Source organism: Patagioenas fasciata, chromosome 6 (assembly GCF_037038585.1).
Source record: "Patagioenas fasciata isolate bPatFas1 chromosome 6, bPatFas1.hap1, whole genome shotgun sequence".
In the NCBI taxonomy this organism is placed as follows: Eukaryota; Metazoa; Chordata; class Aves; order Columbiformes; family Columbidae; genus Patagioenas; species Patagioenas fasciata.
Genome location: NC_092525.1, coordinates 13,937,621 through 14,007,541, shown reverse-complemented (window position 1 = coordinate 14,007,541; position 69,921 = coordinate 13,937,621). Strand labels below are relative to the sequence as shown.

The 69,921-nt window shown below is 49.2% G+C and overlaps 1 protein-coding gene across 3 annotated transcripts; it reads left to right on the top strand.

The window, feature by feature from the left end:
* The first annotated feature begins 15,684 nt into the window (after positions 1 to 15,684).
* SEC16B (SEC16 homolog B, endoplasmic reticulum export factor) lies at positions 15,685 to 36,632 on the top strand. Of its 3 annotated transcripts, none has more exons than XM_065842208.2 (26): positions 15,685 to 15,757; positions 16,733 to 17,034; positions 18,104 to 18,210; positions 18,771 to 18,876; positions 18,996 to 19,104; positions 19,840 to 19,981; positions 20,301 to 20,458; positions 21,064 to 21,125; positions 22,281 to 22,416; positions 22,971 to 23,201; positions 24,140 to 24,237; positions 24,895 to 24,976; positions 25,077 to 25,194; positions 25,712 to 25,823; positions 26,048 to 26,153; positions 26,312 to 26,452; positions 29,369 to 29,482; positions 30,154 to 30,226; positions 32,863 to 33,114; positions 33,659 to 33,729; positions 34,080 to 34,226; positions 34,405 to 34,512; positions 35,377 to 35,458; positions 35,562 to 35,611; positions 35,727 to 35,795; positions 36,096 to 36,632. In XM_065842208.2, the coding sequence occupies exons 1-26, from the start codon at positions 15,695 to 15,697 to the stop codon at positions 36,162 to 36,164; spliced, it is 3,108 nt and encodes a 1,035-aa protein (XP_065698280.2). In that variant the 5' UTR covers positions 15,685 to 15,694; the 3' UTR covers positions 36,165 to 36,632. The 3 variants fall into 3 exon arrangements, with proteins under 3 accessions (XP_065698280.2, XP_065698281.2, XP_071666067.1); XM_071809966.1 differs by having other exon boundaries at positions 15,692 to 15,757; positions 16,766 to 17,034; XM_065842209.2 differs by lacking the exons at positions 35,377 to 35,458; positions 35,562 to 35,611.
* Positions 36,633 to 69,921: the final 33,289 nt, after the last annotated feature.

The following is a 69,921-nucleotide window of genomic DNA, read 5'->3' as shown; positions in this document are numbered from 1 at the left end:
GTGTATGATGTAAAAACATGTGCTGGTATATCTGAAAACAGTACCAGCATTCATCTTGAGCCTCCTCACCTCTTCTTCAAGTCACCGTATCCCACCAGAGCTGGTGGTCTTGACCCCAGTAAAGAGGCCCTCTCTCCCTAAACTATTAAAATACCATTTACTGGAGCTAATCCTAGAAGGAAAAAGGGAACAGCATTGAAAAATATCACATCTCTTCAGATGTGGGGCACTCTGCATTGTGCACCATCAGCTGAACCCCAATCAGGCCACAGGACCCTGCACAGATCTCATCACTCACACTTTGATCTTCAGAGTTCTTGCAGGATTTTATTAGAAGAAACCACCTCTGTTCCTCATCCCAGGAGCCAAACAAAAGGGTGGTCCCAGGCAAAGGTGATGCTTCACTTGAAGATAAAGACAACTATAAGAAATAGCCACACTGATTTCTCCAAACCCAAATTTGTTGTCTCATACTCCATCATACACCCTCCTCATATGCATTCCCATCTGCCCTCCAGACAGAGAGTTATTATAAGATGTTTCATCCCAAGAAGCACATCATTTTCTCTGAAAATACTCTTCTCTGAAAATCGTATGCAAACAGCAATGCAGATTCAGAGCAGGAGATCCCTCGAGGGGAAAGGACGAGTTTGTGGTTAAACCATGGGATGGAGAGTCAGCAGATCGGGGTTTCTCATCCCCTGGCTCTGTGAGCCATGACTCACCCTGTGGCCCCTATGTGATTCATGTATGTTTGGTTTCCCCATCTGGAAAACCAGAGCAATGACACTGCAATGGCAGCATGTGGCATTTATACCTGCTGGGAACCACCATGTGCTCCTGCAAAGACACACTCACCACAAAAATTGGCTCTTCAGGGTGCAAACTGCTCCTCTGCAAAGTTTTCCACCTCTGTGGTTCACCAGAGCTGCAAAGATCTACTTAGATATTTAAATATTTACTCAGTATTGAAAACGTCAGTCGGCATGCCGTGCCCCATCCGCTGGGGATGCACGTGAGCGGCTGTGCCCCGGGGAGCTGCGCTCTAGCTGGGAAGGATTTCTGAGCCACTGCCCTGCTGAGAGGGTATTAATACAATTTTACCTCCTGAAGGCATCTGTCTCTCAGGATGGACACCCTGGGACAAGCCTCCTGGGGAGGAGATGCTTGGGGCTCCAGAGCTGGCAAAGCCACTTGCAGGGTGTCCCATCCCCTGCTCTGCAGCCCCAGAGGGGTTCCCACTGCAGAAGCTTGTGGAATTTGGCAGATCACCAAGAAGAATGTAATGCCTGACACTGGGGAAGTGAATCAAGTGTTCCTCAGGGGAGTTTGTACTTGTCCTGCCTGCTCTCATTTCCAAGACCTGTTTTCCCTCTGCTCCCCACTTCCAGCTCCAATCAGCTCCTGCTTCAGCATCCTCTGCTGTCCTTGTCCCATCTGCAAACCCCACTGTCATTGCCACCAGCCCTCTGCAGCTCCATGCACAGGAGCAAGCCCTGCCCTGAGAATTTGGTGGTACCTGTAGCCCCCTCTCCACTTGCTCTGCCCTGTTCATTTACCCTGAAATCCTCCACAACACAAGGGCTGCCTCTTTTTTAGTATTTGGACACCTTACAACAACATAAACCATGCATTTGAATCAGCCCCTTAGATGCTACATTAGCAAGAATGATGGTCACCTCTCCTCACTGATGCATCTCCAGGCTCCTTAGAGAGGAGAAGAGGGGCTTTGTCTCCCTTTAACAAGCGTTGACACTGAACTTACACAGGTGACTTGTCCAAGATCTCCAGACAGAGAAGCAGCAGCAGCAGCAGAGCTGAGTGATCTCCTAAGTCTCATCCCAGTGAAGCTGCTTAAGAACAGGACATGCAAACAGAGAAAGGTTACGTGCAGGCTGCAAAAGGCAGGGAAGACAGAAGAGGAAGGTTAAAATCCAGGATGCAAGGCAATGTGATGTTCACATCTCACCCCCCTCCCACATGTCACTTCCAGTATCTGCCAACCCATCCCAACGTACAACTCCACCATGGCGGTGGAGCATTCAGTTTATATTTGCCATGTCCTTGAAAGAACAGAGCTCTGCAAAAGTGTGTTTGTTTGGTTTTTTTTATCCAATTATTCGCACCAGGGAAAGGGGATGACAAGCTCAAAATCTACAGGGCCTCATGTGCCTGCACCAAGGAGAAAAATCCACAACCAACATACACCAAAAGAACAAACAGAAATAGAAACACAGCACAAAACTGTCCCACCACAACAGCTGTTCCTCAACGCATGCTGTCCATTTTCCACCAGGTCCATAGGACAACCTCCCAGGGAAGAATCCAGCCACAGCAAAACCTGTCCCAGTTTCATCTGCTTGAGACTGTGACCCTGTTCCTCAGAGAGCACCAGTGTCATTGGAGAGATGGGGCAGCACAGTGGTCAGAGCTGCAGCTGGAGAGATCAGGGCTGTATCTCTGTTTAAAACGCTGCTGCTGCTGTGGGATGGCAGGGAGTATTGTTTGTCCCCTTCACTCTTGTGCATCCCAGCGGGCATTCATTACTTCAAGTTAAATTTTGCCAGGGATTGTATTGGGAAAAACACGCTCTTCATGCCTGGTGAGAAGGTGACCGATCTGTGCAGAAAGTGTAGAGTCACTTGAACTGAAGTATTACATTCTCATTGGTTTCAGAGCAGAGGAGCAGCCCTGGGAAATGAAGGCCACTGTAGGTAAAGCAGAGGCTCACTTGAGGCATTTTCTTAGAGTTGACAAGACTCATTTTAACATAACATGAAATATTTTGCATTTTCAAGGTAGCCTGCAAAGAGCACTCATGCTAGTCCAGGGAGAGCTACACTGAATATTAAGCTTGCCTGAAAGCTAAGAAAACCAAAGTATAGGGAGGTTTTGGGCAGGGCTGGACCCTTCTGTCTAAAGCCTAGAACTCCTCAGTGCTGCAATAATTCACATAAGCACGTGGGACAGCCTGTCCACAGGCAGACATGTCACCGTGGCACCCTGCAGCCTGACACGGACACAGGGACTGCTCCCTTGCTGAAGGCACATCCGCTCCCTTTGCAAAATAACCCTCTAGCCCCCAGCCCCTGCATCTTTCAATGCACAGGTGGTGCTTATGTGGTCCTTCTCACACTCAGCCCTTCAAGCTGGGTCATCTCCTTTGTCTTAGCCAGTCCTTTTTTTTTTTTTTTTTTTTTGTGCCTTGACCACGCTTCTGAACTCCAAAGGCATGAAAACACCTCCTTTCCTCTACAAAAATCTATTGGTATTCCCAATTAGAAGCAAGCGGTTGCTGTCTGCTGGGCTGATGCTGCCATCTCCTGCCCACTTGGGGCTTTGCTGCTGAAAACTTACCCCCGTGTGCACGGTCAAGGGGAGAAGAAAAACACAGGAATGTAAGAATTTTGGAGTGGCCTCGTGGTCCCTCATTGGTCACTGTGGGTGGATTTCCAGGTGTGTATCACAGGGGTCTCTTCTCTTTCTTTCTCTTCCCTTCTCTTCTCATCCTGGTTGTGGATGCGAGTGAGGGATGCCAAGCTCTGCCAGATGAAGGAATTGCATTCAAAAGATGGAAGGGGTAAATACACACAGTTAATGCCATTGCTAAGCAGACTGTTATTAGACACAGCTTGAGCAGTTCACGGTTCTCCCTGAAAACACAGGAAAAAAATCAAACGTTTAATTCAGAGAGAACAGCAAGACTGCGCAATTTCTCTCCTGACACTCATCCGGTAAGGTTTTTTTTTGGCAGGGATACAGAGTAATTGGCATGAGTGGTACTGAAGCTATGGCGACAGAGCATGTCATTGATCAAAAGGTAAGGATACAGAGCGTTTGTTTCCCAAAATTGCAAAAGACTTATCTCTTTGCTCAGGGTTTTAGTTCTGCTAGAACTGCTGCCTCGCAACACTCCGATTGCTTTTCTCCCTTCCCGACACCCCTGGGAGAGTGGAATGCCGGGGGGAAGTTCTTTTTGTTTCCAAACAGCGGGCTGTTAAAAGATATAAAAAACTACTAAAACAAACCTTTTCACATACCATGGGTTTGGTTCAGCAGAGCTTCAGCCCCATCCCATTGGGATGACTTGTGTTGCAGGTCTCTGCAGGCAGATGCTGTGGCAGGTCCCTGAAGGTGTTATACGAGGACACAGTGGCATTGCCACTCACCTGTGGCACAACCTCACTGGTTCCTGACCACAGGGTGCAGCTTTAACCAGGGTAAGTAGCAGCAGCTCTGAGGGCAGCACATGAAACAGCCCCAAACTCGGGCATTTCAGCTGTCAAAAATGTTGTGGCATCTTGTCTCCTCTACACATTTCTGTATAAGCTGGGACGGATCGTTTCAGGTTTGTGCCTTGATTTTTTGCTTCCTCTAAGCCACAGGGAGGCATGCAGATCCCATGGAGGTAAGGATGGCAGAGCAACCAGGTGGGATGCAGCCAGCGAGAGATGTGATCAGCAGCCTCGATCTGTTGAATTTCAACAGTATTAAACCATCAGGCCCTGTAGATGCAGCATGAGCTTTAAAACTGTTCAACTTGAACTTTCTACAAGTAATTTCATGCTCATGGTGAACCTGTTTAGCACTGAGAGGCTTTATAAACCACAAGCAGCTGTGAATTAATTCCGTTTTCCGCTTGCTGGGAAGTGTCCCAAGCAGGTGACATTGCCTAGCTGTGTCACCAAATATGAGCTCACTGTCCACATGTGTGCGTCCTGATGGGTTCCAGGGCAGCAGCTCTGGTTTGGAACAGCAGGGTCATATGGCTCTGCCTTGGCTCAGGAGCTGTGGTGGTCCTCTGCCCCTCTGAAATATGGAAATGTCACTAGACAAAGCCATAAAGATAAACCAGCTTCCTGATGTTGATACAGAGAGACAACAGCAAAACTGGGGACAGCCTGCAGAAATCTCATCTACACCTTGATTCATGCAACCCTGCTCCTCCCCCAGCCACAGAGGCAATTACACCATCTGTCTGAATGGTACAGGAGTGACATTTTCTCCACAGCCTGGCATTAATGTAACTTCTGCTTGTACGGCCAGCAGGTTAACATGGATCCTTGCTTAGCAGATCGTTTCACTTTGCAACATCCAAGCTTTGCACTGGGGCAGAACCAGTGTCTTGGGTTTGGCTGAGCCCAGGCAGGGGACAGAAGCCCTTTCCAGAGGTGCCGTGTGGTACCCAGCACATCCCTGATGGGGGATTCTTGTGGCCTGGAAACACATTGTACCCTTCAGAAACCAGTGACATGTTTTTCTGCTGTGCCATATACATATTTTAAACATATACAGAGTCGGGTCTTTGGCTCCAGCATACCTCCAGCCTGAGACAGCCTGTGCTTCCCTGAGCAGAGCAGCTTTTGCACTGGGTGGTGGGTTTTCCTTTGTTCTCAGGTGACAGCAGCAACTAGAACTGATCCCAAAGATGATCTGGCTCCGAAAAGCAGCACAAGCCACAGCATAAAATACAGCTGGACAAGAGAGCGAGGAGGTGAAGATGCTCAGAAGAAGCAGTCAAGATGGCCATTAAGGCCAGTAGTGGCAACATCTTCGAGGCAGCTTTGCAAAGTCACACTGAAATAAAAGCCCTGCCTTATGACAAACATATGTAAGCCCAGGTGATGCTGTTGACCTGATTTAAGGTTTTGCTGCCCTTTGGGGGAAGGTTAAGCAAACCTGTTGGGCTCTGTTTGCAGAAATGCAGCCAAGAAGCAGCTACTTTAAAGTCCAGATACAACAAATCACCTCCCAGGGGCAATGTGCCCAAGCCTCTGTACATTCAGAGGAGGTGTGGGTGGGACAGCACCGTGGCTTGTTGCGTATTTTTTCTTTTCAGGGTTTTAAGTATGTTCTCTGAAAACCGACACTACAGTACGACAGCCCAGACCAGAGCTTTTCGTACCTGAAAGCTCAGCAGCCACAGCTCCTCGATGGGGTGAGACTTCTACTGCCTTCTTGCCCCCCTCCCAGGTTGGCAGGTTGTGGGGATGGCTTTTGCCAGAAGAAAAATCCCCTCAATTCCCACCCACCTGCTGTTCCTGCAGAACACGTCTGCCACAGCAGCATACCAAGTCAATACCAGCAAGATGATTTCGCTTTTTTTGTCCTCTCCTATTTCCTCCATTCTTCAGGTATTGCCAGGATGGAAATATCCATCTCTATGTTGAAGCACTCTTCAAACTGGAAGAGGGAAGCACAGAGCAGATTGCTCAGGATTACTTCGGCAAAGCTCTTTTTTGTAGGCAGGAACACATTTTTGTGTGCAGTCAGGCCCCTGGCACAGAAGCCTCCAGAGTCCTGCTTCTCTTCTTCTAAGAAACAAAAATATTAAATCAAGAAATCCCATTTTCCCCTCACCCTTTTTAATTTTCTTTTGTTGGGTTTGAGCCAGGGAGCCGTCAGCTCCCGGTTCGGTACTGCAAGGCCAAAATTGCAATGTGCTGAATTGCAAAGTCATATAAAAGCCACTCACTCCCATCCTAAAGAGTTTGTGTTCTTAATGTACTGGGATAATATTTTAGAAGTGGATTAGTGGATCCTGATGTGCCTTCGTTTGCATTTCCCCCCGAGCACCTCTGAAGATGCTCAAAACACTTTTTTCCTTGTTTGATGATATTTTAATGCTTAAATAATGGCTCAGCTCCTCAAAAGCATTTATGTAGCTGCCATCCAGCACATTCAGGGTTGCAAGGCATAAGAACATGCAGGCACTAGCCTGATCCCAAGTTATTTCAACCCCAGCAGTGAATCCCCAAGATGGAAGTCCAGGCTCAGATACAAACTTCTCCTGTGCATCCCCCTAATATCCTGCATTAGCTGTGGTTATTCATTATGGGAGCAGAGGAAAGTACCTCTTTTTGTGTAGTTTGAGCTGTACAAAGAGCAACTGAGGCTAATTGGGGTCCCAACAATCCCCCTTTGGGAGCCACTACCATGGGATATGAGATCAGTGCCCCAGCAGGCATCAGATGATCAGCTTCACAGAAAGGTCTGATCTGAAATGAAGAACAAAATGAGAAGGACATGGGTGGAGGGATAGAGGTTTGCACTTGTGTTTTGAACAGGGGATGAAGTAACTGGCCCATGCTACCTCCAGCAGTGACCATCAAGGAAGGGAGACTGCTCTCCTGCCTTCCCTCCACATCCCCAGGCATTTCTACCTGGGGAAAAGGAGTGTGGTCTTCACCCAGCATCAGTCCGACTTCATCCCAGGGGGGTGATTACAGCTCCTGTTACCTTCATAAGCATCGGTGCAAACAAAAGGAACCTGAAACTCTGGTAACAAGCTGGTTATACTCTTTGAAGCTTAACAAGAGAGACTTGAACTAAAATGGGCTGTGGAGGCACAATAGCCAAACCATTTCTTCTGACAATACTTAAATTTGTCTGTGCTGTGCCCCGCTATTCCAGCTTCCAGCATTGCTTTGACTCTGGCTACACAAGCTGCTTCAGCATTGCCTCTGATTACAAAGTGCTTCCTCTGCTGCAATAACCCTCCCGGCTTCCTCAGCAAGCCTTTATTGTGGTAGCAACTCCAGTCCTGCTTTGCAGTGCTTTAGACCCTGGAGGAAGTTATTTAACTCTCATTCATCCTTTAAAAAGCTTTGCGAATTCATCATGTTATGCACAGCTTCTCATTGCAGAAGAAAAGAAGTGGTTTTTGAGCTTATTTCACTGGTAATAGCAGAAAATGTTCTATTGCAGTAAAGAATTTATCCAAATAAGCTGTGAGCTGTAGCTGTCCTGTAGATAACATCCAGCTCATTTTAGTACCCTGGAAGCACTCTATATGGATCCACCATTGGAACATCATTGTGCTTTGGGTAAATGTGCTGCTGAAAGATACCAGGCAGTAACAACCACTGAACAATGGCTTCATTTTGTATGTTCAAGCTGTCCCCTAAATCACTGACAACACCTGAAGTTAGTAATCTGGTAGTAGTTAGTATGGTGATGAAAAAGCAGGACACCCTGTTGTATCCACTGAGCTTCCAGCAGCATTTAAGGATTTCAAGTCATACACTATACCCAAGGTTATTGCATTTATTAGTCTCTATTCATCATCCTTCCATCAGTTCGCTGTGTTGAACCAGCATCCTTGGTATCTTCAGGTCACATCACAGGGGGTCCCACAATTTAGTTATACACTATGCATATAGAAAACCTAAACAAACTGATTTTAAGTCTACCTGACAGTATTTCTTTCATATCATTGTTATTACTATAAGCCCTAAAGAAAAAAGTCCCTCACCACTGAGTGTTGCTTATCTCCATCATATCTTCTTTTGATCTCCCTTTACCCAACCAGAAGAACTTTCATGTTGTCAGAGATCCTCATCCCTTACAGCCTTATCTCTTCAAGGACATGGAAGTTTTTCAAGGGCTTGTCTTTTTTTTAGAAGTATTTACTTTAGACAAAGTAAGAAACATTTCCGTTACCTCATAGTTCTAGAACACTTTCCAGGTTTTAGCTTGCACGTCTCAAACTAATACACAGCTTCAAGAACCATGTTACTCTAGCACCATCTTCTTCAGCAGCCTACCTGCCAGCAGGGTCCCACCTTTATCTGTTCTACCTCCCTACAAGCCCTTGCTAGGCCTCTGAGGGCCTTAATAAGCTTTCGTGGCCCTAACCAGCCTCACCTGAGTATCCCCACCCATGGACCTGGGGCCCTATATAAGCTCAGCCTGGGGGCTTTATTCCTTTATTGAGTTATGTTGTAAAACCACTAGTTTTTGGCTTAGTAGGGCTGGCTTAGCCTTAGGTTCTGCTGCTCTGGATATAACCAAACATGTTTGACCTAGGTACTTTCTCTAGACCAGCTTCTGACCTATGGATTGCCTTTAGACTCACCTGAATCTCTACAAAGATGCCTAGAACTGAAGGTTTTCCAACACTCTTTTCTCCAGCTCCTAGAGGCAGTAAAATACCTTTTTGCTACTTGTTTTTGCTTTTTTGTATTATCAGTTTCTTGCTTGTTGCTCTTCCTGAAGGCCTTCCACCATCTGAATGGTTCCTGTGTGGTATCTTTCCTAGAGTGGCAGCATTTGGTTGTCCCGGTGCCTTCCCTTTGCAGCAGGAGCTGTGGAAGTGCTGGTTTCTCTCTCGCCTTGGCTCTGGGGGACCTGCTGCTCCTCTGCACACACATCTGGGTGGTGGGAGCACCCTTGAGATTCCTTTCCTATGTGGACTTGTGCAGCCTTGTCCTGATACCCCATGTTTAAACTCTGATGGGCTGTGAGGAGGTTGCACAGCCCATCCAGCCGAGCTTGTGGATGTCAGTAAACTGGTCAGGTGCAATGGTGGGTTTGTGCTACCGCTTGCTGAGTATTTGTTATTGTTTTCTCCTGAATAAATGCTTGTCAAGCCTCTCACTGGGGTAGCTGAGCAATTTGGGAAGGGAATATGTGGTTGGACAGGGTGTTTCACATCCTTGCTAAACAGAGTTAAGCGAAGGGGAAAGAAACTTGTGACTCCCCACAGGGTGTTGCCTTTCTGGGGAACTGTGAAGGATTTCTACAGCTCTTCAAACTGTCTGGAGTTTTAGTACTAACAATCGGCAATTGGAACGAAATATCAACAGAGCACAGCTTTCAAAAACTCATTTTCTTTTTTCTTTCAAGCTGACAATAGGATTTTAAGAAAAACTTTGAATAATGGATACACTTTTGAATAATGGATGTTTCACAGCCAAAGTCCCTTGACTTTTCTCTGTGTGCCTGAATGAGAAGCCTTTTAATTGCACAACACATGGAGAGGAGGTACAAAATGCTTTGTCTTGTGCTGCTGAATAACTGATGCGTATGCTGCCATTAAACATTCAGTGATGGCTAAGTGTATCCCAGCCCAGAGCTGTATGTTATGTGTGTTGGTTTTTTATCAGCTAAGGATCTGGTGTGAGATGTTTTGCATTTTTCCTTGTCTCTGTCATGGCTGTTCATAGTTTTCCTATATTTTTTTGTGGGTTGGATCTTTCTTGCTTTGGCAACATCGTTCCACATGAAGAGCTCGCTCCTTATTCATGCTCTGGGCTCATGCGATGTGGTGTGAGGTCACCTTGCAAAGTGAAGAAGCCTCCTGAGCTTAGACCATGCAATAAACTTTTGAATAGGATTTTCCAAAATAGCAGTGCTCATTGCAAGGGTTTTGCTGAGTTGTGTGGGGTAAAAGAGTTCTCCTGGTGTCTGTGGCAGGGTGTGATGGTGGATCTGGAGCGATTTGAGCCCCCTGTGAATGAGCTGTGTGGGATGTGGGGAGGGGAATTAGCAAGCAGAGATATGGTATGGGTCTTCCCTGCTCTTATTCTAGCATGCTGCTGTCTGGCCCTGGCCCTTCTCCAAGTTAATTTGGCTGTCATGAAAGTTTAACTCTGCTGCAGAAGGGAAAAGACAAGTCACTGTGTCCCTGAAAAATGTAAAGGGTGGGTTTGAGGTCAATTTTTTTGTGTGTGCTCTTTGTCCTTAGTTTCCCCAGTCCCTGGTGAGGTGCCCAGCACTTTGAGTGAACCCAGATGGGCTCAGCCCAGCGAAACCCTGCTGTGTTAGTATTTCTCTAACTTTTGTCTGCACGAAAAGCCTTTAAAAGAAGCAGTGATGATCCTATCTGCTCCACAGTTTTCTTTCCAAGCACAAATCCAGCCAAGGGACTGAGCCTCAATGAATAAATGCTGCTGGAGCCTGGCTCTGTCCTGCTCTCAGCTTTCTGCATCCTGCCTGCAGGGGACTTGAGGCTCAGCTTATATAGAGAAATCCTGAAAATCTGGAACAATTTTAACTGTTGCTGTTGGACTGTAGAAGTACCTATGGATGCAGCTTGTTGGGGTGGCACAAAAGGTCCCCTGGGCTCCCTTTTATCAGACTTCTCACTTTCACATAAATGTTTTCGGTGATCCTTGGCCCCACGCACCATGAGAAGCTGCTGGCCAGGTTTCTGGCTTTAAACAGAGCTCTTTTTTGCTCAATTTTGCAGCTTCTTGCCTTAGAGAACAACAGTAATTTAGTTTTATTTTTCAAAATTTGATGTGACTGGAGACCGTGATTTACTGGCCTTGAAGGACGTGGTATATGTAACTGTGGAGGGCATAAGTGGCATTTCATGCTACAGGAGTTGTAAACTGAGATGAAAAAAGATGAGGGAAACATCACTGTCCGACTCTACAAGGCAGCACTAAGAACAGGACATGGTGAAGCCATCTGTAACTGTTAAGGGTCTTTATTGTCCCTGATTGTGTGTAACAAAGCTCCTGAATGAGTCCCATGGTTTCAAATATGAAAGCAACCGATATTCAGGTGTCTGAAAAGACAAGACACAAGGTGGCAATCTTTTCAAAAGGACTCCCTGGAATATCTTGGGCTAGACATTTCCAAGCTATCAGTTTTCCTCATGCCAGCACTTGCTGGAGATCCTGGGAAAGGGTCTGGGTCCGGCTAATTCCCTCCATGGCCACCTGTGAAGGAGCCTGAAGGTTTGTGGGGTGAGGTGGAGATCTCTGAGGGCACCAGGGCTGGTAGTCCTGGCTGCGTGGTCCCATCCAGACATGAGCTCAGCACCCCTTCCCTGCTCATTTGTGCCATCTATGCCACAAGATGCAGCAGTTGTAGCTGTTGGTGCTTCTCCTGAGGCTTGTTTTGGCATCTGCAACCCCCTCTTTGCCTTCCATTCCCTCTGAATTTTCCAGCAGACACAGATCTTGAGGGACATTTCGTATAACCAGGAGATTTTAGACAAGGAAGAATAACCTCCTCTTGTGTTTCTTGCTTAATGTCACAAGAATAGCTTCAGAATTCATCTCACTTAAAAATTAATTTTCCCTGGTTGAGCAGGGAGTGGTGTGGGGCGGGTGGAGGAATTACCTCTGCTTGGTTTTCAGTGTTTGCCTGGTGAATATTTCCAGACCTCTTGGTTTTATATGTTAATTTTCAGCTTAAAGGTTGTAAAGTATTGCAATGTAGCGAGGCGACAGGGGCGGTATGACAGTTTCCCGGCTGCTCGTGCTCGTTTTATCTGCAAATGGTTGAATTTGCAATGTGTAATGATCTCTGTAAGGCAGTTAGCAGTGAGATAAACATCAATTTTATGGCTGGGAAAACATAAGGGGTGTTGCACAGAGAAATGAGAGGACCTGAATACTGAAAGCTTTGACATCCTCGACGTGGTTGCGTTTAGCTGTTGGGTCTTTGTTGGCCCTTGTGCATCCCAGTTCCTTCCTGAGGTGGGACAAGTGGGTGAGATGCTGTGGCGGAGCTCGCCAGGATGGGATGCAGGAGCAGCACAGCCTTTCCTTTAGGTGTGGGGGATGCAAGCAGCAAGGACTTAGTATTCACAGCCAAGAGTTAAGAGGTTTTGGTGAAGTGGGAATGAAGTAAGGGGAAGACTTCAAAGTTTTTTGGGGCTTGCTTTGTACCAGGAGCTCATGCAGGAGGTTGGAGTTACTGTTGCGTTGCAGCGAGACCGGGGAGTTGTACAGCGCTTTGCACAGACGCGCTTTGATTTCCACAAGTAACAGCTTTTTGTAGCTCTGCCTATTCGTTGGGTACGATGCGGAGTGTAGAATGGTTTTTCTTAATTTGCTGCGTGCTGAATGCCTTCGGAATGCAATTACTATTCTTGCCTAAGTCTCAAAAAATTAATAGGCATGTCAGGATGTTGCTAAACATGGCTGTGGATGTGTGGGGGGTGGTGGGGAGGGATGGCTTGGTCCATTGGAGCTGGAAACTACCTAATGCGGGGAAGAAAGGTGCAAAATGCTCGGTGAAAATTCAAGCACATCAAACTGGTTGTGGGGAAACGTGCAGTGATGCTGTGCCAGCCGGATCAAATCCACACGATGGTGCTAACACAGCAGCTGCGAGTGGGAGCAGAGACATCTCAGCTGCTTTGAGAGCCACCACCTTCCCCACATGGGGATGTCCCTGGCCTGGGAAGGTCCCAAATGCCGCCCCTCCTTCCCTGTAAGCCTGGCAGGAGTGCTCAAGCTAATTAGTTAATTAGCTGCTGTGTAGGCTGAGGGCTCTCCCCATGCTGGTGCAGGTGCTAAGCCAGCCTGGGAACCTGAGCTCTGGGGTTTCCTGGGTGGTTTTAATTTCCTTGGTCCGTGTGTGACACATAATACACTGTCAAATGTCTCAAACCCTGGCAGCGTGCTCAGGACTGATGTTTGCACTGTAGTGAATATTGAAGAGGAGTTTTCACGTTTTATGTAGCTCATTTACTACTTGCATTTCTACCACGCAGATGTGAGAAGAGGCCAGCCCGTTTCACTTTTTTCTCTTGACTTTTCAAACTCCCATGTGCTGTGACATGGTGCTTAAGACACCTCCACAAAATTAGTGTATGTATACATATATCTCATGTTTCTAGAGGGCTCAGAGAAGAACAAAGCTTCCTATCAATGCAATTAAAAAAAAAAATAAAAATAATCTCTTATTGGAACCAATTAGAAACCACATAAATGACCTAAAATAGCTTCAGGTACTGAAACCACCTGAATTTCTCCTCCTAGGTTATAAAGATTTCTGATGAGGTTTGGCTAATTACTCTAATCTATTGGGTTTGGTGTGGGGGGGACTGGCTGTGAGCAGAGCCCCAAATTACCACACAGACACCCAGAGGGCACGAAGAAAAATGTTTTCCACCTAATCTTGTTACTGTGACAACAGCGGTGAAATCTCTTAAAGTGGAAAAATACGATTTTTTAAAGTGATAGCGGTGTCCCTTCAGCTCTGACAATGTTATCTACGGCGTGTGCCGTCTGCTCCTCATAGTCCTGTGGGCTCCACAGTGGTCCTGTGGCACAGACCCTGGCTTTCCAAGAAAGCTATGAATCCTTTTAAAATAGAAATCTCTTTGCTAGAAGCTATGTGGTTAAAGGGTTACCCTTTTCTTTCCCTTTTTTTCAGCCCACTGGTCCTTTTATCTTTGTTTTTCCTTCCTTCAGTTTTCATTTCCCAGCTCCTTCCCCTGGCTCTCTCCTCTTCCAACTCTTCTCCTTTTTCCCTTTAAATTGCTGTTCCCCAGCTGTCCATTTTAAACCATTTTTGCTTGAAGCCTGATGTTGCTGGTAATATTTCTTGCATCTCCTTTCCTAGCATGGACTGGTACAGCATTTCCACTCATCTCAAACACAAGCATCACAAGTTGCAGTTACTTTTATGCAAGTCAAGCTCCTGAGTCTTCCTTGTGACCCAAATCCTCCCAGTTTGGCTGGAAACAGCAGCCTGAGAAGCTGGGGCTGCTCTCAGCCTCTTCATGTGGCACTGGTTGAACCCTTGCAGGTTCCCAGTATAAATTTGTATGGTTGCTAGAAAACAGGTTGGAAACATCTAGCAATCACCTCTTGGCTAGAAACCTAAAAATATTAGCCAGCAGCCAAGTGGAAGTGTGATATATATTTATGTAGTATACATATATATATATATATATATGTGTGTCTCATGGTCTCTAGAGATCCTTTCCAGCTTTCCCAGGAGACCTGACTTGTCCACGAAAGACATTTTACTTTGTTCAAAACCTCCCAAAGTTTGGAGGGGCAGCTGCGAAATGGATAAGAAATGCTTAATTTTTGTTCTGCTGGAGCAGCTTGGCAGCACAAAGACAGCATTTTCCCGATTGGTGTTTTTTCCAGTTTCCTCTTCGTACACCTGAGTGCTAAGGATATTGTTTTTATTATTTGAAACTTTTAATTCTGCAGAGACTGAGTGCTTGTTTCTAAGGATCACCAGGGAAAGTGTCTCCCTGCACCAGTAAGGTGAAAATTTAAGCTCTGAAGTTATAATATGTATGGTCTTACAACATCATTATTATAAGATAGGGTTTTGCCTGACAGTGCCACTGCGATGCAATGAGTGTGATCCCGCCTGCAAATCCCAAATCAATCGGTGTTGTGGTATCATGGTGGAGGTAATTTGGAAGAAAATTCTTGGGGAAAGCTGGGACTGCAAGAGTGTGGGGGGGAAAAAAAGGAAAACCCCCTGTTTTTCCGCCAGTCATCCCATGTTCCTCTGTGCTGCCCTCAGGCTGAAATCTGGCTGCTCCTACTCAGCAAACAGAGGTTTGAGGGTGAGGACACCCCATGTGCTTTCCGTGGAGAATGGGGAGAAAATGCTGGCTCTTACATCTAGCTTTTACTGTGGTCTTCTGTGATGCCACCTGCCTTAATTTACTCATTTTTCGGTTTTTAAGGTGCCTGGGGGAGTTTGGAAGAGGGTCACCAGGCAGGAATCCCCAGTCGTTTATAGAATGAAGCCATTATTGTTCTGTAAGGACAAAGACGAGGCAATGCTGGGGTGGACCCCCCAAGCTCCATTCTGCCCAAATTGTGCCCTGGGCAGCAGCTGGTGGGATGGATGTTATTTTTTTGAGCCATGGCTGAGTCTGGATTAATCCGATGATCCAGCCAGCAAGTTCTATTTATTATTGTTTTGGAAAGTGTGAGGGTGTATAGAGGATGACACTTATGTCATTAAAACAAACAAAAAGGTGAAAAAATACACAAAAAAAAACCCCACAGGAGACTATCTTGTTTGTTTTTGAGCTCAGAGGGCTGTGTGCTCCATCTCTTGGGTAAGAGACACAGGTTGTGGGGAAGATGACCCCTAGGGATGCAAACAGCCGAGTGAGCGATTGGTCGGGGGCGGATAAGCCGAGTCTACCCTTTGTCCCCCCCAGCAGCACTTTGTCCCCCGGCAGCCCATGTGGCAGTGGACTTTGGCAGTGACACCCGGCTGCGGAAGGGCCCCGGCGGCCTCTGAACAGGTGTGTGTGGCTGCCGGGGTGGGGGGACGGCGGTGGGAAATCCCTGGCTGAAAATTAGGGGGGCCCTGGGTTGGACCAAAAGGATGGGCGTCTGGATGTTGATGCCTGGGGGCTGTTTAGGGCAGGGATTTATTTCTGATTTCACCTTGCACAAACTAAGCTGCCTCTATTCAGACCTAAGGTTTCCATGCCACACTGCCCTGAAATTGCCTCAAAGTGCCTTAAACTTTGTGTGTGAGGGGGTGACAAGGGGTTCAGATGGTATTTGGCCATCTGCCTGTGTCGGGGAGGTCCCTGAGCCTTTGAGAGGGCTGGAGGGCGGGATCGCCCTGTTAGCTCAGGCTTTTACCCATGTGTTGTCCTGTGCTCTCCTTAGGGTTTCCTCTTCTGTCTGAGATTATTATAATTGAAACTGGTGTCTCCTTGAACTGCTTTATTCTTGTTGGAGCTGAGAGGCAGGAGGAAATATCTGTTTCCACCCCATATCATAGCTCACATACGAAAAGCTCCATTTCTCCCTGACTCTGTCCCTACTCATTTCTTTGAGAATAACTCTCCTTGTCCTTCTGGCAGCTTTGCCAATATCCCTTCCATTATCACGTAAAAAATGGGGTTTCAGCACCTTGTCACAGAGGTAAATCTGATTTGTCTCTTGTGCGAGGGGGCTTTGCAGGACCAACCAGGGGTGCAAGAGGATGCTATTAATACCTGGGTGCTAATTCTTGCTCTGGGAAGAGCTGGATATCTGTTGCTTTCAAAACCAGACCATTTAAGATTGATGTTTTAAAGGGAGATTCAAGTTTAGGCAGATGTGGAGATGCTTTTCCTTGCTTCTGGGCATTTTGGAAATTATGGTGGGTTTCCAGTGGGCTCTCAGATGTGAGGAGTAGGTGGCAGCAGACTTTATGGGGTGGGGAGGCTTTGAGAGGGGGTGAAAAACCACTGACCCAATGCACTGTGACTCACCCCTTCCAGGTCACTAAAGCCATTTGGGACTTGACCCAACAGGAAAGTGGAGAGGTTGTGATGGACCCCTGGGCCCCTGCCTGGCCACCCCAGCCCCGGGAGAGGCAGGCAGCCTGGGGAGGAAGGGGAGATGCGTACCACGGCCCCCCACCACAGCACAGGCAGCCGCTCCTCCGCACAGGACGCCCCACTCGCCCTGGCTCCTGGGACGGGGGCCACCTCCCAGGCCACCTCCCCCGGAGGGACACACACAGACCGGCTTCCCGGGCCGAGTACTTGGAAAGCAGCCGCCCCAACAGACCGTATTCCAGGTGAGAGCTGCATCACCTGGCGATGCTCACACTGAGCATCCTGCTTGTTAAACCTTCTTAGAATAAGATTTGGCTGTTCCATTGCTCTTGTGGGCTTGTGACAAGGGTGCTGCCCTCGCCATGGCACAGGGGAAGTGCTGAGGAGCCACCAACTGTAAATGCAGAGATTAGATGATGTCCAGCTATTAAGGCAGCCAATGACTTCTATATTTAAGGCTGTGTAGCAGCTGCAGCTCCAATTTCTTCTTCCAGCTGTGACTTCTGTGGTTGCCACTTCACAGGCTTTGTCTTGGTCCCGAGGTGCATTTTTCTTGAAGGTTTGATTAAATGGAGTTGTTCTCTACAAAGTGCAAGGTGAACAATAAAAATATAGATGGCAATATCAGAGCAAAAGGGAGTTAGCACACTCAGCTGCTGGAACAGCAGTGGGTGGAAGGATAAAATGTGGGCTGGAGGATGCTCCTGATTCCAAGAAAAAGCTTTGAGTGCTCCAGCAAATTTGGGTTGATTTGCTTGAGTTATGGCCCTCAGTGAGTTATGGCATGGATATGGGGGTTGTGTGGAGGTGGTGCGATGCTGGCACTGGGAAAGGGGGTGTTGTGTGGGACTGACCAAATCACTGCATAAATTGGGAAGGGTTAAGGTGTGTGAGTGTTGTGGGGGGAAGTGACTTTGTCTGGGACTGGGCTCCAGCTCAGGGGGAGACCTGCTGAGTGGTGTGGTGGACACAGTAGCTCCAGAGCTTGGTGGTGAAGGTGCTTTTGGGGGACTTCTCCTAAAATATGAGTGAAAAATGGTCCCTGTGACAAGTTCACACCATCAAGCTGAAATTAGGCATCTCCTGACACTGCAGTGCAAAGCTTTCTCACAGATGGGGATGGGAAAGGATCCAAACTTCCTGCTGCTCCTTCCAGGCATGATGCTGGACCTGCCCCTGGTCAGGAGACCTGGCTTTATTTCCGTCACCATTTCTACTTCCAAAAATCACATCCAGGGCATGTCTAACCCTAGATGTGTTCCAGAAGCTACAGCAGCACCCTCTCTCAGATTGTGTTGTGTTGTATTTTAGGCAAGGGTTTGAAGACCCCCACCGGCAGTATCCAGCAGTCAGCTATGGGGACAGCTATGCCCACCAAAGCCACCAGCGGCAGCCGCTGGCCTGGTGGGATGACAGAGGTATGGGCTTCTTCTTTGGGTCTGGGGATGGAAGTAACTTGCTCCTTGCAGAAGAGGTGATGCTTTCTCCAGGACAGGTTGTTCTCCTAGGGCTTGCACATCTCCAGGGCTTGCTCCTGCCTATGTTCCTGGCCCATCGGTGCTGTGGTTTCTGTGCAGCACTGCCCTTAATCTGTACCTGGGAGATGTGAGCATGGCCTAGGTGTACCCAAGGGAACATTTAATCTTGATCTGCATGGCTAAAAACCTGTTTTGTTCTCAGTTTTTGGGCTGAAGTTGCGGATGCTGATGGTGCTGTGTGATCAGGTTGGCTACAGCCTTGTTTTTCCTGTTTCTGGAGTTCCTGCACTGAAGAAAAGGAGAGGGAGGAGGGAGGGAAGGACATCAGTGCTGTGTTGGCAAACATGTACAGAGCTTTATCGTACCTTCAATGTGCCAGCTTAATTTGGAAGCAAATGGGGTGTGCACAACAAATTGTCTGACTCATTGCTTTTCTTTCGCAACTTCATTACAGCTTTTTGCTCTGGAGGGTCAATGCTAAATCTTGATATTCTCTCTAGACCTGAGACAGAGAGAGCCTTACAACAAGAGTACCAATTACCAGGACCAGCACTACTACAGGGGTTACCACCCCAACCTGGTTGCAACCCCCCCAGGCCAGGACAGGTAAGGGTGGGGGCGTCTGGGCATCACCTGGTGCAACCACCTGCTGCAAAGTTAGAGGGTTTGTGGTGGTTCAAAAAACTTCTGATCTTCAGGGCCTCTGATTTTGCTCTGTTCTGCAGGACACAGACCTACGACTCCTACAAGGAGAGACACATCTCAGCTGCCCAGCAGGAGTGGGCAGGGGGAGAAACCCTTGGTAGTGATGCAAGGGAGCCTGGCAGCCGGGAGGTAACCTTGAGATGGGCAGGGGTGGAGGAGGAAAGTCTTAGAGCTCTCCCAGAGGCTTAGGGAGCAATCCATGTGTCCCTTCTCCAGCTGAGAGTGAGGCTGAGGAGAAAAAGGCTGATTTGGTATGTTGCACTTAGTGCTTGACAGTCTCTGGGGATTATTATAGTGGATTATTATTATTTATGAGCTGTCCATCTGCTGGGCTGTTGTTCCCCCATGGGGCTGCACACCGCTCCTGCACAGAGCAAGACAGAAACCCAGGCTTGGTGGGATGCCCTTCTGCATCCTATTTGGGTAGCTTAAAGGTCTATGTCACTGTCAGCTCTGCCCACTGAGTCCTGCTCCATCACACTCGTGTCCTGATCACTGTGTTTTGCCAAGAGCAAAACAAAAGATCAAATCAAAGCTGCCGTGGTGGTTTTGCTCCAGGGCAATGCTTTTTTGGGTTCCCAAGCCCTGGCTGCATTGAGGAGTCCATGTTAGGGTTAGGAGAGCTGTTGGGCTAGATTGGTGGCTGATGTAAATTACTTTCAAAGCTATTGAGTATGACCAGGATATGGGTCATGATGAACCTAAAATGCTGAAGTGAGTGAGCTGCTCAGATGGGAATCACCTGTGCTGTTCCTACTGGGCACTTTTACGGAGCAGCAGAGCCTGTCTCACCACCCTGGGAGTGAAAGATCAGTGCTGTCCCTGGTTTCGCAGCCAGGTTTGTGTTTCCTCCCATCCTCGCAGCCCTCAGGCCAGCCCAACCTGCTCCTGCAGTACCGTGAGTCAGGGCTCAGCTCCAGCAGCTATGAGCTCAGCCAGTACATCCGCGATGGTGCCGACCACTATGACCCCACCGTTTCAGGGACCTGGAGCCTAGCACAAGCAGGTGAGGTGTGATGACAAGGGGAAAACAAGGATATAAATGGCCGGTGTTAGGAGATTTGCTGTCTTACAGCTTGGTCCTTTTCTGGAGGAGGTTGTGGAGACTTGAGGGCAGTGGGGTGGGTCCTTGGTCTGGTGGCTCCACCCTAGTGGGTGCAGGAGCTGTCTTGTATTTACCTTCTGCTTTAGGGGATGGTTCTTGCACGTTGGGGTTACTGGAGGGTTACTTAATTTGAGTGGCCAGGTTCGGACCTGGTCATGTCTGTAGCAGAGGTGGTGTGGGGTCTGGATGAGGGGACTCATGGTGACGTGTGTTGTTGCAGAGAGGCCTTCGGTGTCCACTCCAGCCTCGGTGGTACCCCACAAGTTCCTGCTGCCACACGTGGTGGTGTGCTTTGGAGCTGGAGGCCAGCTGGTGCTAGTGTGTCCCCACCAACCTGCCAAGGGGCAACTAGCCCGTGTTGAGCTACACAGCCTGGAGGTACATCAGACCATGCTTGGTTCCCTCCCTGCAGCAGCTCCTTCTGCCCTAAGTGATGCAAACACCATTTGTCACCCAAACAGCCTCCTCAGCCACCTTCCTGTCTCTGGCTGCTGTCATCTCTAGCCCATAAGGTCTAGAGTCTGTGTTGTACTAGCCCATGCCTGGTTATTACTTTCAGCCTTTGGGCCCCATTTTCTGCTCCATCAGCTCCATAACCCTTGTGCTTTTGGTAACCTGTTCACAGCAATCCCCTCTGATGGGGACAGATGTAGTCCATGTCTCTCTAAAGGACAATTCTGCTCACCTTTCTGAGGTGCTCTGATATGGAGGCTGTATCCATTCCCTGAGCCTACCACAGCATTTTCTCCTCCTGTTTTGCCTCCCAAAGGAGGCAGGTGCCATCTCAACAGGCGTTTCTTTCCTGGACCTTAGCACTGGGGTCCATGTGATGATTTAAGGTATATGCTCTGGGGTTCCCTTAAGATGGCACAGAGAATGGGTTCACTAGCACTGTTAAATCCTTTCCCAAGGCACTGACTTTCAGCAAGCCCAGCTGGGGTTGGTCTGACTGCTGGAATCCAGCTGCTGCTCTTGATTTTTAGGTAATCCTTCAGGACACGAAAGAGATGGAGGAGCTACAGGCCTTCCCGGGGCCGCTGGCCAGGTATGCCACACCAGCAGGTCCGGGAGATGAGTCCTCCTGGCTCTGCTGGCATGGCTGGCCTGGGAGCACCTCTCCTTTGGAAGGAGATGTGAGCTCAGGGCAGAATTTGGGGTCCCCATGGTTTTGGGAAATACGTGCAAAGGCTGAGTCTGGATTCAGATTAGGAGTCCATCTCCTTTGCTGTGGTATAGATCGATTTGGATTGTTGGAGATAGGGTTTTTTTGATTATCCATAGGATGTGGTCTCAGTTTAGTTTGTATATGTGACCTTATTTCATAATTGTCCCAGAAAACTGATTCTTGGGAGATCCCGTTGGATGTCTAAAGCCCTGGGACAACTTGTGATAAAGCTTTTCTTAAGTTTTTTGTCCTCTGAGACTGTTGAGCATAGCAGGGTCAGACCCAGTGTGAGCCTGGGGCTGAATCGTGGTGTGTTGCATCAGGTTGGCTCTGTATCATACCGGTTACACCAGTGTTTCTTCTGGTCACTCAGAACCAAAGCAGGGAGGGAAAGGTAGTGTGCAGAAGGAGGAAAACCATTTACAGAACAAAGAGCTGTGTATGCCCAGTCCTTCCCCAGCTTCAACCCCATCCCCTGGCTTGTCTTGTGTCTCAGCCACCTTTTCTTTCCAACTGTCTTATTATTTTATTGAAAGACAGCAGTTCTGCCTGGTTTGCACATGGCTTAAAGGTTTCTGCTTCTGTTTGAGACCCAAAGGGTATATGTGGTCACAAGCATGTCTTTCGCCTGCACTACACCAGTTAATTAAATAGAAGATACTGCCTGTATGTGTACCTGCTCCTGCAGCCTGGGACATCCATGGCTGTAACAGCAGCACAGCAAAGCAAAACTTGAAGGTCCTTGCAGATGGATGGTTGAAAACACTGTTGTGAGGGTAGAGCGTTAGATATCCCCTTTGCATCTCTGAAATCTGTGAAGAGGCATAATAATGTTACAATATTTTAAGCATTTTTGAGCTTGACGTGGCCAGTGTGGTATGTGGTCATTGACACTGGGATCTTCTCTCCTCCATCTCTCACTGTGAATCTTTGGCATCTTCATCAGTGAACCTGGGGACATTTTGAGTCTGAATGATGTCCTAGATTGCTTTCCCTCCTTTTTTTTTGTTTTGATACCTTTCTCTGCTGCTGTAGGGAAGATCTGCACAAGGTGGATGTGATTACATTTTGCCAGCAGAAGATAACCACGAGCTGTGATCTCTCAACACAGAGAGGCAGAGATTCAGCTCTTCTCTGGAAATTCCTGGTCCTCCTCTGCCAGCAGAATGGGGTAGGTGTCCCATGGGAAGGGGGTGACCCTTGTGATCTTAGAAGTGAAATAAGTTACATGCTTCTCAGGTGCCTCTCGATTCAGTTGCTGTTTTCAGGGGAATGTACCTTAGAAGCATCCCACTCCCATCAATCAGGTTGATTCTGCCTGGATCTTTGGAGAAACCCCTTCTCAGGGATTACTTTTCATCCTTGTGAACTAGCAACAACCCGATGCTATAACAGCTTGGAAAGGGAATGTTGCCACCTTCATCAGGGAGCTACCACTTATGCTTCAAATGGGATTATTTCATTAATTCAATGAAACCCACACAATCTAATTTGTGACTGCTTGCTGGAAGCAGTTGAATAAGGTCTTCAGAGTGAGTGCTGTGAAGGTCTTGCCAGTTGTGATGAATCGTTTGCCTTCCAAAACTCCATGACGGCACTCAAGGCTGCTTTTGTTGGAGAGATTGTTATACGGTGAGGGTAGGAGTGTAAAGGTGTTGGACTGGAAGTGCCACCAGCCTTCACTCATGAGGCAGCCTCCATGGACCTTGCTCTTCCCTCTTGCAGTCCATGGTGGGCTCGGACACGGCTGAGCTGCTGATGCGAGACTGCAGGCGCCAGGAGAAGTACAAGAGGCAGAACCCCGCGGCAAACCTGATCGGCCTGAGAGATGATGAGTGGATGTCGCGTCAGTCAGGGACACTAGACCTCATCACAGGGGAGGTCCCTCCTGTCGTGGAGACGCAGGCACAGATAGTGGAGAAATTCACCAAACTCCTCTACTATGGCAGGAAGAAAGTAAGTGGTGAGTGGGGTCCAGGACACAGGACTGACTCTTGTTCTTAGCCTCTTTGGCCTCTTCAGGTTTTAAATAGAAGGGTGGTCAAGAGGTGCTTTGTGGATGTGGTATCAGCCCTTTAAGCTGTTTGTACAACAGGGCTTGTGGCAATGATTTCACAAAATCACAGAATGGTTGGGGTTGGAAGGGACCTCTGGGGATCATCTAGTTCTAACCCATCTGCTAAAGCAGGTTCACCAAAGTAGATCACACAGGAATGTGTCCAGGTGGGTTTTGAATGTTTCCAGAGGAGACTCCACAACCTCTCTGGGCAGCCTGTTCCAGGCCCTGTCACCCTCAAAGAAGTTTTTCCTCATATTCAGATGGAACCTCTGATGTTTCAGTTGGTGCCCTTTGCCCCTCATCCTGTCATTGGGCACCACTGAAAAGAGTGTTGTTCATCCTCTTGACACCCACCCTTGACATATTTATCAGCATAAATAGGGTCCCCTCTCAGCCTTCTCTTCTCCAGGCTGAACAGACTCAGCTCTCTCAGCCTTTCCTCATAAGAAAGATGCTCCAGGCCCCTCATTATCTTCATAGCTGGGAACTGGGATGGAGCCCTGAGTGAAAACAAGATGCAGAAGCTTTTACCATCACCATGGGTTTAGTTGCATCTATGTGATCTCAGGAGTTGCCAAAGGTACAGGGAGAGAGAGGAGCGTTGGATGCAGAGAAGCCTGGGTGCCCAGGCTGGGAATCCAGGAAAAGACAATATTGCTATGAAGGTCCCAGCTGTTGTCATTGTGCAAGGTAGAAAGATAAAGGGGCCCTTATGAATGTGGAAGAGATTTTTGAGGTTATTAGTTAAAGCTGGCTGAGCAGGGGTTCCTCTGGCAGAAGAGGATGGCAGGACAGTGGGGTTAGTGCGAATCCTTTATCTTCGTCTCGGCTGCAGGATGCTCTGGTCTGGGCCATGAGAAACCATCTGTGGGGCCATGCTCTCTTCCTCTCCAGCAAGATGGACCCTCGGACCTACAGCTGGGTGCTCACTGGGTAAGTTGTTGGAGAGGTTAAAACAAGGTACAAAGCTCTGTGGCTGGCTTTGCCAAGCCTTTGAGTGCCCTCAGCCCCAGTGCATTGATAAAAAAAAGCATTGATTTTGGAGAGGGAGCATCCATTTGGTTGCGCCTGAGTCCTTTGAGCTTCCTGATGGACATGAAAAAAGAAGTAGGAGCTGCAAAGCAGAAGGAAAGCCATTTCCTGGAGATGTTCAGTGGATTTATTCTGAGTCTGGCTTTGCCCTTGCTGCCCTAGCAAAGTTAGCCTTTGGGGAAGGGAGCACTGAGCTATCTTCACCATGATCCAGCCTGGCCCAAGCTGTTCATCCCACTTGTATGAACGTGGTGTGTTTTTTGGTGGAATCAATGTACTTAGTCTGGATCGATTTGATCCCTTCAGGGAGAGTTACGTGTAAATTTTCTATCTTGTGCAACCTGAATCCTTTTAAATAGGTTTTATCCACTGCTGTCCTGGAGACTTGCCTGCTCTGGAGGTGATGCAGATCATCAGCCTGGTGGGCTGATGAGCCTTCCTGCCATCTCTGAGAAACCCCTCAGGACACTGTTTTCCTGGGGTGTTTGGGATGTGCCCTTGGAGGTGAATGAGGGTTTGGGGCCCTGACATGGTGGCCCCATCTTCGTGTCCTTACAGGTTCACCAGCACACTGGTCACCAACGACCCGCTGCAGACCCTCTTCCAGCTCATGTCGGGAAGGATCCCCCAGGCAGCACTGGTTTGTGAGCAAGAGGCATAGTCCTGTGCTTGTGTCACCTGCTGTGACACCCACTTTGTGGTCACCATGTCTGCTCACCTGCCCTGTCATCTCCCTCCAGTGCTGTGGGGATGCCACATGGGGAGACTGGAGGCCCCACCTGGCCGTGATGTTGTCCAACAAGATTGGAGACATGGAGCTGAACCACCGAGCCATTGTCACCATGGGAGACACTTTGGGTGAGCAGTTGTGAGCAGTTGTGTTCCTGCTGTCTTGCAACAGCTGGGCAAGCGCCTGCAATGTCACCATGCATGTCCACACTGGCATGGGGGCATGTCACTGTTGAAATGGGGTGCACACACCTGTACCCCAGAGCTGTCAGGCTCAGACACATTCATTAGCTGTTCTTTTTGGAGCGGCTGGAACCAGGGGAGACGTGTGACTGCAGAGACTAAGACTTGCTCCTGGTTGTGGTGTCCTCAGGGGTTTCATGGCAATGACAGCACCCTGTGGAGGTGAAGTTGAAGCTGGACCTGGGACCTGCACAGGCTGCCCTGGTCCTAGCACTGAACTTGAAACCCCCTCCTTGGCACAGAAAGCAGCAATCGGGGAAAACAGACAAAAAACAGGGAGAAGGGAAGGAAAGTGGGGGCACTTGTGTTTGGGTTTTTAAGTGAGCTTGGAGGCCTCCAAAGCAATGCTGACCATGCAGAGACCTCTCTCTCGTGACTGTTTGTCTTTTTTCCTCCCATCCAGCTGGCAGAGGAGCAATTGAAGCAGCTCATTTCTGTTACCTGGTGGCAGATATTCCTTTTGGTTACTTTGGGCCGAAGGCAGCCCGCATGGCTCTGCTGGGCAGCAGCCACCGGTGAGCGAGCCCAGGCAGGCGGTGACATGTCCCATCTTCTCCCTATCCCCAGGGTCTCACTTTTATGCCAAAGCAACCACTATTTGTGGGCTTTTACTGCTCATAATGCGAACTTTGCTGTGGGCCTCTCCAGCCGCGGGCTGGCATGGTGGTGGAGCTGTGACTTTGTGTGGGGCTGGCTGGGGCAAGAGTCTTGCTTGCTGAACCTCCCCTCTCCTCTGCAGTCAGACCTTTGCCCAGTTTGCCAGGACGGAGGCCATCCAGAGGATGGAAGTATTTGAGTACTGCCAGCAGCTACGACAGCCCGAATTCTTCCTGCTCCCTTTCCAGGTAGCAGAGATGCACAAGCACCTCTGGTGCAGCAGCTCAGACTTGTCCCAAAACACACATCCATCCCCCTGAAGCCATGAGGAGTTGGCTTAGATGAACTTTGAAGGTCCCTTCCAACCCCAACTATTCTATGATCTGCTCTGCTTCCCTCTCCCAAGGTGTACAAGCTCCTCTACGCCTCTCGCCTGGCTGACCATGGGCTCCCAGCCCAGGCCCTGCAATACTGCGAGCAGATCGCCACTGTGCTCCTGGCACAGGATGCGACCAGCCACCCTGTCCTGGCACAGCAGGTGATAAAGGTGAGTCTTATGCCCCCTGCATCCTTGGTAGGGTGGTACCCATTCAGGACCTGGTGCTGTGGGAAGCATCCTCAGGGTTTCCCCATGGCTGGGGGTGGTTGGAAGTTCTGAGCAGCCCCAGGAGTTTGTTGCCTGGGATGTGCTGAGCATGACAAAGACAACACCTCCACAGGGTCTCTAATACAGATTTAGGGTAAAAAAACAAAAGAATTTTGTTGACCACCAAGTAAGAGCAGAGTCATTTGGAAGCAAAGGATGCTTTCTATTCTGGAGGGGCTTTTTGAACTTGTAAATAGCACAAAGTTAAGGAGCTGAAGTGTGAGTGCTTGGCATTTCCCCACATCATCCCACGGTTGTGTTTCCCTGCTGTGGGGGTGCTCCTGTGCTTCATGGGGAGGGAGGGAAGAAGCAAAATGTCCCAGGTCCACCTGGGCTGGTCAGGCTCTTGGGACAGTGGCTCTGCCTGCTCCGTGCACGTCACCAGGGTGGTGATGAGGCAGGTCGAAGTAGTCTTCCTTCAGGAAGGGGGCAAAAGCCGTGGTGATGTGAGATGTGGGGCAGCAAGGATGCCTGCCTGAAGCAGGTGCTATAGGAATCACCCAAAACTAGGCTGGCGCAGCCCCCCCACCCTGTCATTGAAACCTATTTACTGTCTAACAGCCTCTCAGATCTGCCGTTCTGCTGGGGATAATGCTTCTCCAGGGAGAAAACACTTTCATCTGAAAAACTAGTGCATTTGTAGACACTCTTGTCTTTGATGTTTTAGACTGTGTTACAAATTATGATACACATTAGTGTTTGATTAAGACTTCCCCTCTTTTGAAGCTGGGGACGATATACAACCAGGTGCTGGTTCATTAATATTGGATCAAAGTGCACATTAGCTTTTGGATTAAACATTCCCCCCGTTTAGGAGTAATCATGCTCATAATTTCCTCTTTCCTGCAATTGATTTAGGATGAACACACGTGTTTGCAAAGAGATGGGACAGTGGGTCTGTAGGTAGTGTGAGCTGCTGCCTGGGTGCTGGGTTACTGGGCTCTCCATGGTTGTCCGATGTCCTGTGCTGGGCTCCATCCATGTGGGTTGTGTCTCCCTGTAACCTGGAGTTAGAAATTGTGTTTTGTGCTAGTTTAGACTTAGAGTTTAAAAAATTACTTAGATTTTTAAGAACTTTGGGAATAGGAAGAGAAATAGGTGATGGGGACTGGTGGAGGGGGGGGTAGCTGAGACCTGTGTGGTTGTGGAGCGTGGCTGAGCTGCAAAGTCACCTCTGGATGGCTTTTGGTGGCCCTTGATGTAACAGCCTCATAGCGAAACAGGGAAGATAAATAGGCATAAGATGGATGAAAGGACCTGGGAAGGAGCTTGATAAATCCCCAAGAAGTGAGTTGATACCAGTAAGCGCAAATTCAGTAAAACCTTGAATGAAGTCTTTGGGTGAGTGTTATCTCCCCTCATCCAGCTGTCTTAAAACTGGACCCATGTCTAAGCAATTTCTCCAGGCTGTGATTTAGCTCTGCAGGGAGCCCTCCATTGCACCCTGGGGCCGGTGGGATGGGTCATCCCAGAAGAGCCTCTTGCTCCGTTGGCAAAGGTTGGAGCCCCATGTCATCGAGATGGCTGCAGCCAGGGTGGCACAGACCCCTCTCTTGCAGGAGAAATTAAACCTGCAGCAGCAATACCGCAGAGAGGGACCTGGGGGAGATAGTGAAGCACGGAAAAAATACCAAGCAGCAACATAACAGGATGCTGTTGCAAAGAGGAAAAAAAAAAAGTTATAATGTTATTCTGGTCTGTGAGAGCAAGAATGACACCTCTGAGACAAGGAGGTGATAATCCCCCCATGCTCAGGTCTCAGGGGTCTTGACTGGGACACTGTGCCCTGTTCAGGATGCTGCACTCAGAGATGGGGCCAAATTGGAGCAAGTGTACAAAAGAGCAGGGGTGATAAGAGATCGAGGGGAAAATGACCTCTGAAGGAGTCAAGCTTATTTTATCTTTCCAGGGAAGATGTGCTGGAGGGAGGAAGGGGCATGGGGATGAGATAACAGCCCTTGGACATGCAGGAGGCTGCTCCTTAGGGGACAGTGCTTGCCTGTCCCCGCAGCTTCTGCACAAGCAGGAATCGAGAGACTTAATTTGCAGCATGGAAGATTTCACTTAGATATTAAGAAAAAACTCTTTAGCTGTAAGGATGTTAAACATCAGGACAGGCCTGGGAGGCTGTGAAATCTTCTCCTTGGAGATTTGTAAGTGCAAATTGGACAAATGCAGGCTGGTGTGGGCACACAGAATTTTCTTCATGGTTGGCAGATGGATCAGGTAGCCTCAGAAGGTCCCTCCCAGCCCTGTTATTTGTTTTCTGTGTGGTTATTAGCGATGCTAATGCTTGTTGCAAGGCTGGGCAAGGAGACAGCTGGGTGAACCCTTAGCCCAGATCCTACTGGCTCCCATCCACCCTCCTGGGGCAGGGATGGGGTTGGTGCACAGCCCTGGGCTCATACCAGAGCTCCTGGTGGGGTGTCCTGCAAACCCACGAGTGCCTCGGGCTGGCTGTCAAGCGGGATTAAGAGGTGTTTGTTTAGCTCAGAGGAGAAAAGGCTGGTAATAGTTACCTGCCTCTCTGATGTGAAGAGCATCTCTGACATCTCTGCGGAGGTGGCTGAGACAGCCCTGCTGGGAGAGTCTCTGCAGGGCACGGGACAGGCCAGCACCTCTCTGCAGCAATGCAGGAGAGAAAATAAATCTTGCACAAGAGGCTGGCATTACTTTAACCCCCATATTACGAAGTGCAGCTCTGGTGCTATTTTCCCCTGGGCCTGTGTGTGTAGCCATGTGCAATTACTGCGAGGGTCCGTCTCTCCCCTGTGGAGCTGAGATGTCAGGAGCCCCGTGTCCCTCCTGGCTCTGCAGCTTGGCGAGCGGCTGAAGCTCTGTGACCCGCTGCTCCTGGAGATGCCAGAACAGGACCAGATGCTGGAGCCCGACTGGCTGGTCCAGCTGCGAGCCTGCTGCCAGGAGTGGGAGGTAAGGAGGAGTGGGGATGCTGGGGGGCACCGGGTCTTGTGTTGTAGTTTGCCCGTGGAAGCATCTTCCTTCTCTGCCCTGAATCCCAGGAGACAGGTATGGAGGTCGGAAGGCTGTTTTTACCTGGGCACCTTTCCTCTTGGCTTATGAGCTCAGATGTGGTCTCTGCAGTTGGACACGCAAGTCCAGCAGGAGCAGGGGGGTTGCAACACCTGAGGTGTGAGCAGCAAGGGCTGCAGAGCCTCACATTGGGGCAAAATGCTCCAGGAGAGCACGCGGGGGCTGTGGTTGGCAAATGACAGTCTCCTCTCATGGTGAGGATGTTGTAGAGGACACCAGTGGGGCATCACCTTGCACATGTGTGCTCTCAGATCCTTTAATTCTAATCTGGTCCTTGGGTTAATGCTCTTGGTTCAGGTTTCATGTCTGCTTTTGGTTTTGTGCCCTGTTCTGTCTCCAGTTTTCCCTCCTGCCTGCTCTCAGCAGGGCAGCGGTGCTGCAGTCCCTTGACTTGCTGGGAAGGAGCTGTGGTGGCACTGGTGTGGGTTGTGAGCCCCAGGCCCACCAGTACCACGCTCCCCTTTACACGGGCTTTGTGCTTTCCTTAGTCTTTGCCGTGTGCCATCTCTTTTTCCATCTGTTTGTCATGTTTTCTGTCTGGTTCCTCACAGGTGGAAGATGACCTCCCTCTGGAGGTGGCACCAGCTCAGCCAGAGCTCTCCTGGGCTGCTGCATCGATGGCAGGTAAAGAAAACTAAGCAGCAGGTTGCAGTTGTAGAATCACAGAATAGTTTGGGTTGGAAGGGACCTTCAAAGCTCATCCAGTGCCACCCCTGCCATGAGCAGGGACATCTTCACCAGCTCAGATCACTCAGAGCCCCATCCAGCCTGGCCTGGGATGTCTCCAGGGATGGGGCATCCACCACCTCTGGGCAACCTGTGACAGTGTTTCATCACCTTCAGTGTCAAATTTCTTCCTGATGTCCAGTCTGAATCTACCCTCTTGTAGTTTAAAACCATTACTCCTTGTCCTATTGTAACAGGTCCTGCTGAAAAGTCTGTCCCCATCTTATCAGCCCCTTTTAAGTATAAAAAGGCCACAATAAGGTCTCCCTGGAGCCTTCTCTTCTCCAGCTGATGAACACCCCAGCTCTCTCAGCCTGTCCTCCCAGAAGAGCTGTTCCAGCCTCAGATCATTTCTGTGGCTCCTCTGGCCTCTCTCCAACAGGTCCATGTCTGTCCTGTGCTGAGAGCTCCGGAGCTGGATGCAGAGCTCCAGATGGGAGCCCAGTGACTGCAATGGGCTTCTCCACATGCAGATTGTGCTGCCTGGGGCTGGAAGGCAGTTCCCTGTTCCCCGGAGCATCACTCAGCAGCTGCTCCTTGCTCCATGCATCCCCACAGAGCTCACAATTTTGCTTCTGCCTGGATGCATCCTCCTGGTGTGGGGCTGCCAGGGACAGACTGCAAACTGAGGGGTTGATGCTGGTGCCCTCCATACCAAACCTGAGTAATTTGGCTTAATTACTGCAGTTTCAGGAGTCCCTGTGGGAGGAGAAGGGAGGGAGGGCGGCTGGACAAAGCATGTGCCTGCCAGCTGAGCCCTGGGGCAGACAGCCCTGTTCCCAGACAGTCCTCTGAGGATGCAAATTGGAGCTGAACTAAGGGGATTTCACACTTGCAGAGCAAAAGATTTGGGAAGGAGCTGGTCCCTCTGCATGCCAGGCTGCAGGACACCTGTTGGTGAAGGCCCAGTGTTTTTCTTTCCCTGCTGCCTCTTTCATCCCTTTGCTTTGCCTCTTGGTGACCCAGCAGTCCCCTCCAGTGAGAATCCACCCAGAGGGTCAAGAGATGTCAAGATGAGGAGCAAGAGTCTCCCCTGGGTGGCTGTCAAGGGAAGGGCTGGAGAGCTTTCCTGGCTGGGCAGCATGTCCATTGAAATGTCCCATTGAGGAGAAGTCAGGGGCTGGTGACCCACTGATGTTGCTTCACAGTCATCTCCATCAGCAGTAAGTCCTGGCACAGCTTGTGCTGCTCAGGTCTCACTTTCTGCTGGGAGCATGGGCACTGATGGGTGGAGAATAAAGGCTGGTGCAGACAGGGTGAAACATGGGAAATTCCTCCAAGATGTTTCTTCCTATCAGCTTTCCCTGCTACTGCCAAATTCTGATTCACAGAGCTCTCCCAGGCAGTAAAAAGGATCGTCAATCCTGATTGCCTTCTGCTGCTATCAGGGCTGAGGCTCTGATCATCCTTGCCTGGAAACAAATCACAGGTACGATGGGATGGCTTCTCCAAGAGGCCAGATCTGCTCCATGTGGTCTGTGCAGCTCACTTTCCTGATGCTTGGTCCTTTTCATTGAGAAGGGCATCCAGAGTCACCCTCTGAGGGACCTGCATGCAGAGAAAGCTACCTTGGTGCTGAATTCATCCATTTTGGAAAGTCAAAGCCCAAATCAAGGTGCCAAGCTGGGATCCATGTGGTCACAGCAACCTGCTTCTCCATCCTTACGTCCTGGGCTGTCTTCCCTGAATTTTTTCAGCTGAGCTTACTGGGCAGCATGGAATTGAGCATCCATCCTTCTCCCTGTGGATCCTGAGCAGCTCGTGGGTGTGAAGCCAGCCCTGAGTGGGCTGGACGTGATGCCAGCAAAGGGTTTTGTAGCACTGTATCCAAGAGGTGCCGTAGTCAGTCCCCAGGCTCAGATCTATGGGATCTGGGTCCTGCCTGGCCATGTCTCGCGGTGATGGGAGAGAAACTTCCTGGTGCCCAGCACGTTTCTGGCCGGAGGCTGCAGAGCTGGAACAAGCAGTACACACACCTGGAACCAACAGTGGTGGGCTGCCTGTGCTGTCTGACATCAGACAGAGCAACGTGTGTGTGTGTTAAATAAAACAAACCCCACTTGCTCAACCTGCCTTTCAAAGGAAAAAAGTCAACCCTGACTAAATCTGCCTAAAGCAAGAAATGAGTACGTGGGTGCTCCTATGGAGCAGCAATGAAGGCTGTGACAACCCCATGATGGTTTTTTTTTCCTGCTCAGGATGTGCAGCAGGAGTGGAAGGAAAAGACTGGAGCCCCCAGGCTCCTCTGAACTGCTGGTGCTTGGTCTCTGCACTTCCATAGTGTTCTCCTTCCCAGTTCATTGCAACCTCAGCCATGTTCCTAGGAGGTTCTACCCCGTCTTTCACAGCTCACCTTCCTTGATACCTCTGAAAGTTCCCCACTGCCCTCCCTGCTCCTTTGCTGACATGTGGTCCCTGGTGTCCCTTCTTACCCCCCCAACACCTGGTGATGTATAATGGAAAAACGGGAGAATGTTGCACAACAGCCCAATGAAATTACAAACACAAGAATGACTTCTGTTGTTTTTCCCCAGATAGAGAGCCTGGCTATGAGCTACCACAGAGTGAAAGCTACCAGTATGACCAGTGGAACCAGTCTGTGCCACCCCAGGGACCCAGCTCCCATGAGGACATGTCTCTCCAGCCCCCGGCACCTGTTCAGGTCACAGCATTGCCAGTGCTCAGTGTTGGGCAAGAGCTGCAGCCCCCTGCATTTGGCCCAGGGACCATCACCCCTCCTGGAGAGATGTTTGCTGAGCCTCCTCCGCAGACGGTGCCATCAGCAGGTGAGTGTCCCAGCCTTGTTTCTCAGCAAAAACACCTGTCCCCAGATAGCAGCTCTGGGATGGGGTGTCCCTCTGATCCCCTGTGGCACGTGTCCCTTTGGACACTGCTCCCTGCCAGGGCTGCCGTAATCCACCACCTGGTTTCCGCTACCCTTGCCCAAACGTGGAGCCATGCTTGTCCTGGTGCCATACACATGAACTGTGCGGTGGCTGCCCTGGGCAGGAGGGTCTTGGTTTTTGGAAGACCTTGCCCAAAGCAGCATGCGAGGGCGGCTGCAAGTTGGTGGCAGCACTGTCACTTCCCTGCTGCATGGGAAAATCAGCTTCGAGTCAGGTTTTTGAGATACACCGGTGTAGTCTTGTGGTTTCCTCCTCCCTGGTGCTGGCAGGGACCTGAATAGCCTTTTGCATCTCTTGGGGGGACATTTTGGCTGTACAGCCTTGCTCTGGGTCAGGATGATAGAAACACTGAAAATGGTTCTAGTAGATGTGGTGGGAGGTCCTTAGATTGAACCCTGACTGTGTCCTTCCCTCTGCTCCACAGGAGATGCTGGGGAGGCCCAGGGTGCCCCCCTAACCCCCAGCGGGGTGCAACCATCCCTCTCAGCTGAGCAGGTGAGTCAGAGGGGTCAGAGAGATGATCCCTTGGGGGTCTTGGTGGAATTTGGGACTCATTGGTTTGTCATTACATGCACTTAACTCACACGGAAACTCCCATCATGGTGCCAGGTGTCCCCTTGGGGACCTGGTGGGTTAGGATAGCCCTCTCTAGCCATGGGACCGTGGGCTGCATGCTGCACCCCACTGTGGGTGCTGTCCCTCCCCACCTCCTGTGTAAGGGACTTGGGGGTCCCTGGGGCCACTATTTGTTCAGGCTGGCGTGGAGGAGTCCTGGGAACATTCTGATTATGCTGAAGGTGGCTCCTCTGGGAACACCACGTGGCAGCTCTGATCTGTGATGCCAGGAGGAGGTAAAGGCAAGGACTCGGACCATCTCGGAGTGCTCCTCCATCTCCTTGGAAGATGACAGCCGACCTTCCTCGGAGAGCGTGGCTGAGGACACTGCTGAAGAGCTGGCACCAGCGGGGGAGGTGAAGCCAGGTGAGGACAAGGTGAGTGTGCTGGAGCTGATGTGAAGCTTTGTGCTCTGAGCTTGTTTGTCCCTGATGCCTGCTGTGCCTCTCCTTGCCAAAATGGTGCCCACTCCTGGTGGGCATCTGGGTGGCCACAGCATCCTCCCCATCTCATCTGTTTCTACTACTTTCCTTCATGACAACCTCCATTTCCCAGGGCTCTGGATTCAGGTGGTTTGGCTGGTTTCGATCAAAACCCAACAAGGAAACATCTTCCAAAGCTGCGTCTGAGACGGACCCAGACTCCCCCACTCTGGGACAGCAGGTAGGGGGTGAAAGGCTGTCCTGTCCCTGAGTGGCACCTAGGGTTACAGCTATGGTGACAGGTGGCACGTGTTCCCCCTTCACCTGCTATTTCTCCCTCTATCCTCATGCAGGTGCTGGGCTGTGCCATTGCACAGCTCTTCGTGTCTGTAACCACTCTGTGCAGGGACAGAGTGGGACTGGGAACATTTGTAGCCTGGAAGTGAATCTTTGATTAATAATAATTGAGAATTTATAAAGCCTCCTTGATCTGGGAGGTCCTCCAAGTGCTCAGCAAGCTCTGCGGGGATGGCTTGCCCTCCACTGGAGCGGAAAGCAGCAGCTGTGAGCAGCACTGCTCTGGCAGGTTTCAGGAGCTGAAGGGAAAGAAAAGCCTCTTTAATTGGAAGAGCAGCCAAGATGGGGAAGCAGCTGTGCCTGGTTATCCCAGTCCTGGCTGAGTCCTTGGGGTGTCACATCCCCAACTGCAGCTGGACGGTGGGCTTGACGGCAGATGTTGGAGTAAAATCCTCCCCTGCAAGTTTTCTCCTGGTTGAGAATGACCTACAGTCCTGGAGCAGGAAATTTTGGGATATTCTTCCACACCTAGCAGGAGATGAGGAACAGAGAAGGACACATGGACCCTGGTGGCCCCTTATACTGAACACAGGCTTGGTGTCCAGCTCCTGCCTAATTTTGAGCTCTCTAGGTGGTTTAGCTTTGTGAGAGAGGTTTGTTCCCCCTTAGCTCAGGTTCCTGCAGCTCTTGTGGTACCTCTTCAGCAGGATGGGTGCAGAACTGTACCCCAAAAGTGTGGTGTGGTATCTGGTGCAGAGTTCTCATCCGTCAAGGAGCTTCTGCTCTAAACGGGTTGATATGATTTCAGGATCAGATGTCACCATCCCCCCTTGATGATCCTCTCATGGCTTGGACAAGCCCTTCAGCTCAGCCTCCATCCAGCAACCCTGGTAAATGCCACGTGGGTCCCCTCACTCCTCTCCCCATCAGCCTTTCAAGAAGCTGCTTTTCTTGAAATTAAGGTGTTTGTGTTTTTTTGGTTGCATCTCCCAGGAGGAATGCAAAGTGAAAATACCTTTACTGATACTCCATTGTCTGTTGAGGTGAGGAAAGGGAGGTGTATTCATGGGTGATGGAGGGAAGTCCAGGACACCTCTCTGCTCGGGGGTGGCTTTCAAATTGGCATGTGGCCATTAAGTTTCTCTTCCTCCCTTCCAGACCAGCTCCAACAAACCCCCCCAACCAGTGGGGGCAGTTCCCCTCTTCAACCCTCTCCAGGTCTCTCAGGTGAGAGTAGCTTGCTGCTGGGATGTTACTGGATGGAGTGGTTTTTGGCTTTGTTGGGGAGCCTCCTGCTTTGGGGGTGATGCTAGATTGCAAGCAATTTGCTGTGGGTAGGGGGATAAAAGCCCTGGGTATAAGGGTTTGGTATTTTATAAGAGAATAAATTGGGGGAGGATAGTGTTGGGGATGATGTGATGGAGAAGGGAAATGGGGGGGGGGCTGCTTGTGGGCACATCCCAATGACAGCAGGTCCCACATTTTGTGGCACAGCTTTCCCTGACTCCATCTCTCTCTGCTTCCCAGCTCACTGCTGCTGCTCGACCCAACCAGCCCAGGCTGCTGTCCCAGCGGCGCTACCCCGACCTGCTGTGAGCAGAGAGCCGGCGGGGGAGAGGGACAGAACATCTCCCTTATGAGGAAAGGCTGAAGGACCTGGGTCTCTTTAGCTTGGAAAAGAGGAGACTGAGGGGTGACCTCATTAATGTTTATAAATATAAACATGAGTGTCAGGAGGATGGAGCCAGGCTCTTCTCGGTGACAACCAATGATAAGACAAGGGACAATGGGTAGAAATTGGAACACAGGAGGTTCCATTTAATTTTGGGAAGAAACGTCTTCATAGTGAGGGTGATGGAGCACTGGACCAGGCTCCCCAGGGAGGTTGTGGAGTCTCCTCTGCAGACATTCAAAATCTGCCTGGACACCTTCCTGTGTAACCTCATCTGGGTGTTCCTGCTCTGGCAGGGGGATTGGACTGGATGATCTTTTAAGGTCCCCTCCAAACCCTAACATTCTGTGATTCTGTGAAATTAACAGTGGTGGAAATGTTTTTAACAAAAATCGTGTGTGTTTGACTGTTTTTGAGAGGGGTCCACAAGTTTCATGGATTGTGTTGGGGATAATGTTATAAATATAAGGCGAGTGGGGGGTGTGGGAAAAGGGTGTCCGGGGGAGAGTAGTCTGAATTGGGTTGTAGGGCAGTGCCCCACCTCACCCATTGGACTCAGCGATCGCCGGCCGTGAGTCTGTCTCAAAGCACCGCGGGGCCACGAGCATCCGCCGGGGTTCCGCGAGGGCGAGTGACCGACCCTCGGCGTCACCTGCTCGGCTTCTCCTGCCCAGGCCGGCCCGGAGCGCGGCGCCCCCCCTTGCTGGTGGCTCACCCGCCCCTCGCAGGCGGGGCTCTGCTGGAGCCGCAGACGGCCCTTCCCTCAGACCTTCCCCGAGGCGGGGCTTGGGTGACGCGCACCCCGTGGTGGCCTCGGCGGTGAGCTTCCCCCGGACGCTCGGGTTTCAATCGTGCGTGCTATATATATATTCTTATCTCTGTATACTTTAAGCTCACGGTGACCGGCCGGTGTTACCCAGCGTGCACTGCGCCGCATGCTAATTTAGATCCGCCCCTTCGTTCTCTCACGGCAACCCTGTGTGGAAGGTGAAGAGCGGCCGGGGCCACCTCTGCTCGGCACCCAGTGGGACGGGACTGCGGGGCCCGGGCCTGCTGATGATCACCTGTGGGGCCGTGACCTGCTTGTGACAGGCTGTGCGGCTGAGATTTCCCCTTGTAGCGACAGGTGGGGTTGGGGCCTGCTTGGGATGGGCTGTGGGGCTGAAACCTGCAGGCAGTGGGGTTGGGGCATGCTCGGGATGGGTCACGAGTCATGTACTACTTCAGACAGGTTGTGGGGTTTGGTCCTACTTGTGGCAGACTGTGGGTTTGGGGCCCACTCGTGGCAGACTGTGGGGACAAAACCTGCAGGCTGTGGGGTTGGATCCCACTTATGACAGGCAGTGGGGCTGTGACCCCATGTAGGCTGGGCCCAGGCTGCCCCTGGTAGGCCTGAGAAGCTGCTGCAAGGCCTGTGGGTGAGAGTGTAGGTGGGTTACTCTAAAACGTTTCTAGAAACATTTCCTGGGGCTGTTCGCTTTTCTTTTTAAACCAGGCTTTCAAAACTTCGCAGACTCTGGGTGTCTGGCTGGGCAGACACAGCAAACAAACTCTCTGCGTTCTGCTCACTGGGCTCTCCCTCCTTCCAGGGATGAGAGCCTCCAGGTTTGGCTCATTGGGCTGCACAGGTGGAAGCGACTGGCCCGAGGCCTGGGATGCCATGTGGGGTGAGTCTGGCTGATTACAGCACACAGTTCCAGCTGAATTCCTGGGATGGGCTTCCTGGTGCTCCTGGGGTGCTTCTGTTTCTGTGGGTGTGGGGAGAGGGGACCCCCAAGCTGTGCTGGGTTGTGGCTCTTGCTGTGTGTCCTCACAGCTCTGTGTGCTGTAGCCCTGTGCACATACACCTTTAAGTCCGTCGGTCCCAGCTGCAGGATGCTTCGGGCAGCAGCACCTGTGGGGCAACCCATTGTGGGATCAATATGTTGCTTCTCTAGCTTTATAAGGGCTTTTTGCCATTTTCCAGTCTTTTGAGTTGGTTTGGATGAGCTGAGCAGTACACAAAGCTTGGGCCTTATATGTCCTGCTTTTCTGAGATTGAACATGGCAATCTCCTTTTTTTAAAGTTAAAGGATAAATGCAGGAAACTTCTTGCTTTTACAAGTTTTCAGATTTGGCAAATAGAAATCTTGTAGTTTTGAGGTTGCTTCTCAGATCTTTACTTTCTGATTCTACTTTTGATCCCCCTGAGGCTGTAAGGAGCCAGGTGGCAAATCTTATCTGAAGTAGAATGTACAGCAGATCCTTACAGCAGAGGCAGCTTAGTGTGCAGCCATGTGTACAGGGGCACAGGAGTTTTCTTACTTGCATGTGGCCTGTTGCAGGCTTTAATCTTAATACTATAGGAATATGGAGATCGAGAGTCATGAAAGAGTCAAGAGGCTGAATCTTTGTCTGGTGCACACCTGATGCACATGAGCTGGGTGTCAGGCCTCAAAGAAGGAGCTAAAAAAGAAAGAGGCTGTGGGTGGTGTTGGTGGCTTCTTGCAGCAGGGAGAGCAGCTCATTTTGGGTGAGATGTGATCTTCCGTTAGCTTTTTCTTTCTATGGAAATGTAAAGATCAGCTAGCTAATATGCTTGGAGTAGGAAGGCTGGATAAGCTTATTTTTAATATGCTACTTTGGGTATTTCAGAGGTAGCAAATATCTTGGGGAAACCAGGTGCTTGGGAAGTTTGCCTGTAGATTGCTTTCTTGTGGCCTCCCAGTGAACTTAAGGTAAAGTGGGACTAAAACTCCCTTTTCTTTCTCCATCCTCTCCTGAGAGCACTGAGAATGCATTAACCTGATACTAATTGTTACTCTGACTGATGGTAGCAATTAGGGTCTGTAATCTGAGATCAAGTCTCTGCTATGTGGAGTGTTGTAACTGCTGCCTTGGGGAGCTCTCTGCTAAATACCCTGAGCTGGGATGATTTGAGGAAGCGTTTGGGTGCTCTAAAATATGACCGGCTTCTAGAGGGAGCTGAGTGTATCTGGGCTCTGCAGGCTGAGGGTGCTCCCACTGAGCTGGGCTAGCTGTGCCTGCAACACTGTGATTTATTTCAGAATTACACACCTGATCTGCTCTTGATCTGTTGCCTCCTCGCTGCACGGCGGCATCCTGCTGCCCAACCCTTGGTTTGGGCATACGCTTCCCAGATGCTTTGTCTCATGTGAGTCCCGCTGGGCATGGCAAGGCCGTGCTCATTTAGAACTGTTATTTATTAAAAGAAGTGCTGGGTGATGACCCTGTCTCTGTCCCTTCAGCTCCCGGTGACATCCCTGACGCAGCTGGTCTTAAGAGGTCACTTGTTTCCCCTTGCTTAATGATCTGCTGTAGAAAACAAGCTTTCATTGCTTGCTTGAGTGTCAATGGGACATGAATATTAATGAAACCTCCGTGGTCCTGTGGCGCTGACTGTCATGGCCACAGAGGGCTCGTTTGGAGCTGCCGGGCAGTGCGGGGAGCTCCGTGATGGAGCGATAATAAAGTGTTTGTGAACTCTGCTCTGAGGTGCTGCTCAGGACTTTGAACTTGCAGGCTCCTGGCACAGCACCGTGAGACTGGCTTAGTGTTTTTGGAAGCAGGCTTTTGCACAGCAGCATGAGCATTAGCAGGGGAGGTACTCCTGGGGGTATTTTGGGTGCTGCAGGTACAGGAGAATTTGTTGGTTGCAACTTCAGATGGCAAAAAATCTGATTAATGGAACCTAATGTTCTCTGAAGCTCTGAATTGGGATCAGTGCGAGGGAGGTTGCAACACATTTATTAAAACAGCCTTTTGGGCTGCTGGTGCTAGCTGGGAATCACCATAAGGAATAAGTTGGCAGCTGTTATATGTGTAGAAAGGAAGAGCATGATTTTGAATCTGTGGGAAGCGGGCTTTTGGTGCATTAATCCAGGCAAGTCCCTTCCAGTTCCTTCTACTCTGTGCAGAAAAGTCAGGGTAACACCTGAGGTCTTATAAATAAAACAGTTGTCTTTCGAAAAAGAAGGTATTTGCATACTAATCTGGAATATATTACACAGTGCACTGTGCCTTTAAACAGGGTATGTTTAATATCAGTTCTTGAATGGCAGCAAAATTGTTCCCTAAAAGATTTATTTGGAGAGAGAGCCCCAGATCTTGCTCTAAACCCTTGTGTGTCTTCTGAAATGAGAGCCCAGGGTCAAGCTGTTTTGGGGTGGAGGGTTGGTGACTCTTATTTTCTTATCTGTGGAGAAGAATCTGCTTCACTCCTGAAGTAAAGCGGACCTGACTTGCCCTGCTTTTGCTTAGACCTGAGACTCCCAATGCAGGTGTTACCTGGCCATAGAGACCACAGGAGCCCTTCTGCAGGGGTTTCTGCTGGATCAGGCCTATAGGGTTTTGGCAGTGTCTGGTTGTATTAACGGGCATTAAAATACACATCCTTCCTCAAAAGTTTCATACACCAGGGCCTGCAAGAATTGCCCTTTGCTGACCAGGTTTTTCTGCCGTGCTATATTGCTGTGCAGCTTGGTGCTCTGCAAAAGGACTGTTCCAAACTCCTCTGATCAGAAGGAGAATTACCTTTCCTGCAGGTCCTGCAAGGTAAGGCACAGCTGAGCTCAGGCTTAAAAAAATGGTGGATGTTGTCCATGCTGCCTCTGGGCTATGACCTTTGCAGGCTGATGTGTCTTAGCAGCATAGGAAGCTTTCAGGGCCCAACTTTGCATTCTGTGAAGTTGCTCATCTCTTTCATTTAACACCCTCGGATGAAATGCAGAATAGGGAGCCAATGGCTGTGTTAATTGTTATCGGAGTGTCCGGCAACCCCAGTCAAACTGGCTTCTTTTTACACTAAGTGAGGTATGGACAGATCAGAAAGCTGTCCCTTGCCTTCAGCTCCCCAAAAACCTGTGGAAGACCTTGGCTGGCACAGGAGCATTATGTGCCTGGGGGAATGGCAGTTGGTTCTGTGACCTGGTTTGTGTGGCATGGGAGGGTTGTGGCAGAAATCAGAGGAGAAGGGACACTTGCTGTGGCAGGAGGACCAATGGGTTGCCTTTGTGAAGGGTGCAGGATGGTTTCATACCTCCCCATATTTCCTCAGACACACTGGAAATCCTTAGTCCCCTAATGATGGTAGGAAAGACTGACCTACAAAATCCTCCCTGAGCTTGTGCCTGATGTTTCTGGAGGATAATCCACAGGAGTAAGAAGCAGGAGGAGGCTGCTGTGCCTCTGAGCCCCCAGGGACCCCTGCCATGGCTCTTGGAGATTTAACATTCCGAATGTCATCTCAAGGTTGTGGATTAGATTCATGGAGGGAGGGAAAAGTGGAAAATTCTTAGAAGCCTTTGGCAGCTTAGGGGAAAAGTGTCACCTTTCTTGACATGTTTGTCTTGAGCAGAGATTGTATCTGTTGGTAGGATGAAGTCGCATACTGTCTGGTGTTAATTACAAAGGGAAAAAACACATGAAAATTGAGTGAAATTGAATCCCACTGCATTTGATATTCCCAGAGTTGAAGGCCTTGGTGCATCTCATTAGTTTAAAAACCCTGATGGAGAGAGCTCAGCTTCGAACAGGAAATTGATATGACATTGAGACCTGGGAGAGGATTAACCGCTTGCCCGTGAACTTGTCCAAAGGAGCTGAACATGTAAATGTTCCCACAGAGCAGCTCCCTGCGAGGAGACTTGCCGCTTAATTAAGGCCCCCGGGACCGCACGGTTGCAGTGAGGGAGGGATAAGGTCTGTGTGTGTGGAAAGTCCTGCTGCTGATCTCTCTGCGATGGAAATCCCGCATGGGCTATACAGACAGGCCCAAAGCTTTTGGGGGTGTGGGCTCTATTTAGATGCTGCAAAAAGAGATCCTTTGATGTACTGCAGACGCGCTGGGTTGGGGCTGAATCAAACACCATATGGTGTTCTGGGACTGTGTCCCATCTGGCGTAGGTGTCTGCAGAGGGTGTGTGGCTGGGAGGTAAATCTGGATTTTGCCCACAGGTGACTTGGGGACCGGCTTTTGTGGCAAAGAATTTGGTTCTGTTTTGGGACTCTGAAGAGATGCTGAGGGCCTGGGGCTCTGTGGAACTCAGATTTGGATGCTGAAACACATCTGGTTGCTGTGACCCAGTGTCTTTGCTCTAGCAGTTTGAAAATTGCAACACCGAGGCAATGTCCTTGCTGTATACAGAAAGCTGCAACTACTTTTTTTTTTTTTCTCCAGTGCTTGAGCTGATAGGAGATATTTGCCAGGGAATGAAGGCTGTCAGATACGCCATGCCTGTCAATTTGTACCTGTGAACCTACCTGCTTTGGGCCCTGCTGGGTTTTACCCTTCTGATGAAGTGTTTTGTAACAGCTGTATGCGGGGAGAGGATATTTCCCATTTTCTCTTGCAAACACCAGCCGTGTTGCATGCAGTCTTAAGGCGAGGTGCTAATGATAAAGACACTGTGACTCGGCAGTGCACCGGGCTTTTCAGCAGTACTTTGCTTCCTTTTGAAAACAAAATGTGTTTGCGGGCTGTGATACCTGTGGCAGGTGGAGTTTGTGGATCATATCAACGTCATTTTGTTTCCCATATGCTCAGAGGGCAGTTTCTAGCTGGGCCATCACATTCCCCAGGCAGGATTGCTGGAAGGAGAGCTGGCAGGACCTGTTGCTTCCAGCAGGGTGATGGGGGCTGTCGTGGAAGCCTGCAGGGATCTGACTGTCAGCATGGTGCCTCTGCTTTGGACGGAAACCCGTGCCCAAGTAGCCATGGGGTGACAATCTGTACCTCCCTCCAGCACAGGCCTGCTCAGGAGAAAATCTTGTCTTGTTGAAACCACAGCCTGCAGCAGGCTGTGCGGTCATGTAGGGGCAGGGATCCTCCTCACACATCCTCTGTGCATTGTGCCTGTCTGCCCCCTCTCAAACCCTGCTTAAAATGAACAGACCTTTGGGTTTTCCATGGGAAGAAAAGTTCTAGTGAGGAGCCCCAGAGGAGAGCCAGCTTGGCAAAGATGAGAGTGAGGAAGACTTGAGAGACACCCATAAAATACCCCAAGAAGGTGATTAGGAGGGAATTGTTTGGTGTTTCCTGCAGGGCAAGAAGTCAGGGCTCACCACCAAAAATAGCAGGCTACAGGTTTAAACCAAACAGCACTACATGCTGTGTGTGGTGGGGAGGTCATTCAGCCCTGTAAACTTGTTCTGGGGTGTTGTGGAGACCAAAAAAATATCAAACCTTTTTAAAGGAAGTTGGTAGTTTATTTGCAGATAACTGTTGATGATGGGGCCAAACACAACTCTGGAGTGATTTACAGCTTGGGAGTTTGTGAGCACAGGGCTGCTTGGAGCTGGAGAAATGTCCTGGGAAAACACCTCCACGTTCCAGCTTCAGTTCTTTCCATTAGCATCAAGCTCGGTTGCTGTTGGAAACAAAAGGCTGAATCAGAGGAACCTTGCATCTCTTGGCTGACAGCTGTCATGAGTGGACAGAGGTGGGTAAATGAGCCTACCACGCACTGTCTGAAGTAGGACCCTCTTTTTTTGGGGGTGGGGAAGTTGTGATCAAAAAAGCTGTTTCGGATCTAATGCTGGCAACATGCATTCCTTGGTACAGGCAGATGCCTGAGTGACTCCAATGCCCACGCCTGCCTATGCAGAAGTTGAGGCTGTGTTTAGGGGGTTGCTTGGTGACAGTTCTTCTGGGCAGGTTTAGGGAATTAAACAGTAAGTAGGATTAATAAAAATGCATCAAAATATGTAAACATATGTATCACATCTCTTTGATAATGAAGGAGCAGTTAATAAGTATTTGCAATCAACATTCCTACCTGGAAGCTTTCTCTGAAAGCATTTCTGAGGCTGCTCAAACAACTCATTTATTCCCATCATTTTAACAACCTGTTTTCTCAAGGCAATTGAAATGACTTGCTTGAAGAGCTGCCTCCCCTCCTCCCCACTTAAGGCATGCTCCATTTTTACGGAGCCTTTGCGGGGTCTCTGGCTCTTGGCTGTGTCCTGAGCTGCTGAGCAGGATCCTGGACCTAGTGCTGGTTGGGTTCCTGCTCTACTGGAGGTATTGGCAGGGCAGGTGGACAGCCTTGGGTGATGGTGAGTAGTTGGCTCATACTCACGTGGAGATCCCTACCCAAAAGCCAGCATCAGAAGCCGACTTGATGTGTGGCCTTAGGTGTATGAGTATCACTTGGAAACACTTGTACCTGTTCGAGGAGCTCTTGGTCTGGCAGCTTTGGGAGCAGGGCATTTCTTTTGCTATTCTGCTGAAGCAACACCTCCCACTGATGTGTCCCAATGACTTGTAGGACACTTTTTCTTAGTCACCCAACCGCTGTGCCTGGTGCTTTCAGTGCCTTGATGAGCTGTTGTGTAGATCCTGGTTCTTCTCTGACACAGAGATGTACGTCCCTACCTACTGCTTCCAGGACATGTGGGCATCACATAGGTATGGATGACTTCTTTCTTTGGGCTGTGAGAGCAATATTTGTTCCTTTTTGGAGGCAGCAGTGTGTGTGTAGGTGGCTGGTTCCCAGAGCAATGATGTTCCTTCTTGAAGACTGTGTGATTAGTTGGGGACGGTGCAGGAATAGTGTAGATCTCCACAATACCAGTCCAGTGAAGGCACAGCCTTGTCTTGCTCCTAGCACAAAGGAGTTTTGGATGTGTGCTTTTTCCTGAAAGTGTGTACCTGTGAAGCGTTGCTGTCCCACCTCCCAGTTTGGGTACGTCCCAGGACAGGGCTTGAAAGGTCAGAGCAAAAGGTGGGGATGTTCCTTGCCCATTAACAGTGGCAACTTACTTTTTGACTAAAGAAAGATGGCAGATGATGAGCAAAAGCTTCAGCTTCGAGGGCTCATGCCCACATACTTCTTGCAAGGAATTTCAGTGCTCAGGTGGTGCTGCTGCTTTGCCTTTCCCTGTGGCCTGTGAAGCTGAGACCCGTGTGGCTTCTGTTGTTCCCCTGTTCCGTGGAGTTATTCCCCCTCCCTCTCTCGGGGGATATGTTTGGGCTCTGCTTTGTGGGATAACTAATAGGGCTGTCAGACCCCTTGTCCCAACAATCTAAGACAAATGGTCCAACATGCGCAGGGTCCTGAGGCCCTGGCAGGAACCAGCGTGGTGACAGATGGGCTGACAAGCGGGTCTGACACAACTGGGGCAGTGTGAATGTTGAAGGGGTGGAAGCTGCCTCTCTGTCTCCCCTCGGCTTGGCACCCCAGTGCCTCTGGGCCAGATGGTGGCCACTTATCACCACCTCGTTCAGTGACTGCTGTAGGCTGGTGGCATGAGAGCCTCGCCTAGAAGAAAACCACTAGTCGTGGTCCTAACGCTGCTCTGTGGAGTTGCCATCTGTCCTCTGCTTGGATGTCGCTGCCAGGGCAGCCTGGGAACATAACCCAGCGCTGATGATCTGTCAGAGAAACGTCTGGTTACACTGTGCTCTACACCTCCACCTTTCCAGCTCACTGTGCTGCTGTTTTCCTTCCAAAAAGGTGAGCTTCAGTCTGCACGTATAGGTGCATATATATTTTTAGAGAGCTTCAGCATTGTGCTTTGTGTCTAGACACCCTTTTCCTTGCCTGGTCTCCTGCAGCTTTAGCACTGTGTGTCTCTCCTTTCTTGCCCAGAGCAAGCTTGAGTGCTGTGGGGTGGGTTAGTTATTTGGAAAGGACTGTGCAAATAATCGCATGAATTTCTCCTTTTGTGGATGGGTGAGGAAAATTTAGCGAGGCGACTGCAGATGAGTCCTGTGAATGTCTTGGAGCAGTGAGCCGAGAGCCCTGAGCCAGTCTCACTGTGCAAAATCCATTAGTTACAAGCAGAGCTGCTCCTGGGCTCAGCATTCAGTACCTGTTATGGGCTGAATTAGTCCCTAATTTTGGTCCCTTACAGTTAAAATGACTCAGACATTTCTTTTTGAGACGAGGTATTGCTTCTGACTAAGTACCCTACAGCCATAGCTCTGCTGACTATTAAATTGTTCTCAGAAATGCAGTGATCGTCTTGTCTCCGGGTCAGTGTAGGCTGGTGCCGTCACCTGCGTGTTGCTGTGGGACTAGAAGAGGAGCTTTGCTTTGCTGCAGGAAAGCAAATGCTGAGACACATCTGAGGACTCAATAGCTGCAGGTTTAATAAGATCAATACCACCTCTGCAAAAGATTACATGGTATACTAGGCAGCAAATAGAGCACTTCTGCTGGATTTGGAAACCATTTATAGAGTCTATTAGGGATGGTAAGGTGGAGGGGGCTGTATTCGGAGTGATTTGCACAGACACAGTAGAGACTCCCACTTTAAGGGTTTTGCAGTCTATTAAATAATGGAATTAAAAGTAGCATATGTGAGAAAGTTTTGTCTAAGAAGGTTTACTTGCAGCCATATCAATACATATGGCAGAGCTGGGCTGTGGTACCTTCTGGCTCCTGCTGCTACTTGTAAAAGGGCTGAACCTTCCAAAGCCAATGCAGTGTGCTGGTTTGGACTGGGACAGTTTTTCTTCACAATAGCTAGTAAGGGGCTGTGAATTGGATTTGTGCTGGAAACAACACTGATAATACAGGGATGGTTTAGTTATTGCTGAGCGGCGCTTGCACAGAGTCCTTTTCTGCTTCTCATAGCACCCTGCCAGTGAGTGGGCTGGGGGTGCACAAGAAGTTGGGAGGGGACACAGCTGGGACAGCTGATCCCAAGTGATTGAGGGGTATTCAACACCATATAATGTCATGTTCAACAATAAAATTAGGGGGGGAGCCTGGTGGAGGACTACTGCTCAGGGACTGGCTGGGTGATATTCAGTGGTGAGCTATTATTTTGATTTGCATCACTTGTCTGTCTTGGGTTTTATTTTTCTCTCTTTGTTATTTTCCTTTTCATTACAATTTATTATTACTTTATTTTATTTCCATTATTAGAATATTTTTATTTCAGCTGATGAATTTTCTCACTTTTACCCTTCCAGTTCTCCTCCCTTGAAGCTGGGAGGGGGTATCTACCAGCTGAGTGTCGCAGATCTAGTCAAGGACTGAGATTTGCTGCTCCCTGCTCCAAGCCCTGCTGCGCGCTCTGCAGCCGGTCCTTAAGCTGCTGCCACAGCGGGCAGGCTGGAGTCGAGGGGCGGCTTTTGGTAACAGCATCTCTGGGCCTGGGCTGCTCTGTTCACCTTGTTTGCGCTGCCTTTGTGCTGCCGTCGCCTCCTGCAGTGTGCCCTCGGGATAATTAACTCTAATAACACATGAGCAATAGCCTTCCTGGTCACCCTGGCCGCTCCCGGGGAGCGAGGCAGGGCGTGCTGCTCCTGTCATTTCCCCGATGCTCTGTCTGGTCTCATTTGAAATGCCTCACAGTATGAATCACAGTGCTCCAAGGGAATCTGCAAAATAGGATCACAGGCCAATTGAATCCATCTGCAAAGAATGGGAGGATCATATATCACCCTATGGATGGATTCTGCCCATCTTATTCCTTATTTTAAGTCTTGAAACTAGTAAGAACAACAAATATTGAGGGAGCAAACTGTGGTGTAGTGAGCTGGATCAGGCTGTGCTGACCGAGGGGAAGTTGATGCTGAGGATGTACATGGGAGCAATGCAGGATTCGTACTGTGCTGCTACTTAGCCTGGTCCCTCTGAAAGCGGAATAATGTTATGCGAGTCTTTGGGAGTGTGCCATGGGGTAAAGCGTGCTGGGAGAGGCAGGAGTGGAAAATGTTTACCAGCCGTGGGAGGCTTTAGGGACAAATAACAACCTGCTCAAGTTGGTCAGAGCATCCTCAGTAGGAGCCATGCAGGCACTGTGACCCACATGGAGGTCTTGGATATCCTGGACCATCTCAAACAGCTGTGTGTGCTGACACCGGGGCAGCTGAGTGCAGCCCTCAGGGTCTGATTTAGCAGTTCCTGACTGACTGGGCTCCCTGGGGAGTGTGGCTGAGATCACTCACTGTAGAGGAAGGAGTTAACCCCCTTGCATTTTGGGTGGATGGAGCTTGACCTGGTGTGAGCTACCAAGCCTCCCTGCTCCTCCAGCTGGGATGCTCCAGCCGTTGCCCGAGGGGGAAGGGAAATGAGTTAAACCCATCTTCAGACACGTTTGTATTGATTCTGTCACTTTCTTGCTGCTTGCTGACAGGTGATGGATGGCTCATAATGTGACCGGCACAGTACATTACGTTTCCCATCCAGGGACTCCTAAATCATTTCAAATTTTCAAATTCCCTAATCAATATTTTATCAGTAGCAGAAGAAAGCGGAACGGACCTATTTTTCAAGAGGTGGAAGAGTGAGTGTGTGCGGATGCGTGCCTGCACATACATAGGCATGTGAGTTTGTACATTTATAATTGCAACTAAAGCACTGTTAGTACAAGGGTTGTAATACTTGCACGCGTAAAAATAAATACAGGATTAGGGCCAGGAGTGTTGCTTACATTTAAGTGACTTTAGGATGAAGCAAATTAGAGGTTTGGGTTTCTGATTTGAACATGGATTAATGCTTTGTGGGGCTTGAACTGCCAGTTGCTCCATCCTTAGGCAGGGGAGTCAAGGAAGATGGAAAGATGCCTAGTTTTTGGGGGAGGAAATCCAATTTGCAGCCTCCTATAATGCAATGAGGGTCAGATCTGTCACCTGCTGCTGAAGCGGTAAAGGGGAAATGTCCCTAGTGAGTTGGTTTGGGTTACGTGGTACAGGTGGTTTTGTGAAGTTATAACTGCTCAAACAGAACATGATCCTTTTTTGGGACCAGAGTGTGGTGGGCAGGGAGGGAACCTATTGCTGCTATGGTGTGCTGGCTCCTGGGAGATGCTGGGATACTGGAAGACGAGGTGGGAATGTGCTTGCAATCGTGTGTGCTTGAGCTGGTCCTGAGCAAACAGCATGTGCCTCTCTGTTCCTACTCTGGCACTTGCTGTTGCAGTAGGAAATGGTCCAGGACCATGTATGGTGAAGACCTGGTGTGGTGGGGCTCGATGAGCCTAAGGAAAGAGATACCAGTGCTTTTTGGAGGAGGTGCAGGAGGACTCTGTGGTGTTAGGCTACTGTATGAAGCAGCGAGTTCCAGCTTGAGGTCCAGATTCAATGACTTTGCATGCCTTCTGCTCTATGCTGCCTTTACCAGTAGCTCCCAGTTCCTGCCTGGCATCTGTCTTTCTGCCAGGCTTTGGGATGGAAGAGCTCAGGGAAGAATGGAGCTAGTTTCCCACCACAGGAGTGGTCTGTGTGAGAAGTGGAGGTGGCACAGGGCATCAAACCTTCCCCTGTGAGGTGGTCATGGTGAGACAGCCAGACGGGGAGCCGGAGCATGTCTGGCCACCCCAAAGATTGCTGTTTTCCCCAAATTTTACTTCTGCTGGTGGACCTGTGTGTGTGTTCCCTGCATCCCCTGACCTCTTCTATTCAACAGTCTTTCTCTGTTGAATTATGTATTCTCTTAGATTTTTTTTTCTTTTATTTTTTTATTCCCAGGCAGAATGTTTTCCAAGTAAAAGATTTATTCTTAAGATGTTTTCCCTCCTCCCCTGAAGAGAGCCTGCAAACAGCACAGATGTGAGGCTAAACATAACCCTCGTTACTGTCACCTTTCCTCAGCGTTTGCCTGGGTGATCTGGTGTCGTCTTCGCTTCCAAGTGTTGTTTCACAGCTCGGTTGGAACTTGCTGCTGGAGTATGCGACACAGCGCAGCTTGTGAAAGAGAACAGGGCTGCTGGTCGTGGGAGCGTGTGGTTGAAGCTCAGAGGGGACACTTGCAAAACCTCTGCGGACTTTCTGGCCCTGTCCCAGGCTTTGCGGGGACCCTCACCCCTTTCAGCTGCTGTGGTGGTACAGGCTGTGTAATAGGAGAGCTAGATGGCTTTGTAGTAGTTTTGTGTAAGGGAAAACCTGTCACTTATAGAAAAAGCTTCCTTTTCTTTCCAACCTCTGCCCAGCCTCTCTTAGGGAGAGAAACACATACTCTTTACCCAATGCAACAGCTGCCTCACCACCAGAGGATAGGTATTGTACTGCTACATTGTTGTGCCAGTATTTTTCTGTATATTCAGAGTTTTCTATGGGCTCTGTCTCAGAGACTGGATCCCAGCTGTGCGCTGCTGGCTGGCCCATGTGTAGGTGAAATATGCTGTGATACCCTTTTCTCTCCCCATTATTGCATGCTGGGATGGGGAAGACTTTTGGTTTGTGTTGTCCAGACTACCCCCTTGCCCAGAGGAAGGGAACCAGCCCTTGGGTCCCTGGTTGGTCATTGCAAAGGGATGCATGAAAATAGCTGACTTCCCTCTTCTGAAAACCTGGGCCTGATCTGCCAGAGCAGGAATCCTTCTGAAGGGTTCACATAAATGTGAAGGGAGCTTCCTCCAGACCACCAACTGTTCAGCGTCCAGAAGTCACAGTGGCTTCTGCCAGCTCATGCCCATCTGTATAACTGGAGCAGAGCAGGAAAGGGAAAAGAAGATACCAGAGTGCTTCCCAGAGAGATGAGGTACTTACCATGTAGCTGTCACCAGTCATGTTTCAAAGCAAACTCGGTCACCCAGTCTACCTGCTGCCTTCCCTCTAATATGCAATAGCATGAATTGCCTTTTCCTCATGCTTTGGTTTTAACCTCTGCTCATTGTGATGCTTTTTGAGGACACGTCATGTGTTTCCCTGTGAGTGGGACAAGAGTCAGACCCAGACCTTGATGCTTCACAGTTGCCACCCTTGCTACACGTGACTGAGTCCCTGTCAGTAGCTGGTGCAGACAGCTACTGCACTCAGCTGATCAACTCGGTCCTTCAGCAAAAGAGGTGAAACCCATTGTTTGAGCACAGACAGCCTGAAATACTGTCTCCCTAAGTGAAAGTTGTGCTGAAAAACTGTGTACCTCTGAGAAAAAAATGAACCCTTAGTGTCTGAAGAAGTTTACTGTGCAATTATGTGTTTCAGTTCTCATCTTTACAGTTGTTGTGCCTGGGAAGGATGGGAGAAGTTGTGAAACTCTGCAAGCAGTACTGTGAGGTATAGCTCAAACAGGAGGGAACCGGATGAACTGTCTCCCCAAAGGGCAGTGCTTAACCCTTCATTTGTCCTTAGGATAAGGAATGTGTTCAACCCTGAAGCTGCAGGACACAGCTCCACCCTATATCTCATATGCTTTAAAACATACTTGAGGGGCCTGGAGGGAATCTCAGGTTGGGAGTGGGATTTACATCCCTCAGGATAAATCCCTGTGGCAAATAGATCTCAGCTCATCTTGCCGCGTCCCTTGGCCATCAGTGCCAGCGTATCTGGCCCCTTGTGTGTTGGAATGGAGCTACTTGTGATGGTACAACAGCTGTAAGGACAGAGGTCTCTGCTTTTCTCAGTGAGCTCTGTTCTTTTTACCTGGACGAGGAGGACATGGGCTGCAGATACCCAGAGTTCATGACAGAGCTGGCAGTTGCCAGCCTGACTTGATCTTGCAAGGAAGCAAATGTTGGGTGGCTTAGAAATGCAACACAATGGCTCTGTGTGGCTTTGAAACGAGCTTAATAGGTGGCTTAAGGGAAATCCCTTCGTTCATTTACTTTGTTTAAAGTGGTCTGGGGAGGTGGAATTCTCCTGCCTCACCTGGGTCTAGGCTGGGTGCTGATAAGCCATGAGCTGTTTTTCCCTGCCAGCCACTTCTGCGGAGCCAGAAATAGCCTGCTGGAGTAAGCTCACCATAGCGGCATTTCTCATTCAAAAGTTAATAAGCTTTGAAATTGGATTTTAATCAACTAATCTTTGATCCTAGGCACTAGAGCTCAATTAGGAGGGTCCAGTAAACCAAGTTTCATCTTTCTTCTGTGCTGTCTTTTTTTTCCCCAATTTAACAAAGAAAGGGCCGGGGAATGTTCTGGCTTTTAAGGACCTGCATGTTTTAGGGCTTGTGTTGCCCTTGTTGTTTTGAAGTGATCCATCCTGTGGATGAGTGGAAAAACTGATCTCTGGTGAACATCTGCTCTTCCAAGGCTGAAGCCTGTAAATGTTTTTTAACCACTTCTTTTGGGGAAAGTGCTGGAGTTCTTTGAGTCCAAATCTTTGTTAAAAATCAGATGAAGTGGGACAAGGGATAGAAGATCTGTTGTGGCCATAACCACATTCCTCCTATTCCTGCATCAGATTAGGGTACTCTGAATCCTGTGTCCAGCAGAATTGTGGAACAGCTGAGGTTGGAGGAACCTCTGGAGATTTAGTCCAAGCCTCCTGCTCAGAGCAGAGTCAGCTGAAGCAGGCTGTCCAGGACCACATCCAGTCGGCGTCTGAACAACCCTAAGGGTGGATGACTCTTCGAGCAACCTGCTCAGGTGTTAGGTTGCCCTTACAGCAAAAAAAGATCTTGTGTATAAATGGGATTTCTTATATTTCAATTTATGCCTGTTAGCACTGAGAAGAGTCTGGCTCTGTTGTCTTTACCCTCTCCTATGAGGTGTTTATGCACGTGGATAAGATCCCATTGAGCTTTGTCTTCTCTGGACTGAGCAGTCCCAGCTTTCTCAGCCTCTCTTTCTATGTTGGATGCTCCAAACCCTTAATCATCTTCATAGCAACCATCTGGTCTATCCACTCATTCCTACCTGTTTTGTATCATCTGCAAAACTGCTGATAGTGTGCTGTGTCCTGTCCTCTAAGTCACTAATGAAGGTCATCAAGGGTCCTTTCCTCCTCTCTACCGTTAGGGATTTTGCCAGGTAGCAAAGGAAACCAGCTGGACATCAAAGTTATGGAGTTACACTTCCACTCAAGGGATGGATTCAGTTCAGACGTCTCCAAGTTGTTATTCAGCTTCCCCATAAATCTGAGCAAGCACTTCTGTCTTGGTTTACCCTCCAAAGACTTTTCTCTTGATCAGATGGAGTAGAGGCTGATTTTATTTTTTAAAACTATATTTAGATTCTGGTGCACAGGCGGCTGTTTCCTACAGAAATACTGGCTTAGCGAGCTCTCGGGGGACCAAACACAGTTTCTCCCTGTGCTTGTGTAATGGCCAAATCAAATGGGAGAAGGTTTTTTTTTCCGGCAGCAGAGTTAACCCCACGGAGGCACCGTGCTGCTTGTCTGCTGTGGTCTTGTTATCTTGGGAGCAGTCCCAGGCACTGCTGTTCTGTTCAGGATCAGGACAAGACTCTCTAATGAGCAACTCTTTCCCAAACATCTTGACACCCGGGCTGATGGCAGAGCAGTACAAAGGCCCTGGAGCGGGCTTGTCAGGGGTGGTTTGTGTTTGATATCATATTGGATTTGATAGTATATTGGCGCTGGCGCAGCGCTAGGCGAGCCAGTCGTGCTGTCTCCGAGATGTCTCTGCTCTCTGGTACTACTTCTGGCTGTTACGGTGGATGTTATATTTCCCTTGCCCTGGGCTATGAACAACCCGCTAGACATTTATCATCTTTACTCTGAGGAAGGACAAGGGAGGGAGTGTAACAGTTCTTCCAAACACGCTTTACAACGTGAAATATCTCTATCCAATATAAAATGGCCCTAATGGCCAGCTTTTACTATTTCCAATACTTTTCAGGGGATTTAAGCCCTGCAGTGGTACTTGCCAGGAATATGAACTGTGGTGTGTTGGCTTTAGGGGACTGTCCAGCCTGGGCGAGGTTGATGGGCAGCTCAAAGGGAAGCTGGTCTGCTGGGGAGGACTTAGCTGGCCCCATGGAAAACAGCGTGCTTTGGTTGAGTCAGCTTTCTTCCAGCTGCAGCCCTGGGCTGATCCTCAGAGGGAATCTGGAGCAGGTTTGATGCCCCACAGAGTGGCAGATGGGCTCCCAGAAGCCTTTCCCAGGGCATGCTGAAAATAGAGGGGTCTTGCTTTATGTAGCCTCAGCAGTGAAGTGAGGATACCCCTGCACAAGGTGATCTGCAGAGCCTTTCTCAGGTTCCCTCCTCATTTGTTTTCCCTTCTTACTTGATGTTTCTGGCTAGGGCTGGTTTTCTGCTGCCTAAGTTCAGTTAAAGATCCCCCCTGACAAACCTCAGTCCTTTCTTGTGTTGTCAGAGACCAAAGTGGTCTCATGCTGGTGGCATTTGGTGGTCAATTATTTTGCAAAGACTTTTGGACCGAAGTTGCCCAATCCCATAACAGAGCAGCAAGGAGTCTAGTGTGGTTAAACAGCATCACAGTTAACAGCATCGCATGGCTCAACTTGTCCTCCAGGCTCTGTGAAATGTGTGAACAAGCTGCCAACAGCTCTGGTGTTAGGTGTGAAGGTCCTTTTTGCCCACTTTGGGGTGTGTGTGTGTTGCTTTAACCTCCTTAGGGCTTTGTGTTGCTTTAGGGTGTAGTTTCTGACAGGGCCTCGTTTTGCTACAGTTTTCAGTGGTTTGAAGTTTTTAGATGGCGTTTGGATGGAAAGGCTGTTGTGGTTTTTCTTTTTTGGGAGGTGGGGGCGGGCAGGGGGAAAGGCTAAAGGAATTATTGCGAACATAGAGGTAAGCAGCTGATGGTCATGGAAGTTAGAGGTCACCAGGGTGCGAGACATGAGTTCAGAATACAGGAGAACTAATTCTGAGTCCTTGCTCCATTCGATATGGAGCAAACTTCAGCTTTTTCTCCCTGCTCGCAGCCCAGGGAACATCTGATCTGATTTGTGTTGTTGGCCCCCTAATCTTCCTCACCTCACTTTATGGATATATTTCCCTGTAAAAGGTTGGCATTATTGAAATAGCACTTTTAACTGTCTTTTTCATGGTTGTGTTGTATTGTGACAGGTTTGAAGATGATTATGGGAACTAGTAGGAGGATGCTATAGAAATGCTTATGTGCTGTGATTGTGCAAGCCAGAGCGGGGGGGAGGAAGAAGTATGGAAAGCTATTGTAAAACCATGGGGAGAGGAGAGTGTTTGGGCCTGGGACTGTTCCCAAGGGCTGGCATTCAAATCCATCTGCCCTTTGCTGTGGTTTTGAGGTGGGTCCCAGGGGTCGAACGGTGATGAACCACTTGGAAGATTTTATCATGCTTAAAAGTTTAGACTGGGAACCCACTAAAGACAGGCATTGTCTTTTTTTTTTTTTTTTTTTTTTTTTAATTTGATCTTTACCTTTTAATGAGGGCAGAATTTGTTGTCTATATCATGAAGGAGAATGACCAGACCCTAGACATGTGTAGGGATGGTAGTCTCCACCTCTTCCGTGGGCACCCAGCTGCATCGAGGGGATGATGTGGTCCAGCCAGGAAGTTGCCTTGTGTTAGCACAGTCCTGTTCTTGCCCACACAGCTCTTGCAGGGCATCACTCATCTATATCTGTATTGGTCGTGATCTAGATGAGCTATGGAGCTGAGTTGTATGCCCTTCTTCCTTTCCCATCATAGGGTGTCACTGCCAGCCCATGGCATGTGGCTCATCCCTACTGTCATCAGAAGGAAATCCTGCCCAGGTGACAGTCCCCAGGCACTGCTTTGCAAAGACGTGCCAGAGCTGTGGGGAGCCACAGAGTCACTTAAATTCCAACGGTGAACTTGTTGGTGCCAAATCCCATTTGTATCACTGTGAAAAATGGCAAAATCATCATTAGGTGTTCACTAAAATACTCTAAATTTTGCAGAACACGAGGCATGAGTCAGACATTGAAACCAGCATCCAAAGGAGGGAGGGAGTGGGGAAAGGCGGCAGGAGTGCTTATGAAATATTTTGTTTCACTGGCAAGGGGACAAGAAATAATTGGGCCCTAAATCAAAGAAATGGGAGAAAAGGAACAGCAAATCAAGGGAAATGGTGGAAAATTAGGTCTTAGAGTAGAGAAATGTGTACACATGATCACCTGGTGGTTCTGGCAGGGATATATGCCCATAAATCTTCGCTTTTAACCTTTTAACTGCTGCTTTAAGGAGAATAATGTCAGGTTTGCTGACTCTCTGCATCTTTTCTAGAGACAACTGGATTTGGCTTCAACTTGCCTGGTGCTGAGCTCTCACTGAGTGGCCTGAACCGCCTTCAAAGCTGGAGAAGAAGCTCCCAGGGTACCAGATCCATCATGCAGCCCCATTCTGTGTCTGGGATGGGGTTGATCGGATGGGGTAAGCTACAGAGCATTCTCCTCTATGGCTGTAGAGTGTTTGTACGTTAATACCTTGGGATTCATTTCAGCAGGAATGGCCGGTGTGGCCTGCTCCTCATACCTTGCAAATTGGTGCAGCTCTTGATTTCTAAAAGGTCAGGTGGACCTTAAGCAGCTGAGGAGAACATCATGATCTTGTTGGGCTGTCAAAGCTTTCCCTGACTGACCAGGCTGCAGCTGCATCCCCAACTGGACCCACTAATACAGTCTGTGAGGGGTGTCTCCCAGACCTTGAGAACGAGGTGACTGCGCATCTCCTTTCTATCCACCTCTGGGCACATCCCAACAGGCTGTTCTAGCTGCAAACCTGTAATTCTGCCTTTTTTTTTTAATCTCCTGTATGCCCACCTTAAAGTCCACAGCTCATTTTTCTTATAACAATAATGAAATGTAAAAATAAAGCTTTCCCTGTTTGCTTTCTCCCAGCCCTCCCCTCCCACTGCACAGCTCTCATTAGCTCCCCTAACACTCGAGTCAGACGCGGCCCCTGGTTAAAAACAGCAACCGCCCTCATGCCTCGCCTGGTTCCCGGGAGCTGGCAGCCAGACAATAACACCGATGGGATCATCTTCATCAGAAGATGTCAGGCCCTTTGTGGAAATTTAAGTAACTTGGAGTCAGGGAACAATAACCAAGAAAAAAAAAAGAGGATGCTGGAAAAAGAAGCAGAAAGAGAAAAGCTGCTGTTGGACAAGCTGCTGCTCTGCCTGTGTCTGCTGGGGGCTGTTTTGGGCAGGGAGGAGTTTCTGCTCCTGTGATGGCAGGTGATGTGAGTTATGTCATTAAGTTTCCCACCCCTGGTTTGCAAAACTGGCATAATCTTTCTGAACTGCTCCCGTATCTGGGGGTGAAAGTACTCTGCAGGAGCTGGGTGTTAAATTATTCTATTGGAAACAAAAGTCTCAGCTGAATGTTGTTTTAAAATAGCCAGTCTAGGCCACGTGGTCGTGTGTGGTTTGAAGAGCTCTATTAAGCAGATAAAAACGTTGTCTCCTTGCTTGATATTTAAACATAATGTGGGTTTCCAGAAATGTCTGTCACAAATGCTGTTCCTGCAGAGTTTTCAATCTGATTTTTTTAAATTTTTTTTTTGCTGTTTGGTTCATCCTGGTGGGAATCTGGTGTCAGCAAGCCCAGCACCCAAGGACTGTGGGAGCGACATGGCCTTGAGTTAGGGTGACACTGCTGATCCCCAGTTCCTCTCTTGAAATAGCTGTGTGCCCAGGGCCAGACTTCCCTGTGGGGTGTCCCTGTAGGAGAGGAAAGCTGTCACATGCTGCTTTCGTGTGGGAGGACTTGTGTCCTTTTTGGGTACCTGGGATGAGGGTCCTGAGCTGCCTTGAGGAACCTCTTTCAATTCCTGCTGTCAGGGATGCTTGGTCTGGTGTTACATGGGCCTGGGGCTCAGAGTTCTTAATGCATGGATCCCCTTCCAAGGTCTGTGCCTTGGTCTTTTTTTTTAGTTATTGGAGCTCTGCAGGCTGCAGTGGAGGCAACATTTTCATGCCAGCAGCAGCTGGGGGTAGCGGTAGCTGTCTGGGGTCATTATATACAAGTTCAAGTCCAGGCACAGCGTGCTGTGCCCTAATGATCCCCGGCTGAAGGCATGTCCAGGAAATGTCAGGCAAAAATCAGTCTTTATTGTTTTCTGCCTTTTTAAATGTGGAAACTGCTGGAAGATGCTGTTGTGTGGGATGTGTGTCCAGACACAACAGTGTAGCTTTTTCTGCCTGCTTTTCCATCACCTCAGCCTCTGCTTGTTTGTTTGCTTGCTGTTGTTGTGCCTGTGTTTCTTTTTTTTCTTCCCCTCCTACTTCATTTCTAGCATCCAAAGTTATTTAGCCTGTGAGTGCGCGGGAGCTTATTGTGCACAGAGAGCCGCAGCACAAAGGATTCCAGAGGCAATCTTGTTTCCTCTCCCCGGCACAACCCGCCTGGCCAGATGATTCAGAAACACAACATCTGCGAGTCTTAAAAGGAGTTATGCTCTGTTTGACTGCAGCTTAAAGCAGGGGAATGGGGGAGGGAGAAGCTGTTCAGAAGCCTGGTGGGTTTTATCAGACCACTCATGGTCCTGTGTCACAGCTGCAGCCCAGCCTGTACAGATACGTTAGTGGATGCCTGTGCTCGAGCTGGGGCTTCAATTTGCAGTTGGTCTGCAGATTAACCATGGGCAGATTTTCCCTGTGGAAGCCCTGGCTTGCAGGGCATGGAAACGTTTCCCCAGGTAGGCTGCAGCTTTAAGACCGGAACGGCTGCCCCGGTGTTTTTGGCATTCGTTAGTCCTGATGTTCAGTAGGGTTCAGAAATCTGGACACAGACCTCCTTAATGAAGTGTGTTTGCCTTCCCACAGTGACAGCTCTGAATGGCACCGTGCTGTGGGGATGAACCTGCTTTCTCGGCAGTAGCTACAGATTTTCCAGTGCTCCCATTGCTTAGAGACACGCGGGTAGGTCCTCGTGAGATGGTCTCTGCAGGGACCTCGGGAAGTGCGTTGCCAGCCCAGGCACACAGTGGCTGCCATGGGGCTGAAGCATATGAGACAAGTTTGGGAGACTGTTGGGTCCCTATGTTAGCCAGTGCTGTTCCAGGTAAACCTGCTTGATTGCTGTTTTCATGCTTGGCATTCCCAAGGCTCTGCGGCAGGGATGACAGAAGTTCTGAGCTCGGATTCAGCAGAGAAGTTTGGTCATCGGTGTATCTGAGTTTTGCTCTCCATCTCAGTAGATCTCTGGTCCAGCTGGGGCCAAACAAGATGTTTCTGACCTGCGAGGAAACCCCTTTTCCCTCTCAGGTGGCTATAGCACTCTCTTTGGTTTTGCATAGACAGAAGGGTTGGTTGACCCCATCCCATAAACCATTCCCTCCAGTCTTGCATGACGAAGCTTTTCCCAGCCCATGGATCAATCTCCCAGCTGACACGTGCTCTGCGATACGTCAGGATATGGGTGACCTCTTCCATCTCTCCTTGGGAGCTGTTGGAGATCAGTGCTGCAGCAAGAGAGAGGAGAGGAGCTGTTCAAGCAAATGGTAGGGACAAGCAGCTTGTAAAAAAATCTGTGTTTGCAGAGTACAGTTTCTTTTAACCTTTAAAGTCTCTGATTTGCTTCCTATCAAAGCCTCCTGCTTTGATTCCTGTTCGCAGTTTTCATGCTGGCAGCCCCTGGAAGAAAGGAGATGTGCATGAGGGTTAAAGAACAGCTGCGGGAACATAATTAATGCTTTGCAACATTTCTGAAGGCCTTTAGCACCTTGCCGTGACCCAGCCTGTAACATCTGTGCCTTGGCAGCAGCCAGGCTGTAAAACTTCCCTCCTCCAAGTCCTGCACAAAGCAACTGTTGCCTGCCTGAGGCATGCAATCAGGGCAAAAACTTAACAAATCAGTAAAAAAGGCAGCCTGCGACACAGATGGCAGGTCCTTGGGTGCTGGGATTGGCAGCGTTAAGGAGCTTCCAGCTGTTGATCATTGTAAGTGTCCAAGGAGGGAGGTGGAAAACCAGTGCTTTTGCAGATATTTGATAAAAGAAACAGGATAAATGCAATTCTGAGTGTAACGCTAGTCTTTTTACCTGCTCTTATTCTTACCCACCGAATGGATCTGGGCAGGAGCCAGTGCCCAGACCCTGCCTGGAGCTGTCGGGATGATTGTCTGCACAGCTGTCACGTACCCCAAGGGATGCTGAATGTGTCCCCATTTGGATCATGTTTTATCAAGGTCTGTCTTCTGCAGCACTTTTCCCTTTATGTGGGTAAAGGGCACCTTCAGGGCTTGCCACCCTCATTTTTCTGTGAGCTGTAACTCAGTACAAAAAAAGATGTGTAAGTGACTCCAATTCTTGAGGGTTCCAGCCTGTCTTTTTCTGTCTAGACCCAGAATGCAAGACACAGCTGGAGCTGCCTTGATGACCAAAGAGAACATGAATGAAAACCCCTCCTCTTTTTGAAGATTAACTTTTTTTTCTTCTGCCATATCTGTTTTCCTCCCTATTTCGCTGCAGCCAACCCTGTTGAGTTTCCAACCTTCAAACCCCGTCGTATCCAGCTGGATGGGAGCGAGCTTGCCAAGGGGAAGTGTTCGTCCTGTGCTCTTTTTTGGTTTTCTGAGAGGCCCATGACTGTTGCGAATGCCAAGCAGCCCCTGACCTTCACCTGACTGGAGTTCCCAGCTGCTACTGTTATTACAGCATGTCTGCCGGATACAAATTCAGCTTGATTCCTTGTACCCAGAAATTTTATATGACAAATGGGTCTCGTTCCTGATTCTTGTCTCCTTTTGATGGACCAGACTGACTGCTACCTGTGAGACCTTTGTACATCTGCAAGGCAGGAAGGAAGCGTTACATTTCTCTGCATTACCTCCTATTAGCAGTCTGCCAGAGACACTAATCTAGCATCTGAATTTCAGTCAGGTAGCTGGCACAGACAGTATCTTAGTACCCTACTCTGATGGACTATCCAGTATTGCTTCTCTTCGTGCCCTCCTGTGCTTCTCTCACCTTTGGGCAGGAGGAAGGTGTCACTGGAGAGAGGAACTTTCTTGAAAGAAATCTTCTGCTTCACAAGTCAGATGAGGATGTTTTGCTGCATCTTGGATGAAATTTCTTCCCTTCAGAAGGAAATGTGGTTGGGTTTGCAGCTGGCTCTCTCCTGGTAATAAAAACAATGAGGTTACTTCAGGGACAGCAGCTGGGGAATTAGGGCTGAGTAACAGTATATTATAACAACTCAGACATCTTTGTTTATGCAGCTTAAACAGTGCATGAGTCACTATGTCCCTGTAGGCTTGGTGAGCCCTGAAAGCTGTATGGACATCTCAGGCATCTCTGAGACCTATCTCTGGTTTTGTAGCATGATGTGTATTTGACTCTATGTCTGTTGGCACATACTTAGGTGTCACTTTCCTGCATGAAGAGGAATGTGAATTACTGCCCCACTGAGATGCAGCTTGGCTGTGCTTAGGCTTTTTGGTCTGAATTATTTTTTCCTGGGCTGGCATTTGCAAAGAGGTGGTGTTTTTTTTCTGGTGGTGGTACCTTAGGGTCCTAATTCATGACCAGCTCCTCTTGCTGGATGCTGTGCAGTCACTTTTTTGTCACCCTACAATCAGTTTGCTTCCTCCAGTTTCCTTAAACAATAGAGCATTATCATAGTTTGGGAATGGCAGCTGCTATAGAAATTGCCTTGCTCTGATGGTCAGTCCAGTATCAGGTACTTCCAAGCTATGCTGGCTGGAAAATTTTAAGCAAGTTTCTGCAGGATGCATGAAGGGGAAATGCAGAGAGCATAGTCATAGGGGAGTGAGAGCTGAGATGGCTCTCTGAAGATTTGGTATCAACATCCAGGAGCACAGGGGAGACCTTTGGGCTCAGCAGTCATGCCAGAGCTGAAGTGGGAGAGAACAGGACCAGGGCCATCACTGCCACTTGCTTTCTCACCGGGGGTGTGTGCAGCAATTTATCCAGAAGCAGAGGAAAGAGCTGGTCACCCCACTACCTGGAGTGCCCCAAGGAGGTGGAAACTGGAGCAGGTTTGCGACAGCAGCAGGATGAGGACCAGAGCAGCCCCGTTTCCCAGCTCTTGGCAAGTGCCTCTGCCTGGTACCTGCAAATGCAACAAGGGGTTGCAGATCCATGGCCAGCTGTACTGGCCGGGCTGGCAGCCAGCTGTGCCATGGGGCTGCTGCACTGTTTAATTCTCCCTGCAGGTCTTGCTGGGCACAGAAAGTCTTCAGATCGTGGTGGAGAGTGCAGCCTTAGAATGACTGGAGCAGCCACTGAAGCACAAGCACACAAGAGACCTGGTACTGTGCAGAGGGGCTGGGGCAAGGAACAGCCAAGCCTGCAGTGGCTCTTTTCCAGGCCTGTGTTTTGTCTGGGACTGTAGAGGGCTTCTCTCTTTCCTTGTGTGTGAACACAGTTCCTCTCACAGATGCGTGGCTCTTTCTGCGTGAGGTGTTCTCCATGATGAACAAGAAGGTGGTGTGGTGACAAAAAGAAGGAAGCTCTGAAGGAAGAACGCAGGTCTGGGAGCCACCCAGGCTGCCTGCACAGCCTGCTGCCTCCTTCAGCTGCCTGGGACAGGAGGGAGCAGCACCCAGCAAAAGCAACTTGCAGGACATAAACCATTGCAGTGGCAGACAGCACATGGCCTGGGAATGCGAGAGCTCCCCAGCCAGCCAGGCTGGGTCTGCAGCATCTGAGTGAGGAAGGGACTTGAATGAAGAAAAGGGATGCAGGATTAAAAAGGGCAGTGGATTAATAAATTATACAAATCGGATTGCTGTGGCTCCTGTTCTTGCTCTTATCCGTCTCAACTTCAAGATAGCGATTTTTTGAAAGAAAATGAATGCCAAGATTATATGTGAAACATACACAAAATCCCAGGTGTTTTGTTAGGAAGCTGCTCTTTTCTCCCAAGAATATTCCTTCTCTCTGGGCAAATCCCCTTGAATTTATTTTGTGGTCAAGGCCCTCAAATACTGGTGTTTGAAGGAGAACATATTTCATATTTGCCCTGAATTTCTGCTTGTATGAGGGGAAAAAAATCCACGTTTGCAGCCAATTCTTCTGAAGCGAGGAAGCCTTACATTCCTTTGTCTCCAATTAGCAGGGTTTCTAGAGGTGCTGAGTTCCCACTGATGTGAGCAGGGCAAAGCAACTCTGAAAATTAAAAGCAAGAGCTCTCCAAAGAGCCAAGCCCTCTTCTTCTTGCTATTCCAGTGTGTCCTGCAGGACCCCAGCTGTGAGACCCGGTGCGTTTGCCTCGTGTAGGACCTCCTGTCTGCTTTATAACCCTGTGCAGCGGGTTAGTCAGACTGAGTTGCTGATCAGGCCAGATGATGAGGATCTGACCTGAGCACTGTTGATTTTGGGTTGTGGTCATCTCCCTTTGATTGCTGGGCATAAATTTCCCAGGGGTTACCAGCAGAGATAAATACATCAACAAGACTCTGACTGTGGAGTCAGAGCAAGTGTCAGAGGCATCGCTTGTGTTTGTTCACAGTCCTGTGGATGTGGCAGGGTGCAAAGGACTAGTTAATCAAACTGGAGAAATTAGGTGCCACCCGGCTGTTTTTCAGTTGTCAACCAGTGATCAGACTGAGCAGCTGCTCCAACACCCCCAAGCACTCAGATGATGGTGTTTGACAGTGAATTAAACAGCAAGACCATGTTCTTTGCTCCTCTGCTCTTGCAAATTGATACTGAGTCCTCAAAATCACCATTTACCTGCACGTGAGAGGAGGAAAAACCAGGGTTGTAAAGTAAAATAAAACAGAACAGTCAAGTAATTTAATTCTTAAATCTTGTCTCCCTTGGGCTAATCTCCTCCAAGCCATTCTTTGCTCAGGTCAACTGCTTTTAATTAGCAAGCTTCATTGATCAGGGCAGGAGTGGGAGCTGGTGGGTTGCTGTCCAGGTCTTTTTAATTTAGAGGCTTTTCTTTCTTGCTGGAGGGATGGTATTACCCAGAGATGAACCTGGCAAGAAGACCCTGGAATTGTTTGAAGGAGGCTGACCTGCGGTCACCTTTACTGCATCTCTTCTGGCAGTGTCAGGGGTTGGACAGCTTTCAAGTGGAGAAAGGGGGAGGAAAAAAAAAAAGAAGAAAAAGAGAATTAGCCTGAAAGCAGGTTGTAGTAACACTGGGAGTTACTGTATGGCTATAGTTGCAGGCGGGAGTGTGTGTGTGTGTGTTTTTTGTCCTTCCTGGGGAAAGACAAAAACCCCCAGGGTCATTGCAAACAGCACTAGTCTCCCCAGCTTGGGAGGATGCTCCTCTCCAGTTTGCTTTCTCAAACGTGGCGGCTCGGCGATGTGAGGAGTTACCTCTGCGAGAAGGTTAGCGACTGATACCTGCTCGATGCCTTGGGGAGGGTTTCCCCACAGCCTAACAAGGTAGTGGTTCCCACCATGGCTTTTTAGCTTCTTACAGTGGTTCTCTGGGGTGTTAATGCTGGGGATGGGGCTCACCGTGTCGCTGTGTCCTTGGGCAGGGGAGATGATGCTGATTGGCTTCTCTGGCCAGCATTTCCTTGGGGAACAAGGCTAAAAAATGCACCCCTAAACTCTTCCATCCTCCTGAAGAAACACACCTCTTCCCTGTTACAATTCTATACCTGATACTAGTCCTTCTTTACTCCATTACCAGAAGTATATTAAGTGTGGATACAGACACTCAAAGGATGCGGATGCACCAACATCTCTGGTCTCCACCAGGTCCCCCCTGGTAGGGTTGTCCTGCCTTTTAGGTGAATTCTGGCACTGTTAGGGGATTGCGTGATGACTGTAGATGCAAATCTATGGGCTGTCATTACATGGTCACTGGGTGATTGCACTCTCTGCCTCTGGGCCTCTTGCAAGTCATAGTTAAGGAAAATATATCTGGTTGATTAATTATCACAAATTTGCTATTTTATGTGTTTGATCAACTAAGCCATGAAAATTCTGAAATGCAGTTAAATCAAACAGAAAGGAAGTGGCTTTGTATCAAACTATTGAATTAATATAATTATCTTATTGATTAAATCATCAAATAAACCTACAGCTCCTTTATCTGTTTTACTTTGCCATTTGGGAAGGCATCTGCCTTGTTCATCTCTCAGTCCCTGAAGCACCAGTCTCAATGGAAACAGCTCCCTTTGTATTCTGGTCAGAGAGCTGATGCCACGGCAGTGATCTCCGGCTGGATCTCCCATGGAGAGCAAGGCTCTGATGTCCATTACAGCTGTCAGCCAAAATTATATATATTTAAGTAAGAGGTCATCTCTCTCGTGCTCACTCTATCATGAGTCACTGAGCCTGAGCTGGCATTACACAGCTGGTTATGTTTCAAATTACAGGAGGAAAATGGTGAATCATGACTTTTCAGGGTTAAACATGCTACAGAAATGTGGACTTGTATCTTGCAGGCCAAGAGCTACCTGAGGGACTGCTTTTGGAGTTGGGGAGGCGCTCTTGAAATGTCCTTTTTGGTATGTGGGGTGGCTCTTTCTCTGCAATGGACTTCATCCTCAAGATGCAAGAATAGGAAGTGTGTGAGTAAAAAGGTACGAATGTTAGTGTTACTGGGTATTATTTTTAGTAAGTACTAATGTGGGCTGGTGTAGGGAGACCTCTCCAGAGGACTGGTGCTCTACTGCAAGTAATTTTAACCAGTGGTTTTAGTTGCTTGGCTGTTTTATGTATCAGACTGATTTGCTGGCTGGAAGTCACTTTCTTTAGACCGATCAATGAGACTCTGCCAGTGGTCCTGCTTCTTGGTGGTGGGTCAAAAGAGGGAGATGTCAAAAAGAAGGTATGTAAGGTAGAGCCTAGCAGCTGCAGTGTAAAGCTGTAGAACATGAGCTTAACTCTAAGTCAGGATCAGCTTCCAATTGGTGTAATCCAGATCTTTAACCAGGCAGCTGGCCGACAGCTGGCTGTGATTAGTCACAAGCATCATGATCATTGAGTCCACCTCCATTGACCCAGCAGGGCTCTTAGCTTGAAAACTTTAAGAACTCGCCACAATTTGGTGCTGAAATTGTAACTGAGCCCCCCAAAAGTTTTCCTCTCTGTAGGTGGATGCAAGAGGCTATCAGTGTCTCTGCAACCACATGTTTAACTTGGTTTTAGGCCTCGAAGCAGTGCTGAGCTCGCATAGGAATTGAGCAAAAAGTTTGGGCTTTTGGGAGTATCCCTGTTTGAGGCTCAGCTTCCTGATGCAAACCTCAGCCTCTCTTGTGCATCTTGCAGCCATTTCCTTGCTGGCTTGTTGCTGATAAGCGATGCAATTTCATCTTTATCATTCCAGCTGACAGCAGTGAAGCTGACTCATCCCCAGCACCGTTACCAGGGTGTGAGTTTGGCCTCCAGTTGTGCTGTGAAAAGAGAAAAGGCAGGACCTGTTTATGAAGAGGGCTGTGTTGTTCTTTCCAGTTTGGGGTTGCTGGCTTGTGGCTCAAACGCTGACAATACTGCCAGTCGCTCTGAATTCTCACTCCTAAAGTGCCTCGGTGGGGGAGAAGTGGTAAAAACCAGAAGGTACAATCCAGGTTTGGCTTTCTGCTGTGCTCAAACTTCTCCATGGTTTCTCCTTCTTCAGCAAACAGTCACTCTGCAGGTGAGGCGTGAAATGCGGCCGCTGAACAAATTGAAAGAGACCGTCTCAGCAGGGGAGGGATTCGAATAACCTTGTGCTTTTGTCAGTTTTGGAGGGGAGGTTTCCAGCCTTCCTTGGATGCAGATTTCCCAGGAGTGATGCTTTTCATCCTGCATGTGGTTTTTTTGCTTTTGGCAAGACTGCCCTTGGCGCTGTGTGTTGTTTGAGATGAAAAGCTGGAGTGAGGCATGTTCTTAACACTAAGGAAAGGAACTACATCATCAGATTCACCTTGAAATGCTGGTGAGCAGCTTTGCAGGGGCCAGCACCTGTGTTACCCTGCATTGTCAGGGCTGCTGCGGTGGCTGTGGTCCATAGAGGTGAGGAAGACCATGGTCTCCCTTCCTGGTACAGACAGCAGCAGGAGATAATAGTTGACTGAGGACACAAAGGAGGAAAAGTTTGGTTCCAGCCTCAATTTCTGGAGGTCTGGTTCAGCATTTGGGGTTGCACCCTATGCTGATGTCCCCTCTGGACTGTCCCTGAGTGACACCATTTCTCCTGGTTCGCTCTGGAGAGCTGTCATGGTCACCTGTTGGTGTCAACTGGTGGGACCTTCCTGTTACATGTCAGGATTTGCCTTCCTCTGATGTTGTGACATGCTGTACACCTCCCTGGGCCCTTCACCTTGGGAGATACTTTCAAGTGGAGTGCCTAATTTCTGCGTACAGGGGAATAGGAATGGTTGAAGAAACGTGGTTGGGAAATGTGTGCAGATCGGGCACTGTCAGAGCATGCTTGCCATGTGTAACTGGCATTAAGGTCAACGTTTCTGGCTCAGTACCAGCAAAATGATGATGGGTAGTTTATTACAAGCATCTGCAGGGTAGAAGGAGACCTTTCTGCTGGAGAAGGTCTCTCTGTAGCAGATGTATGTCACTCAGCTGGTGCCTGGTGCAGTCCGTATGGACTGTCTGGTGCCAGATCTCTGATTTATAACCTACAGTACCCCTGCTGCAGTGTCATGGGACCTCACTGTGCAAACCTCCTCCCCTCCTCTGATGCCTCGCTTGCTTTGCACTATCAGACTTTAGGGGCCACTCCTGGATTCACATAAGGTCAAATGCTTCCTCGTTGTCCTTTTCCTCCTCCTCTCTTGCACAGCGTGCACCTGACAGTTTGATCTACCCCAATAAGACCTCCTGTCTGTTCCCTATCGGACATCAAAGTCCTTCCCTCTTTGCTCCTGTCAACTGGTCAAGGTCTGCGACAGGGGAAGGCTCTGACTGCTGGACCGTGCTGGGCTCTGCATGAGCTGCAGGCAGGAGGGTGCCCTGAGGTGCTTCATGCTTTGACTTTCCCTGCACGTCCAAATGTGGCATCTTGGGAGGATGCAACAGGACTTCGCTCCCTTTCCTCATCTGTATTCTCTCACCCAAAAGCAGATGCTTCAGCCCGGCATTCAGTGTCAGTGCTGGCACTGCTTGTGATACCACACGTGGTAGCGGCTGTGAATCGCTTCAGTGCTGCATCATCTCCCTCCTCCTTCCCTTCCTTGCCCTCCTCGGGCTGCCCGTGTGCCCCAATGGGGCCGTGGCTGTTCGCCCTGTGGAGGATGCTGAGGCTGGACTGCCTTTTTCTTGGTTTTTTGGCAGAACAGCAATCTGTGCTTAGGTCAGCTGTAATTTAATCGAGTGGTACAAAGGATTTAGTGCACCTTGCGGATGGAAATTGCCTTGGGCTGGACAAAAGAAATAAGCAAGCCGTTCCGTTTCTCTCCTCCTGTGACAGTTTAGTCTGTAGTTGTGTGTGTGGTGTTATTTTATTTTATTTTTTCTTTTTCCCCCCTTCATGACATACAACTCAGAGGTAACTTGCATCTCGGTGTCTCGAAACATTACAAGGCATCTTCCCTAGTAATGACGAATTCAGTGTATAAAGCTCAGAACTGTGATTTCCCTCAGGGTCCCTTGTAATAATAATTTCTGTAAATAAAGGCTGGAATCAGGCTCTCCATTGTAATAGGATTTTGTTTGTGCAAGGGCTGGTAGCCGCGTCCCCCTGACACTGCCCTATAATAGGAATGGGGGCTGTATCACAGCATTGCGAGGGAGCTGTGGGGGCTTGGTGGGCACAGGGCAGCCTTGCAGGTGGAGTGAGAGGTAGGACTCCCTTTTGGGATGTGTTGGGATGTCTTTCAAAGTGCTGAATCTTGCCAGGCTGGTGAAATGTCTGGTTTGAGGTTGCAGGGCTCTCTGCAAAGACACTGTGGCCAAGGTAAAGCCCCCATTCCTTGCAAGGTGCCAAAGCCTGTGAGCCTGGGACGAGAAGGAAGAGCCTGGGAGGATGAGGTCAGAATGGGCTCCCGCTCTTGCTGCTGCTGTAACTACAGTGATCTGTGCAGAGGAATGCTGCGACCTCCTCATTCGTCTCTGGACTTGCAGAACTTACTATTCTGTGCACTGGCTACCGCAGTGACCCGCACGCTGCAGCAGCTGCCTTCCTGCGAAGCTCAGATCTATAAAATACATGCCATTGCTGCGAGAGCAATTTGGCAGCCTCCTTGAATGAAGGGTGCGAGAAAATGGTGTGCTTAATTACGCCTGCTTGGGAGAGAAGTGGGTGAGGAGGCATGTGCTATCGCAAGCCTTTGGGGCTGTTATATTTTTTTCTCACCTGTTCTAGCAGCAAGAAGCACACCGGGGAAGCTCGCACATTCACACTGCTACCCCTGCAGGTTCAATAATTCTTCCTCTGCCGGTGAATGGATACTGATGGAAACTTTTTCTTCAGCAGAAGGACCAGTAAGTTGTGCTGGAAGTGATGAGGATCTTTGTGTCTGGGCTGCTGCAGTCCTGCAGAGCATCATTGCTGCAGGATCCTGAGCGGCTGTGGGTAAATGCAGCATGTTTTGAACATACACACTTCAGACACGTTAGTAAATTAAGATTTCTAGTCTTGCGCTGGCTGTGTCTCATACCAAAAGGCTCTCATCTTGAATTGCTCCTGTATCCAGATGAGGTGGGCTCCGTACCATCTAGAGATGTGAAGAGAAACCCAACCGTTCCTATGCAGTGGAGGCGAGAGGATTTTCCCTGGGGCAGTTGTGATGGCAAAGGGCTGGTGCCGAGTTCAGTGTCACAGCAGCGAGTTGTGTTGTTCTCACAAATAACCAGGTGCCAACACCGTTTGTCACCGCCGCTTTGTGAAAGGTGTGCTGACACTTCGCATCCCTCGCTGGCGTTGTGGGGAAGGCTCAAGTTAGCTCTGACAAAGCCTGCACACCATTCGCAGTGTAATTAGCACCACAAGTCTTGCTAATTGCTGAGGGTTTTTTTCTCTCCCCCCATCCTTTTCTCCAGCACAAAATTTCTCTAGTTATCTTGGGTTATCATCATGGTAGACAACATGCTAAGCCTCGGTGCTCCTTCTGAGGGCTGGTGTCAGGAATAATTACTGCTGTAGTAAGCTGATCAGCCCTTCATTATTAGCTGCTGTTGTTGTTACCCGACATTGATTAGTAATTTGTAGCTGCCAGTGCTTTCCTCTGCCCTGAAAGCCGAGCATTTGCTGGTGCCGCG

What these genes read in the sequence shown, in the direction of transcription:
- SEC16B (XM_065842208.2), top strand. Translation starts at nt 15,695, where the DNA reads ATGTGGCAGTGGACTTTGGCAGTGACACCCGGCTGCGGAAGGGCCCCG. An exon ending in CCCAACAGACCGTATTCCAG is followed by an intron (nt 17,035 to 18,103) that starts GTGAGAGCTGCA and finishes GTTGTATTTTAG; the next exon opens with GCAAGGGTTTGAAGACCCCC. An exon ending in CTGGAGCCTAGCACAAGCAG is followed by an intron (nt 19,982 to 20,300) that starts GTGAGGTGTGAT and finishes GTGTTGTTGCAG; the next exon opens with AGAGGCCTTCGGTGTCCACT.